Source organism: Sceloporus undulatus, chromosome 1, assembly GCF_019175285.1.
Source record: "Sceloporus undulatus isolate JIND9_A2432 ecotype Alabama chromosome 1, SceUnd_v1.1, whole genome shotgun sequence".
Taxonomy (NCBI): Eukaryota; Metazoa; Chordata; class Lepidosauria; order Squamata; family Phrynosomatidae; genus Sceloporus; species Sceloporus undulatus.
Window position 1 is genome coordinate 71,909,660 of NC_056522.1, and position 72,089 is coordinate 71,981,748.

The 72,089-nt window shown below is 39.9% G+C and overlaps 2 protein-coding genes across 2 annotated transcripts in view; both read right to left on the reverse strand.

Annotated features, from left to right (window-relative positions):
• Positions 1–6,579: 6,579 nt before the first annotated feature.
• C1H1orf198 (chromosome 1 C1orf198 homolog) lies at positions 6,580–39,364 on the reverse strand. The gene is made up of 4 exons (XM_042438184.1): positions 38,959–39,364; positions 22,889–22,939; positions 12,555–13,100; positions 6,580–10,232 (listed from the first exon to the last, which is right to left on the reverse strand). The coding sequence occupies exons 1-4, from the start codon at positions 39,307–39,309 to the stop codon at positions 10,176–10,178; spliced, it is 1,005 nt and encodes a 334-aa protein (XP_042294118.1). The 5' UTR covers positions 39,310–39,364; the 3' UTR covers positions 6,580–10,175.
• A 3,442-nt stretch (positions 39,365–42,806) lies between these two features.
• Positions 42,807–72,089, reverse strand: part of TTC13 (tetratricopeptide repeat domain 13) — a 63,335-nt gene continuing 34,052 nt past the window's right edge. The window contains 15 exon segments of the mRNA XM_042480856.1: positions 42,807–42,960; positions 44,564–44,643; positions 46,932–47,010; positions 48,154–48,233; positions 49,502–49,637; positions 50,682–50,791; positions 56,769–56,853; positions 58,118–58,201; positions 62,411–62,503; positions 63,781–63,913; positions 64,293–64,423; positions 66,288–66,444; positions 67,329–67,503; positions 70,094–70,235; positions 70,915–70,997. Coding sequence (XP_042336790.1) covers positions 42,849–42,960; positions 44,564–44,643; positions 46,932–47,010; positions 48,154–48,233; positions 49,502–49,637; positions 50,682–50,791; positions 56,769–56,853; positions 58,118–58,201; positions 62,411–62,503; positions 63,781–63,913; positions 64,293–64,423; positions 66,288–66,444; positions 67,329–67,503; positions 70,094–70,235; positions 70,915–70,997 — 1,680 coding nt within the window. The 3' untranslated portion in view covers positions 42,807–42,848.

Sequence of the window (72,089 nt, forward strand, 5' to 3'; positions counted from 1 at the left end):
TCAAAGACCTTGCCCTGGTTAGGCTTGCTCAGAAGTGCGATGGTATATTTCTCCCTTAGGAGTTCTTTCAATGAACTTTCTAGCAGATGTCTTATTTTATGGGAGAAGCTCTGGACCTCTGGGGGGTTCCCCTTGGTGACAGTGAGCTGCATTCCAGGTGCGGGTGAAGAGGGAAGAGAAGTCACTGCCATCATGTCCAAATTCATATTCCAGCGAACCGGAAAGATAGGTTGCCAGGTCACTCTCAGATGGAATTCTAGCAATGCGTTTTTGGACAAATTCTTTTAGGGTATCTAGAGCAATAGATTTTACAGTCTTGTCAGGGCAAATGAGAAGATGATATGCATGAATGATGGTTGCAACATCCCCTGAATCTCCCAGCTTAGGGATTCCTATTCCTCCATGTCGGTGAGCAATGTGCAGAATGTCATTGGTAGCACGCTTAGGGAGGCTAAGCCATTTCTTCAAGGAAGCCGTAATTGCTTGGTCGACTCTATTAAGTGCTGTTTTCTGAACTGACGATCCTTGAAGAGCAAAGTCAATCCTTGGGAGGAGGAAAACCCTAAGTGCATCGATCTTTTGGCATGGAGCTAAGAGAGATGCATCAATCTTCATGGCATCCATCACAATGGCATGCAGTGTAGCCTCAGGAGTCTGGCAGCTTCGGAAGCCCATTGGAGTCCCTAGGTGTTGGTAGATATCTCCTTCTTTAAGATGGATCATGGGTTTCCCTTGGATGGTAAAAGCTGTTGGCAGAACTCGATCCTTCAGGCTACATTAATGTGGAGCGCTGCACATTTTTTAGCATTAAACTGCAGACCCATCCAATCTGCAGTATGTGCAGTCGCATTTATCATTTGCTAGAGTTCAAATTTTTCAGCTACCAGAACTAGGTCGTCAGCATAGGCCAAAATGCTCACTTTAATAATAATAATAATAATAATAATAATAATAATAATAATAATATGTTTTATTTATATACCGCTATTCCAAAGATCATAGCGGTGAACAGCAAGTAAGCTAATTAGCAAGTAAGCTAATTTATTGCCATATAGCTTGAAGCCACCAGAACCGTAGATAATATAGCAGAGGAGAGGCTCCATGGCCAGGTTGAAGATGATTGGGCTAAGTGGACAGCCCTGTTTCACCCCGCGGTGAACTCAGATTTCCTCGCCTTTTGCAGTCCGCACTGTGGTGGTACAGTCGTTGTAAAGTTCACGGAGCAAGTCAAGAAATGTCGAAGGCAGAATTGTATTATAAAATTGTGTTCATAACATTATTGATTACAATAATCAACATTCCAAAACCAGGAGATAAGGATAAGGATATGTACAATAAATATCACAACAAACTTTATTAACTTTCCTGTTCCACCATCTTTTGTTTGATTTGTAATTTCAATTCAGACTCTGTTGGGGCCATTTGCAGGACGCATGTCAAGTTGCAGGTCAAAGGCATAATGAATCCATTCCTGATTTTAATATGAATTTTGAAAGACTGATTATTCCAGGCAGTGAACCCTTCCCCCCAGAATATGCAACCCCACCCCACCATTGCTAATCCCTCTCCTTAGTTTGTTGAAATTTTCTGTAGGAAATTATCCTAAGGAGAACCAAAGACTCATGGATTTGGAAGGGCCTGGTCCAGCTGCTGTTCTTAAAACCTAGTGATCTAGTGGCAGTGTGTGTTTAAGTTGTGTTTATTCTGTTCCAAATGACCAGAAATGTCTGGATGCTGGTGTTAAGAGCAGCCTGATTGCTACTTGGATGGCAGATCACCTACCATGACTGTGCAGGTAAGAAAGAATCCTGCTTGAGGTCCTGCAAAGCTGCTGCAGGTTGACAATACTGGCTATGGCGTTTGCCTGTGTCCCCTTAAAACACAGGCATTGTGTATTCTTACTACTACTACTAATAATTTTATCCCTCCTCTCTGTGTAACACAACCGAGGCTTACAGCAATTAAAACATACATTCCCACATCTCAAAATCCCACCCCCCTTAAAATACAATTAAACCGTTTGGAATTAAAATGCCTTTTTCCATTTTAAAGTATTTTTCTTGGACTCTCTCTGCCTCTCTCTCTCTTAATATATCAGTAGTTCTAGTTCACATATGGTTGGCACTTGGCTTTCTTGCAGGCTGATGCAGATGTGTTTTTGTTCGACTTGAAAATAAGCCTTCTGAAGTTGCTGAGGAGGAAGAAAGAAAGAGGAAAGAAGCCTATAAAATATTATTTCAGTCGTAAGGTCACAGTCTGTTTAATAGCTTAGAAAAAAACACCATCTTGTAAGCTGCAGGCTATTCAGAACTGAGATTTTCTAAAAACCCCGTGCTCCAATTTTGTTATTATTGATAGAACTATTTCAATATCTAGCCTGCTATCCTTATTGGATAGCAATAATGTCTGACATTTAGAATAATGCTTCCATTAAGTAGTAACAATCATACAAAATGGAATAATACAACATGGTTGGAATGTGAAGTCGATGGTTCTCACGGCTGGCATCCATAGTTTTTTGTAAGTTATTTGGGCTATGTGTCCATGTTCTGGAAGAGTTTATTCCTGACGTTTTGCCAGCATCTGTGTCTGGCATCTGCAGAGAATGCTGGCATGGAAGTGAGTGGGGTATATGGACAGGTTGCTTACCTGTAATGGTGTTTCTTCAAGTGGTCATTTGCAAAGAAGAAATATATATATATACTGTGTGACCCTGGGTTGAGAGGAAGTGATTTACATGTTAATCTGTGTGGTGTTCTGTTGTTGAATGGCAAGGCCTCAGAGTGTCCATTTAATTAGTGATCCATTATCTGCTGGAAAATCCCCCTGACCCTGGGTGGTTTTCATTTGCATTTGCTGGGTCTTGATTTTGACTGGTAGTCAAACTTCGAGCCAAAACAGACAACCCCGAAGGAGCGGCTTCACGCCACCCCTTTGATTGCTGGATTGGGGCTGTGGCAACTACATGCCACAACCCCAATTCAGCTTTTTGCCAGCCCCAAAAGAAGTGGCAGCAAACCACTCCTTTTTGAGCCAGCAAAAAGCAGGTTTTTGCACCACCACTTTGCAGTGCTCCTGCGTCATGTGGCGTATAAACACTGCGCTGCTGGAGTGCCACAAAGCTGTCTGCTGTGTGGTTAGGCGGACGGCTTCACAGCAGCTTCTTACCGGCTTGGGTGTGTGTGTCATCTAAACGACACACACTCCAAGCTGCTGGAAAGCCGCCTCAAAGGAGCCATCTGTTTTGCCCCTTTGTTTACTTTAAGGGCTTCTTCTTTTCTGTTGAAGTTGTCTAGGTGTTTGTGGATTTCAATGGCTTCCCTGTACATTCTGTCCTTATAGTTTTTGGTATGGGCCAGAATTTCAGTGTTTTCAAATAGCATTTTATGCCCAGAATGGTTTATAACATGCTCTGTTACTGCGGATTTTTCTGGCTGACCCAGTCTGCAGTGTCTCTCGTGTTCCTTGAAAACTGTGTTTGAAGGTCCCTATATAGACTTGTCCGCAGCTGCACTGTGTTCAGTAAACAGGGATGAGATTACTTTGGACACAATCCTTTCCTTACTCAAAGGACCCGAAGGGCTTTTGGCTTTTTGACTACAATAACCATAGTCACACAGTTTTCTTGTGATCTTCTGGACATTGTAGTCCAAAAATAATATTTTCAAGCTCAGACCCCATGTCAGACTATTTTTGTAATTGTTGTATGTGTATCTATGTACCTTCAAGTCATCTGTCGACTTATGACAACCTCATGAATTTCATACCATGTTCTTAGGCAAGGAATACTTAGAGGCAGTTTCCCCTGAACTATAGCCTACAGTATCTGATCTTCCATCCAAGTACTAACCAGGGCTGACTCAGGTTAGCTTTCAAGATCAGACAAGATCTTGTGCCTTTACGGTACTTAGTGCCATAACTTTTATTCTGACATTGGTTGTCAAGGGTTTCAGGCTTGTTCTGTATTTAAAGCAGCTGGCTGAAATCTAAGGGCTTTGGAGAGACTGTTACGATCATTACACTTTAAAATGCCAACAAATTTAAACTGACAAAACTCAGCACTGTCTCCTCCTGATGTAAGCAGACCACTGTGTTTTCTTTCCTTAAATTTATAGAGTGGTTTGGTCATTCTGACCAGGATGTTATTTTTATTGGAAAGCAAGGAGATAGATTAATAGATGTGCATTTGTACAACAATCTAGAAAAAATAATTAGCCATGTCTTTTTATAGGTTGAAAACAAGTATCTTGCTTGCTTTAACGTCTGCCTTTTCCACTAAAGGCAGACTAATACAGAATCTTCATGCAACACATGTCCAAATAGATTTTGGTTAAAGAATACACTAAAACAATGGTTCTGGCATCTGTACTGGCTCCCTATTAACGTCTGGATGCAGTGAAACGTCATGGAAATGCTTGACTTGCAGTGTTCTACATAGTTTAGTCCTCTCCTATGCAGCGACTGCCTTGTTTTCTTGTGAGCTTTAGGTTCAACTTAAGCAGTTTCTTGATTTTATCTTCTATGAACCAAATCAAAAGAGAAGGCAATGGTTTGAAGGCCAGTGGTATTCATACATTTTTGAGCTAAGTGAGTCTGGCCATTAAGCAGACCCACATAAGTTACTTGGGAGTATAGGTGGTATAAAGGTAAAGGTATTCCCCATTTACAAGGGTGTCGTGCCTGAACTTAAGGGGCGGTGCTCATCTCTGTTACTAAGCCAAAAAGCCAGTGTTGTCAGATACTACTCTGATTGTGTGGCCAACATGGCTGCACAGAACGCTGTTTACCTTCCCACCGGAGTGGTACCTATTTAGCTACTTGCATTTGCATGCTTTTGAACTGCTAGGTTGGCAGAAGCCAGGTCTAGTGACGGGAGCTCACCCTATCATACGGCACTCGGGCCTTGAACCCAATGCTAAATGTAAGCCCCTAAAACATAGATAATGAGTTCAGGAGATATTATATCTATTATAATTATATATATAATTATTCCAGGACTGGAGGATATTTTAACTGAGGGTATAACAGCTGACACATGAAACTAGAGAGAGAAAAATGGAATTACCACTGAAGAGCCAAAATAGCACTGGAAGTCCATCTGTTGCTCATGAAAATGCCATTGTACCTACAGTCCTGTGTTTACTTATGTTTCGCTAAATATAGCAGGGCTTACAGCTGAATGAACTCACATAGAATTAAGCCAGCACTCTGCAGTTTGGACAGCCTTTACAGCTAAGGCTTTCTAGAAGTTAGTGGACTCCCAACATCCCCAGAAATATTGCCCCGTGCCCAGGGATGGTGGGAATTGTAGTTTAATGGATAGTCTAGGTGCATGCATTGAATTAGAAACTCTGTGTTCAGAGCCATCTGCAGAAGCTTCTTAGAATAATCATATTTCTGCCCTTTTTCCTCAAAGGTAGGAAATATACAGGCCTGGGAAGAACTTATTAAATATTTTTCATAACATTAAAGATTTGTCACATTACAAAACATCCAAGACTGCAGTTCTCTGAAGGTTTACTCTGGAGATCTGCTCATCTATTAGACAAAAGACTGAAATTGTTCCTCACTTCTCTTAGAACCATCTAAATGCAATAGTCAGTCCAAGCTAGTCCTGCCATATTGCCTTTATGTTTGTTTTTCACCCTTTCACACACACACAAACACATACACCAATATAAGAGATATAGGCTGGAATCCTCTATCATGGTATATGTTACATAACTTTACATATGCTTGGATCCCATTTTGGGGAGAAACTTTTCCCAATACCTCACCATGACGCCTTGAAATATAGTCGGCAATGGCAATTTTTGCATATAAGTGTAAATAAATAAATAATAAAAATATACTACATAGCTAAATAGCAGAGGTGCTAAGAAACTATGTTAGTGAATTGCAAAGATGTGGAATGGGGCACTGGCAAGATTGTCCCAAAGAGCATCAGCAGCCTCTAGCCAATGTCCCAAAGCTTAATGGGATGCTTTGGGACACTGGCTGGGGGCTGCTGATGCTCTTTGGGACAATCTTATTGGTGCCCCATTTGTGCATCAGTTCTGCTTTGCATTAGTCACTTTGCTGGCTCTCCTATGTAGTAATATAACAGCAGCCCTTTACTTGATATGGATGTTACAGAACTGTCTAATTTTAATTCCTGTGCAGGCATAAGTCCCTAATTCTAGTCCTTATATCTAAATTATTTGCCTATCATGAACATAAGAAAAGCCAAAATGGATCAGGTCAAAGGCCTATTTTGTCCAGTATACTCTTTACAGTTATGCTGATGGAGAGGACATATTGCCCAAAGAAAGATCACAAGCTTCTGCACTCTACCAACTCATATACAGAGACACAGTTCGTGATACTAGAAGGAATATACAGCCATCATGGCTGACAGACATTGATGACCTTATTCTCATCTTTATTGCCTATGACTCTGACAGCTAATTAAAAAAATCCTATTTCAACCTGAAAACAAACCATGGGTTACCAGTGAAATAAAGAGGCCTTACAGTACCACATCCAGAAGTCAACATCACAATCAGGAATGAGATTGCAAATACAACATGAGACAGATAGTGAAATTGGTCTATGTCAGTTTACTTTAATTAAGAATCATATATAAAATGTGACCAAGTACAAGTATGAATAAGAATGCCAGTAAAAACATATGTAAGAAAGGGAGAAGCATCAGATTTTAGTCAAACACAGTAAGGAGGAGTGAGCACAGGTTCTGCAGCATACTGCTGGCTTGTTCCAATGGGTACAATCCATCAAGACATTCTCCTGCACTAACTTCATTTTCATGAAAAGGAGCTACAGACATAATAGCAACAGGTGTCGTAATAATTTAAGATAAAATACATAGAGAACAAATACTGATCCCATCTGTTAATTAATTTTCTGTGTGTAAAGCAAAGAGCTTAAAAGATGCTCCCCCTAGGCTTAGGGCATTCTTTTCTGTGAGTCAACAAACATGGATAGTTTACTGTAGTGTTTGTCTGTTGAAACTGATTCTTGCATTTGTTAACACAGAGAAGAGTACCTGATCTGGAGCATTCATGTTTTTTACATTATTCAGCTTTGATAAGATTGTAAAAAAGGCTTCCTTCCAAACCTCTAAAAGTGCAAATCAGAAATGTTTTCCATAAGGAGAACTTGTGCTCAACCTTAACCTTTTTTTAAAAGGATAGATTTGTTGCTTTTTAAACAGCAATTTATTTAAATACAATCTCTTTGAATTCTTTGAATGTCTTTTACAATACTAAAGTGATTGGGGGGGACGGGACCTGTAGCATTAAACTATGTTCTCAAACTTCCACCCACTCTAGGGGTTTTATTTTAATGAAAATCTCTCTTCAAAATCATGCCGTTTGGAACTGTCAGTTATGTACATCAAGCAACCCTAGCGATGTGAGATTGTCACCTGCATTTGTGAGCCAATTCACATTTACACAAACCCACAGTTGAATAGCACTGCAGACGTCACTACAGTATTCACAATATATTGGCTCCAAAAGTATATCATACTAGCGTAAAGCCAATGAAATCAATCAAAGTTAAGTGGGATTAAGTCATGTCTAAAGATGAAAAGAGTACTCACAAATTTTCTTGTCCTTCATAAGAAAGGGTGTCTTGACACAATGAGAAGCCCTTTTTTAAAGAATGGACAACTACTGTGAAACATTCCAGGACTTATTGTCAACAACATTTTTGAACCAAAAACATGGCATTATCCATAAAAAACTGTTTTCTCCCCCCAAAATTACATATATTTTTTGCAAAGAATGATCAAAAATATATAAAACCTGTTAATCACATAGAGGAGGGAAACTTTAGAAATTCTTTGATGTTGCATCCAATACAAAGTCAAGTTTTACATCTGGACTTAAGCTCCATTGATTTCAAGATGCTTACACTAAGTATGGCTAGGTTTAGATCCGATCCACTGTGAGGATGAGATCTGCCTTCAAACATGCCACAAGGAGCTCACGTTCCTTGCTAAGTGTCCACCACATACATGAATGCTTGGAGAGACACCCAAATTCTGTCCGCGCTGCTTTACTACAAACACCTCTGTGTGCACAAACATGAATTAGTGAAAGTATATAAAAATGTGATTCCATTCAGCCCTAAAAAAAAAAAAGCATTTATTCACTTCTCTGCTACTCCCCCACTTTATCTTCTGTTAAAACAGAGGAAACAAAGAAACTGCCTCTTAATTCACTGGGAGCATTACAGGAACATATATTGCTTGACCAAAGAGTACAATTAAGAGAGCAGCAGTATAACTAGCAAGTGGACTGAAATGGGAAAGAACACAAAATTTAGGCAGATGTAACCTGAATCTTCAGGTTTTAGTCACACTAGTCAAAGGTCCAGGTAATGGAAACCTTTTAAAGTTATTATGGCCTTATCTTACAGTAGCTAGGGAGGAGACTGCTAGTAACTAACAAAGACAAGGCATATGCTTTGCTTTTTGACATACAGCATCATTCCCTGACAAGGTGACCCCCAGATGTGTTGAACCACTGCTTCCATCACCCACAACCTACCTAGTCAATTTACACACATGCAGACATGTGCACCTGTACATCCCAAAGCAAACTCCATCTGGCACTGAAAACCACCATGCTCAATGAACCACTAGAGCAGATCACTGAACTGGAAATCCCATTCTCAAGGTTAAAATCCTGAACGTTACTCACCTTTGGCACTGGGTAGGATGGATCAACATTTGTGCGTAAAAGGGAATTAAGGCGTGAAGGTGTGGAGGACTGAACTAAGTCAGGATGGAAAGCTAAAGTACACTTTTCAAGATGGACTTCCAAACGACATAGCAATAATACTTGTATCTTAAACATTAAACAAAAACCAAACCTGGTCTACAAACACAGCAGAAAAAGGTGGTAGAAACCTGAGTGGTAGGTTGGTAGTTTTTTCAAGCTACAGCTGGGAGGGTGCCATATTTGCATGTTCCCCCTCATGTAAAGAACTCTCTGTAAGTAAAATCAAGAACAAAAATAGCACGCCAGGGTACATGTGACAAGTTGGAGTTTTGCTCCTAGAAGTAGCACCAGAAATTACTCATGCCTTTTCATGCCTTCAAAATATGCCATTTTTAAATGAAAACAATACCACCACATGATGGTGGAGGGCAATATATATTTTTGTAAGGGAGAAAAGGGAAAAATCTACTATCCTGGAGATTATGGTGCACTATTGCAATGACACTGTTCTAGGAATTTCAAGAGGCACAAAGACTATCAGTTATCCTCTGAAGTTTTGTTCCCCATCACAGGATTTTGTTTTGTAGTGATCTTTTCAGTCTGTACAAATAAACAAGTTGCTTTGCCCTATATATTTCTTTTTTTAGGTCCTTCTTACCGTTCTCGTCCTCAGTTTGCTTCATTGTTGGCAAATTATTGTCCCAAATACAGCCATGCTTCTGTTTTGAACATCTCCCTTTAGCTATGCCATTTCCATATCAAAACTATTTTTTACTAGGCTACCAGGTAATTCTGCTCAATTTTAATTTTTTATTTATTTTTTGGTAAACCAGTAAGCAGCAACAGAAATAAGCCTGGCCAAACTAAATATGCATATACAAAAATTTAAAAACGTAAAAGGATGTCCAGCCTTATTTACTGTATAATTTATTTGAAGCAAACATGGTGCATTTTGGTATTTAAGCATTGTGCTTTAATAAGTCAAGTTCCCCCTCCCTCCTGCATTCTGCCCCTCTTCTCCTCATTGTAGTTCAACAGCTGTTCTCATGAGTGTACAGAAGAAAAATGGGTGCTGAAGAGGCATCTTCAGACTCTTTCTCTCTCTAGGGTCAGCTATCCCACCCTGTCCTTAAAACACATACAATTATAAGGAAATATATCCTGCCCATCCCGATCATGACTAGTCACCATATAGAGTAATAATAATAATAAAATAATTAAAAAACACTTCTAACACTTCACCATTTCAAAATACAAATACCATCTGGTTTTACAAAAAGTGTTAGTACAAAGGCAACATTTAAAGAGAGCTGGAAAAGATATTATTTTTTAAAGAGAGACTAGAAATCAAGAATGAAGCAATGAGAAAGAGAGAGAGAATAGAATAGAAACAGAGATGCTCCTTTTCTTTCTCCAAAAGTGATCTGGCGCTACTTCAGTTTTTCTTTACCAGTTGTCCAGAAAATCAAATCCCGTCTTCAAGATAACATTACTTGTATTGCTCTGTAGAGACACAAAATTTAGACAAGTTGGAATATTTGAAAGTAAGAAGGGACTAAACTTAAAATTAACCAGTTGAGAGAAACTCCAATACAAGCAATAAGATCCAGGCCCTGTCTTTCCTGAAGAGAAGGTATTTTTCTATCCAAGAAAGACTTATGATCTAGCAGAGTATTTCTGTTGGTTGGATGGAGAAAGAAGGACAGTTGCTATTCCACTTCCTTCACTTGCATATCATACCTGCATCTGATCCAGATAGTTGGGAAATCCTCTGACAAAGCATGGAAAGTGAAGGTCAGGGATGAAAGAAATAAACAAGGTATGTGTGTGCCTCTATAAATCTATCTGTCATTAAGGAGAAGAAATAAATTCTTATTTAGAGTGTAGATATAACCAGCCTCACAAGGGGGTATAAAGAAAAATTAGAAACCAGAGAGCAAATAGAGGCAAAACAATTTCATTTGCTGGTGGGCAAAAAACTTTTGACTCCCCTGAATGGAGTTTTATGTTGAAAATTCTGAAATGGTTTGGCTTCAGCTTATGATTCTATTATCTGGCACAGTGCCTGAGGACGAGAGGGAGTCAACATAAATGTAAAATTCTGTTATATGCCTATGATACACTGTTCAGAATCTATAAACATTAAATGTTACTGGTCATCAGAAACAAATTACAATAGAGGTATTTACCAGAGTTTCAGTGTATAAAAATTAATCTAGGGTAATGTTGGTAGCTGCTTACGTTCTATTGGCAAAAGCTTGGGAATCAGTCCAATACTATTAGTAAACTAATGGGAAAGATAGTTATGGACAACTGTTAATTGTTTCCCAACAATTATAAATGTGGTGAGTATATTACCCTTGTGCCCTAATCATGTCTCAGAAGGCTCAATTGATCAGATAGGTATTTTAATTTTTTTTATTACTTCACACATTTATTTTATAATATTCCATCTTTCTCCCAGGTTGGATGACCCAAGACAGCTATATTCATGAGATTTGTGCATCTGCATTAACATCAAAATGATGAGCTAGTAACAAACTTTGCCTGTAAGGCAGCATTGTCCTCAAGTGCCTCACATTAGGTTTCCCTCCGTTCCAAATGGCTACCAGTTGAACATAATCAAGGGGGATACAAATCAACTTTTTCTTCTGGGGATCACAAAAGACACTGTACCCAAGTGATAACATGAACCCAAGGGAGCCCTGGTGGCACAGTGGTTAAATGCTGGTACAGCAGCCACAACAATGTGAGTTCAATCCCAGGGCTCCAAGGTTCACTTAGCCTTCCATCCTTTTGTAGGTCAGTAAAATGAGTACCCAGCTTGTGGGGGCAATTGGCTTACAGATTGTAAAAAGCTTAAAGCAGTAGTCCCTAAACTGTGCTCTTTAAGGGATTTTGGACTTCAGCTCCCAAAATCCCAGACTACTGGCCATCATGGCTGAGGCTTCTGGGAGCTGAAGTCCAGATTTTCTTAAAGGGCACAGTTTGGGGACCACTGGCTTAGAGTGCTGAGTTCACTGATAAGCAGTATAGAAATGTACATGCTATTGCTAGTGATCAAACCTCCAATATACAAAAGCCTTTTCTTTTGGAGACTACAAAAAATAAAAATGGGGAAATAAAAAATTAAAAAAGTTTAAAAAAAAGGTGGGGGAGGAGATTCATAGTCCCTGCAGAAGATCAGGTAAATTGTCAGATACAATTAAAAATCAACTTATTCCACACCTTGATGAGTCATACAGACATGAATAGTAGTGCCTGGTCATGCAGAGAAACCCTCTGTAGGTACATTGCTATCTGCACACAGGAGATTTTGTTGCAACCTCCAACCCTGCACATTTGGGCAGGACATTACATGAAGTTATGTTTATGTAACAGGTTGAAGGATTTCATGCAATTTAAATTCTAGCAAATACATGCATCCATCCAATCAGCTACTTATCTATATAGGAAGTGGGAATGGTGGCCCTTCAGCTGTTGTTAGACTGCCTATTTGAGCTTTCCTCACCACTGACTGTTCTAGCTAGAGGTGATAAGAGTGCATCATTGCCTGCCCTGACCTATATCTCTCTGTCTAAATAGGTATCTCAGTCCCACCCCACTCCAGAAATGGCAGTACATTGACAATAATGTGAGGACTAGATTATTTCTCCAATCGACAGACAAAAAAAAAGAAAGAAAAGAAACAAGATTAGTTAGGTCTTAGGATGCTTCAGTGTACCTAATCTTCTAGAGCAGGATTTGGGAAAGGATGCATTTTTGTTGCTGTGTTTCATAAAGCACTCTAATAAATAAGGCAAGGGATTAATTATTGGCCTTTACCTGACCAAGTGTCTGCAGGTCTGAAAGAAAACCACTATCAGTGTCTTCACTTTTGGTCTCAGTAGCTGATGGTGTTTCCACTGATTCAGGAGTATCATCAAGGACACTAACTGAAGGTGGAGCAGGTTGGAATTTTTCCCATTCTACTGACGTTGCAGCAAGAACTGGGGTGACCCCCTTTTCAGATTTATTAGCACTCAGCTTCTCTGTTTTAGTTGCCTCTTTCGGACCAGATTCTTGCCTGTAGTAGGGCTGGAGGATCTTCTCTCCTTTCTCCATTGATTTGATCTGGCTTGGGGTAAGAGAATAGAATGGAGACTGTTCTCCCTCACACTTGGAGCGCTCAGCATTTATCTTCCAGAATGAGGATTCCTCCTCTTTCCTAGCCGGTATAAGCCCATCTGAGCCAGGCGTTTTGCCACCTTGTGAGGATTTGGGGGCTGGAGGAGCTGGAGCACTTTTGGCAGGTTGTTTCTGTTCATTCTGTAGTGTCACTCCACTTGGTTCTTGTATTGACAGAGAAGCAATGCTGAACTCCATCTGACTCTGTTTGGAGATTAAAACAAATAAACAATGAATTCCTAATATTTTTCTATGGGAAAAAGTACTTGGACGATAAGATCAAAAAGGCAAACACAGGAATTGCAAGGGTCACGGATGAGGGGGATGTATCTTGTTAACTGCCTGGCTGACTTAGAGTCTGCTGTAGGACAGTTGTGGGCAAGATTCAACACCTGGTAGATTATACTGAAGATGAGCACAACTTGAACTTTACATATAGAGAAGGGGAGAGACATTTATACACAAGGTGCAAGTAACACAGATTTGTAATATATTTGTTTATTAATGTTGTAATTCATTGGCCTGTTACAGACTGCCAAAATAAAGCTGCTTCGGGTCTCTTTGGAGATATGCTATTTAACTGATGCATTGGTCTAAGAGTCCGGAGGTCGCACCAAAGCCACACTCCATTCCTAAGCACTGGAGTGCAGCTTTCGTGCAGCTTCTGGATTCTTAGGACCCATGCATCATTTAAATAGCATATCTCCAAAGAGACCCGAAGCAGCTTTATTTTGGCAGTCTGTAACAGGCCATTATCCTTATTTTATGGTCATAGGATGAGAAACCAAGCAAATTTATTCTAGAGAAGGTCTTCCAGAAATCCTTCTAACAAACTTTGAGATATGGTCCAAACAATTACTGTTACTTTAAAATATAAAGCACACATTCACTAGGAGCAATTACACAGCAACGTGCAACAAGCACATCCTATATGAAAATACCTAATATTTTTTCCAGTAGTAAATTCCTTCACTCATAAACCTATTTGATCATGTGTCTATATGTTCAATCCAGCCCTCACACTAGTCTGAACATCAGGACACACCCCACTAGGCCATAGCTATAACAATTCTCCATAGAAACTTTCCAACGGGATCCCATCTTGCCTCCTTTACTCTTTAACATGTGCTTGTAAGCTGCCTTGATTGTCATTGACAGAGAGGCGTGATATAAATTAAAGTTGATCTTCTTCTTCTTCTTCTTCTTCTTGAAACTGCTAGGTGTGGTAATTAAGAAACTTGGGGCATGGTGCAATGAAAATGTTCCTGACACTCAGCTCTATTTCTCATTTCCATCTAGATTTCTATGGCTTTCTCTCTTTGAGCCCCAGGCTACATTCTTTTTCTTTCTCAAATTATGGAGCAGAATCAAGAGGCAATTATTTACCTGAACTGATTTATTTCAGATCTCTAGTAGACAGCCTGATTGCTTTGAAGCTACTGTGTGGAAAAGCTTTGTGACTGCCACTGAGAAGGTTAGGGTAAACCTTTCTTCCAAAAAATGTTAAGCCTGCTACATGGAAGGACAGAGTTTCTGTCCACAACAGGAAACTGTACAAACACACCAACCCCCATTTTCAAATGATACAGCAAACGGGGTGGGGTGGAATTTGGTTGGGATGTGATTTAGGATGTTTGACAATTATTTACATAAAATAAAACTGAATCAGGATAATGTCATTCGGTATAACTTGTTTAAAAAGCAGTTGAATTAAAATATTTTGCCAGGTGGAAAAAAATCTGCAGTACACTTAATTGGCTAAAAACAGTACTCAAAACAGAATACGGAGTTGAGACTTCCTTTTCCAAAATGCTTGGTATCATACATGTGTTAGATTTTGGAATATCTGTACTTGCATATACAGTGCGCCCTTGCCTTACGCGGGGATCCGTTCTGGACCTCTCCACATAAGGCAAATCGCGCGTATGCTTGAGCCTCATTGAAAATAATGGGGCTCGTGCATGGCACGCTGTGCAGTGTGTGCGCCATTGTTCTGAAAGCCACGTAAAAGGTGCCCATGTATAACGGGGGCGCACTGTACATACATAATGAGATATATTGGAAATGAGATCCAAGTCTAAACACAACATTCATTTATGTTCCATATAGACCTTATATATGTATAGCCTGAATATTTTATACAGCGTGGGCTCGCCATATGAGGACTCAAGGTCATGTGGATGGTGAGCCCTGGTTTTATCAATGGTGCATGTGCTTGTGGTGTGAGTGCAGTGCAGCACACAAGAGTACACCACCATTGAAAACAATGGGACTTGAGGTCCCGTGGTATTTCTCTTATGCTGGGGGAGTCCGGAACAGATCCCTCACATAAAACAAGGGTCCACTGAACAATATTTTAAATAATTTTGTGCATGAAACAAAGTTTGTGTACACTGAACCATCAGAAAGCAAAGGTATCACTATTTCGACCACCCTTAAAAAATTTTTGGTATTTGGAATATTTTGGATTTCAGAATTCTCGATAAGGGAGACTCAACCTGGACTCAAATCAGATTCAAAATCTGTAACGGGAAGCTATTTTACTCAAATACCTGATACTTGGAGAATATCTGAAAACATAACAACTCAGTAGCACAAGCCTCCTTTACACTGGAGTGAGCAACTGAAGTCCTTGATCTCTCACTCAACTTCAAGTCCCCTCCTCAATGGCTCTACTGACTAGAGTTGCAGTACATGTACAACCAACAGCCATATTTGCTCATGCTGGCTTACATGGTATAAAAAGAAAAGATGAACACATACTGTACCTATTTTAAATACAATGCTCTTGGGAATGGTAAAAAACATGCTTCCAAAGATAGTCACCTGAAAGGTTTACATGACAATTTTGAAACTACTTTACTGGACTGGCATTTTATGCACTCATGAAGTAAGTGCCATTATTTTCTGGAAACTTTTCTACCCCACGACATTGGGTACAGTGTGGGTAGAGCTGATTTGATCCAAGCTGACTTTGAACATATAGTCGGCCCTTCTTATAAACGGATTTCTTATACACGGATTCAAGCACATATGAAACCTTGATTTTCCATTTTTATAAGGGATACCATTTTGCTATGTCATTATATTTAATGAGACTTGAGCATCCACAGATTTTGTTATCCATGGGGGACCTTGGAACCAAACCCCAGTGTATAACAAGGGTCCACTGTACTAGGATGGGATAGATTGTCAGGGACTGCCTTAGACCAACAGAGAGATGGCTACCAGTGACCTTCTTAACAAGAGTATGAGTCAATAATTCAGGACCTATTCATAGTTTTGGAGAAAAAGCATGCAGAAAAGATTGTTGAGGGAAAGTAAAAAGAGTCAACGAAGCCTCAAACTGCTCTTCCAGACCAAAGTGTACTAAACTAATAAGCGAAGAGGGGGTAGAATGCTTTCAACCTAGAATACCTGGGAGCTATTTGTGTCTCAAACAAATTGTGTGCCCTGTTCTACTCTATATAGTTAGGCAGTAGGAGGTAAAGTAACACTTAAGGCATGAACCTTCCAGCCTACTAAGGTTTTCTTAGTAAAGTAACTGGTAAAATGGAAGATTACCACACAGTGATACAGTGGGTTTCTTCCCAGACTGGATATTGATAGACAAAACATTTGGCACACTGGTTAGCCAAGAAATTACCAAATTTAAATTCACTGGCAGGAACCCAATCCAGTCCTTTCATAGGCACTCCAGTTCCAACAGTGAAATGGGAAGAGACTGCCACTTCTGCCTTCCTCACACCCCAAAATGGCTTCAGATGATTGTAGAATGTTACAGGGTTTTTGAAGGGCTTCATTATTGGGGGGAGAGGAAGAAAATCCTATTATGTGTTGAGACTTTTGCTTAGTCAACACTGGATTTCATCCACTGTTCTGTTCTTTCTCAAAAATTTCTGCCTGAAATATTTATTTCATGAACTTTAATTGCTTCCGCTCATATTTTAGGATAAGACTCTTTAAATTTAAACACATTTCATCTTGTCATAAACTAGCTTTGAATGTTATCCAGATATCGTCACTCCCCAAAGCGAACACACAGCTTGCAAAAAAAGTCATTTCACCTTTGGAGAATTCACAATGGAAACAACTTTTCTATCTTCCAAATAGTTTCCACCTAGGTACTGTATATTTGTATGCTTTAGACAAGGCCAAAAAAAACCAAGGGATCTAAAGATTAATGTGGGTTACTAGGAACTATATATTGTTACTGCTGCTCTTTTTCCTCAAAGATAATTCAGGGATCTTCTGCAGGGGCCTGGTTGATAAAGAATGATGGCTGAGCTCTAGATCTTGTATTATGCATATTCAAATGAGCATTTACTATTAAGATATAGGCATATTTCAATATCTGCATATATAGCACTAACGTTAATACACTGGCTCACCATGTAGACCAAGGGTCCATTCACATTACATAATTATAGTGCTATTATTCCACTTTAACTGACATGGGTTCTGTCCTATGGAATTCTGGGATTTGCTGTGTTGTTGTGCACTTTTAAGTTGTTTCTGACTTATGGCAACCCTAAGGTGAACTTATTTTCTTGGCAAGATTTGTTCAGAGAAGGTTTGCCATTGCCTTCACCCTTGGCTGAGAACATGTGACTTGCCCAAAGTCACCCAGTGGGTTTCATGGCTGAGCAGGGAATCAAACCCTGGTCTCTCCAGAATCCAACACTCAAACCACATTCTCAGCCAGAGAATTATAGTGTCTCACCAAACTAGAATAACAACTAAAGTGGAGTAATAATGTTTTAACTGTGTAGTGTGAAAGGGCCCAAAGATTTCTCTTTTCTGTCTCTCTTAGAGATAGCTTCAACCACCACCAGAAAACCAGTGTTAATTTAATTATCACTATTTTCATACCACCTTTCAATAAAATTATCAGCGGTACTCACAATCGAACTAACTCTAGGCTCTCTCATTTCCATGTAGCAGTTACCTAGCTTACAAAGGATAGCTCAGTTCCATATAACAGCTTCCTAGTTTTAAAAAATTTTCTTGTTTCTGACCAGATATACAGCAGAAGGAACTTGTGGGCCAGATGAGGACACCCATCAAAATGTATTTGTCCCTCCAGCCAGAGGATCCCCATCACTGCTTTAAGAGTTACTCAGAAGAAGCTTCTGGCTTTTCCAGAAATGCCCTTTGGAAGCTATGTGCCCAACTTCTACTGCCACTGCAAAGAGGTGGCAAAGGCCACATGAAACCAAGCAAGTATTAAACTGACATGGCTGAGCCCCCACAAAATGAAACCAACTAGATCTGAACTGACAAACACTTGACTCTGCACTAAAAACAGAAAGGACCACAAGAATCCACAGAGTTATTTTTGTATCTTATTCACTTGTTGGGAATGTAGAGTATTTCGTTAAGCAGATAGCACACATAGCCAAAACAAGCTGTTTGGCTTGGCAACCTTAAAATAGAAAAAGTGTGTGTGTATAAATACTGAAATAAAGCTTCTAGGATAAATTTACCAAAAAGACAAACAAAGAAATTCATAAGCTCCAGCAAATCCTACTGTTTCTAGAAGCAAAGTCATATGTAGTTTATTCAAGAGATAGAAAATAAAAGTTTATACAGCTGCTAGCACTGATAGAGTATAGCATTAGGTTTTGGCCTACAAAACAGTCATTGAGGTCTGAAGAAGATAGCGAAAATTCTAAAGCAGAGTATGCTCTGCTTTTTAAAAATCCTAATAAGGAAAAAACAACTGAAAGTTCAGTTAGAACTTAGATGTTCACAGGAAAACAAGATGTCAATGCATCACTAAAACAGTGCACAGAACAGCTCCTGTCTCGCTCTTGGTGCCTTTTTGATACATGACCTATTTGGTTGCATCTGCACTGCAGAAATAATCAAGTTTGACACCACTTCAATTGACATGTCTCAATGCTATGGAATTCTGGGAAATGTAGTTTGTTGTAGCACCAGAGCAGAGCAGAAACTCCAGTAAATGAGTGCCAAACTGGATTATTTCTGCAGTGCTGATGTAGCCTCAGTCACAACAGTGAAGAACAACATAGCCCAACCTTTCCACAGGTGCTATGCTTTGTAGATGTTGGTAGGTGCAGTCAAATCTCTTCAAAAAAAGCATGTATAGATTCCTGGAAAATCTGGAAGTCTAGTAGCTGGATCCCTAGATTCTAATAGTTATCATAGTAATGCTTCACATACTGTTTGCATTCAGATCCCCAAACTGAATGAGATGTTGAAGTCTCTCTCTCCGTGCTGAACTCTGGTTGCTCATGCAAATGCAAGCTTGGGGATAAGCAGTGAAGTGAGAATGGGGATCTACAGCTATGGATCCTGCTCATACATGTGAATCTAAGAAATGGTTCTGTCAATACAGCTGTCAGACTAAGACCACTTCAAACTGCATGTACAAGCTATAAACTGGTTTTATGTTCCAATTCTTCATGCAGTCTGAATACCAGCACATGGTTAGCTCCATACTACTGCAAACTACTGCTAAGAATGATCAACAGCAGCAGAGACAAAGGCTGATCTACATGGCTGGTGCTTCAGCAGATATCACATTCTGAAACCTGAAGATGCTAAGACAACATAGTCTGAATTTTTTTCAGTTACTTTACTCAGAAATGCCTCATCACTTTGTACAGTCCTCCCTCTGTTCTTGCAGACATGGGATTTGTGCCCCTTGATTATCCGCAGGGGGTGAATGGAGAGAGTTAAAATGGGGCGCCTGCCCCCCCCCCCCACACACACAGCAGCACACCTCCATTCAAACCAATAGGGCTTGAATATGCACGTTTTTTCATTTTCACGGGGGGTAGTGGTGGTGGAACAGATCCCCATGAAAAAGGAGGGGTGACTATATATAGTTTTCAAACAGATTCAAAAAAGTCAGGGAACTGCTTGGATCCCATGTACAAATGTGTAATGCTGTAGAGAGAGAAGTTTCCATAAACAACTACCACTGGTCATCTGTATCCATGGATCCAATCATCCACGGCTTGAAAATATATTTTTTTAAAAATACAAAAAGCAAACCTTGATTTTGCTGTTTTGTAAAATGAGCACCTTTCTACTATGGCATTATATATAATGTTACTTGAGCATTTACAGATTTTCATATTCACAAGGAGTCCTGGAACCAAATCAAACCCCAGGAATATCAAGGACCCACTGTATATATAAACTCTCTAGGGTTTGTGGCAGTGGTCTTCCTCCTTACCTGCTTCAGTGCTCTATTAAACTGAGAGAACAGCAACTGAACCTTCTCAAGACTAGAAATGGGTGCCATCAATGAGCTACAGACTGTAAAAAAGATCCCTTTTTTCTATTTTCTATCCAACCTGGCAGTCACTTCCTCTTTTACAAATTTCCATTTATTCCTGTAGCACGGTCCACCCGAAATGTTAATGTCACTGTGTCATCTTTGACATATAGAGCAACCTCTTAACTATCAGGCGGATCAGCCATTGAGTTCTGGGAGCAGTAACACAGCCAACAAGGAGCATAAGTCCAACAGCATGTTTTCTCAAATGTTAAATAAAAAATGCTATCTTTAGTCCATCCTATTTCGAAAACTGCCAACATGACAAAGCTCCTAAAATATGGAAAGCTAGCAGTAATTATGGCTTTGAGATCATGACTTTGTTACCTTCTCAGACCTACGTTTTAGGACCATAAACTGGTATGCTCTGGAATACACAAACAGTGGGCCCTTATTATACACTGGGGTTTGGTTCCAAGATCCCCCGTGAATAACAAATTCCATGTATGCTCAAGTCCCATTAAATATAATGACATAGCAAAATGGTGTCCTTTATAAAAAATGGAAAATTAAGGTTTGATATTTGAAATTTATACTTTTTTTTAACATTTTCAAACTGTGGATGTTTGAATTCATGTATAAAAAATCTGTGTATAAGAAGGGCTGACTGTATAAGGGTAATAGCCTGGTACATATTGCCAATAAGTGGCGTACCAGGGCCGATTCTAGGGTTAGGGCCCGCGCGGCAACCGCATGGTCCCTAACCCTAGTACATACGTATGGCGTAACAATGGCGGCGCCCTGTGACACGGGCACTTCCGTTGTTACGTAAGTGCCGCATGGCATCTGCATGTCACTTCACGTCACTTACATAATGAATGTGCCACTGGAACACTTGTTATGCTGCCCCTGCGGCTTTAAAATAGCCTGCTTTTCTCGGGTTCTTTTTTCTCCGCAGGGAAGCTGCGCGGTTTGGTGGCTGCGGCTTCCCTCTGGAGGGAAAAAAGAACCAGCAGGCCGCCATTTTTCGGCGGTCTGTACTGCGCCGTAAAGTTGGCCTTCCCTCCTTGCTGCACTTTTATTCCCAATCCCAATTGTTTCACAGAGGATCGTCATCTCACAAGAAAAGCAATAAATAGCTGCTTGTAATGTTCAGATGTTGTGTGCCTTCAGGTTGTTTCCGACTTATGGCAACCCTAAGGTGTGGTTTCCTTGGCAAGCTTTGTTCAAAGAGGGTTTCTCATTGCCTTCCTCTGAGGTTGAAAGAATGTGATTTGCCCAAGGACACTCAATAGGTCCCTATGGCTGATTCAAACCCTGGTCTCCCAGTGGCCTTGTCCAATGGAGAAACCATTACACTGTCTCAGCTTAGATCTAGCTATACAGTTTCATGTCACCTCAAGCAAAATTCATTCAGGACAAGCAAGAAATACATTCAACAGTACTAGCCACAAAGCTACACTAACACACACACACACACACACACACTCAAAATGCCTTAGGAAAGATGGGAGAGAGAACAAAAAGAATGTAACATAACAGATGAAGCTGTTACATCCACCCTAAGACCAAGCAAAGATGAGGGAAGAGTAGAGAGTGAAAAAGAAAGGGAGCTCTCAGCAAAATACTGTAAAAATGTCACTGAGATAAGTAGCATGGAGCTTTTCATATTGAGTAGACTTTTGGATTCTCCCTGCCAACACCACAATTATTAGAATGCTGCATGCAAATATTCCAACAAGATGCGTTGGGAGATTGCAAATGCAGAATCAACGCTTCCCAATCTGGTACAGCCTACCCTCTCTTCCCCCAGATCTTTCTCTCTGTCCTCACCACTGGCTTCTTCACCTGTAATGCTGCTCTTATAACAGGTAGAGGAGAAAAGCATGCAGAGTAAAAAGGACTCAGGGAAGAAGTTAGGGGCAGAGTGAGGAAGTGGGATAACATCTGCTCCTGCTGTAGCAGGAAATTCAAGGCCCTTCTACAAAGAGCATCCTGGAAACACATGGAAATTTAAACTGATGATCTTCTCTAACTAATTCACTAATTTCTTCCAGAATTAAACCCACTGGAGTGAGCTGTTACTTTATAAACTATATCACTAGCATTCTAGATACCTTCTTTCAACACTATGGCCTGTTACAGACTGCCAAAATAAAGCTGCTTCAGGTCTCTTTGGAGGTATGCTATTTAAATAATGCATGGGTCCTAAGAGTCCGGAGGTCGCGCCAAAGCCACACTCCATTCCTAAGCACTGGAGTGCAGCTTTGGTGCAGCTTCTGGATTCTTAGGGTGCATGCATAATTTAAACAGCATACTGTACCTCCAAAGAGACCCGAAGCAGCTTTATTTTGGCAGTCTGTAACAGGCCAAAGTTTCCTAACTGGTTCAAGATCCTTCTAGTTACTGGAAGAAAATTTCACAGAAAGGACAGCAGATAATATTCTACCACAAGAGCTATACTGTATTTTCGCTTAAAAAAAACCCAGCTGCAATATTATCACCTTTTAATTACTGAAAAAGTAATGAAATAGGCTACAGTTACACAGAACTTTGACTACAGCTCCCACAATACCTCAGCCAACATGGGCTTTGGTATTTACTTTGTATTCTGTATTCACTTTGAACAATTGATACAACATGACTGTGGTGTCAAAACTACAGTACTAGTGTTAGTCCAGGCTGCTAAAAGTCCCAAAGTGAACCAAAATCACAGAGGAATAAAACAGATTAGCAAACTTACTTTGGTTTCCCATGAGAAAGGAGCAGAGTGCTCATCTTGCCAGGTGATATCCTGAAATAAAAATAAGGGATAATTATGCACAAATAAGCACAATACTTGTAAAGACCAAAGAGATGGAATTGTACAGTTTGTCTGTAAGACAGAAGGATTTTACGGAACACAGTTTATTTTGGATAAGAGTCAGGAAATGTAAGGTGGAATAAAAGTGGGATAAAAGTATAATAACAAATTTAAAAGCAACACTTTGGGATGTGGAGTATTTCCCAATCAGTCCCAAAATCTACCCAATGAAAGAGATTTCAGTTTCCCTTAATTAGGGGCAACCAACTGACAATGAGAATGGTTCATGTCTTTGCTGCCTTATAGGATATTTTATGTTCCAATATATAATATTGGCTGGGACATAAAAAGTATCCCGATAGCAAAATGCAATAGATTTTGGGGGAGATTTTCTGTCCTAGTCACGTTTTGTTTGTAGGGGAAAACAAATGTACATGGCAAGCAGCTTAAACTTGTAATAGTTAACAACTATGCAGATTAACATAGCTAAAAAGAATGCATAAATGGTTAAGTCTAGTTCTGTGTGAATTCTGAAATACAGTATCAGATTTGCCTCATTATAGTGGACAAGGTTTAATTAGCTAACAGATGAAGATACTGAAGGTAGGAGACCCTCTTAACAGGCAAAATCTAGAAGAGATAGGGTCTTACCATGTACATGACCTTAATAAATAAATCCAGAATTTAATGCAGACTGAAAATCCCTGAATGATGAGACACATCTTTTTGGAATAGTATATCCACTTTGTTCTAAAGCTGATGATATATAAGAAGACAGTTGACATCTCATTCTATATCAAATAACCCTTACACTGAAGGACTGTAGGATTTATGGACATGGACATTTGAATAGCCATCATTTCATGTTTATTACTTCAAATGCCTTTCAGAATTTGCTCAGTAAGTGAAAAGGTTTTGCCTTTGTTTTTAGCCTCTTTAAGCAGAATCCTTCTGTGTTATATGTAACTCAGAGGTCATCCACAGGTGAGCTAGTCAGAACCGATGATAATGATGATAAATGAAGCTAGACTGAATTCTCCTCTGCCCTGTGCTGAAAGGAAGAAACCATTTCAGATTTATATTTTGACTCTTCAAATGTTAGAATGCTCTGAATCTAGCATAGTCTATTGCATTAACATGCAGAAGCCTGCTAGATGTCACAGAATTACAGTACATCACAGTGAAGCTACAACTGCTGAAGAACACTTTCATTAGGTGCATACGTATACACAGCAAGACAATTTTATTATGGACACTGCACAAGTCCTTTTTTGTATTACACATGAGGATTTTGTTTGTTTTTGTTTTTAGCATATTAGTGTATTATTTTAGAATTTTAACATTTTTAGTGTGGTGTTTTATCTTTCGTTTTTGATTGTATATGTTCTGATGTATTGCCCTTTGGTGGAAAGGGGGTTATAAATAAACACTGCAGAAAATATGCAGGAGTAGCTGTGTGGCCATTTAACAAATCAAAACAAAAATCCATCAGTGATACTTTTATTGGCCAACCGAAATGTACATTATACTTGCTGCAAGCTTTCGAAGCTCCATGGGCTTCTTCATCAGACAAGATGTTACAAACCAAACAGGAAGGAAAAACCAATTGGAGAGGTTAGATGCCTGCATGTTGTTTCAATCCTTAATAAAGATGGTATGCTAGGGAGGATGCCTTTTTTGTTAAATGGCCAACACAGCTACCCCTGCATGTTTTCTGTATTGTGAGATACCACATTGTAGCTGCAACGGGGAGTCATAAAGAGTGGCCTGTGGACTGGAACCTCCAACCAAGGTAAAACAATTTTTTTCTTCTTAAATTTGGACTTAATTCACATGTTTTACCTCTACACCACCAAAATGTTCCTCATGCAAAAACATGGAGACCCAGAGGAGTGAAAACAAGAAACCACCCAAAGGGAAGGTAGAGTGAAAAAGACCAGTGAAAAAGTGCATCACTCAAAAAGGGAGGAGAAAGAGACGGAAAAAAGTAAACAGAAGGAAAAAGAGCACCAGTGTTGCAGGGCTATGGAGTTTCTAACCCTTGTTGAAGATGGATACTTTAGAATAAATCCCTTAGGATATTTGAATAATCAAAATGGGTTTTTCTCTTGTCTCCAACATGCAAGAGGTGGAGCCAAGGAATCTGGCTTTTGTTTATCCAGCAGTGTATTTAAGGAGCTGGAGCCTTCCTGTTGGCTTCTGCACATTTGAGTTCATGACAAAAAATGCCATGCACAAACAAGAATTCAGTCACAGCGCTAACCTCAGCAGCCAGCTGTAAAACATAAAAATTCAGAAAAGCATGCATTTAGCACCAACATCCAGCAGCCTGTAGGGGGAAAGGCACTGGAATTTTAAGCTGAGGGAAGACACTGGTATCTTTCTTTCCTGATAGCAGATGACATAAATCCCAATCAGATCAGCCATCACAGCACTGAAGAGCCAAATAGCTGCACTGTTATCCAAATCAACACAAAAGATTTCTCTGTTGGCAGCTCCACAAGCCTTACAGTTGCAGCTCTATCATGAAACAGGCATTTTCTAATCATATTGTGGAAAGAAAGAAAATACAGAGACAAAAAGAAAAGAGATGGAAGCAGGTTTAACATGTCAAAATCCTCAAGAAATTTTTATTTGGGGAGATGGGGTAGCGTGGAAGCATCCTCAACATTTATTTCAAGACATCTTTTTTTTGTCAACTGGGAGGCATTACAAATTACTATAAATAACTATGTATATGAATACATTACTGCAAATGTGCAGTGGGAAATATGTAGCTCATGCATTATATGCATGACATACAATTATGCAAGCACTTGTGTGCCAGGAATATGCCTGTTACAGTCGTGTGTGCTGTCCATTCCTTTATGTTCCCATAGCAGTCCCACACATTTTGGAAGGCAAACCTCCAAAACAAACATAGAACCTTGATTATACAGAGGTGATAACCAACAGTCTCCCTGTTGTGTCTGCCTTCCAACACATGGAGCACAACAACATGGATGTGACAGGAAGTCGAATTAACTTGAATGCCCCCATACTCCCCTCAAACAATCCTAAATGCACAAGGAAAGAAACACCCAACCATCCAGGTTTACTGAGTTTTAATAAATGCTCAGTTATTAGAACTTCCCAACCAATACTTGTTTTGCCAAAAGCACAATCTGCACATACAGCAGAATATACCTGCACTGAGCCATTGTGCATGAAGATAAGGCAGTAGTACTGGGAAAATTACAATACAATGATGATATCATCTGGACTTCTCCCTCTAAAATTCTGCAAATGGCGAATGAAAATTGTGTATTAAAAACCTCACCCAGAAGCACACTAATTTGAGATAAGGCTTCCCAGCCAAGCCAAAAATGAAGATCACCAGGTTCTTGTTCCTGCCCCTTTTCTTTCAAGGAAGACCTCTTTCCCTCTCTCCTTTTGGATATAGCAGATCAGGAACAAGCTAGAAAAGGTCAACTGTTTGCCAGTTTGGTAGCTCAAAGACAAGGGGGGCATCCACACTATGCAATTATAGTGCTACGATTCCATTTAAACTGCCATGGTTCAGTCCTGTGGAATCTTGGGGTTTTGAATTTAGGAAGGAGCACTTAGGTCCAAAACACACTGCAGAAATAATCCATCTTGAGACTGCTTTAACTCTCCTGGCCACCACAGCACTATAATTTCTTAGTACAAATAAACCCAAGCTGTGCTGACTGACATTTTACCTCCAAAAAGACAAGGCAGTGTGATATAAGAATGTCTTCAAAAGGCAAAGACTACAGGGATATTGGTCAACTTCAGCTTTCCTACCAACTGGGATCTAAGGAGGGGATTAAGAAGGATTTCTATCCACCTTGGCCAACATCCAACTTCTTCAAATTAAATACAGTTGTCCCTTCACGTTTGCAGCTTTAACTTTTGTGGATTTGATTATTTGCCGTTTTGATTAATATGTTCTCTCTAGGAATCTCTAGGTCCTCCAGCACAATTCTGTGAGAAGTTGACCATAGAGTTGTGCTGAAGAACCTAGAAGTTCCTAGAGAAAACACTTCTCTAGGCATTTGTAGGTCCTCCAACATGATTCTATGGTCAATATCTCACAGATGTTGACCACAGAGCTGCACTGGAGGACCTAGAGATTCCTAGAGAGGTGTCCTTTCAGGTAAAAAGAATGTTTTTTCCCCACATTCATGGGGGGCCTTCACCCCAACCCCAGTGACTGTGGAGGGACCACTGTACAACCTTTTAGATAAATGATGAAAGCCAAACCTTGACTGAATTCAAGGTGCTGGTGATCACATTTAAAGCCATAAATGATTTCCATACTTGAGGAAGCCTCTCTCCTCATATATATATATATATATATATATATATACACATACACTTGGCCAAGAACTGAGGTCTGCTGGAGGACTCTTCCTTTATGATTTTCTGGTGGGGCAGCACACTGTGGGAGGACATAATGGGGTGCAGTGGCACCCCATTAATGGAATATCTTCCCCTTAGAAGGATGCCTGAAACCAATGTTGTTGTCATTCTGATGCCAAATCAAATCATGTTTTTTTATGAAAGCCTTCAGGGTCTAATACATTTTATCCTACCTACAGATGTGCTATGGCTGACATTATTTTAAATATTTTAACTGGTTTTTAATAGTCTTTAAGTACTAAATTTAGTATATTTTTAGCATTTTTTACTATCATTGTTATTTATTGTCCTAAACAAATGTTAATGTTCAATGTTTTAACTTTATAAATTTAACTGTTTTTAAAAACAACTTTTATATTTATACTGTACTTTTTATTTCAGCTTTTAAACCTGTGCTGTTTTAAAATATGTTGTTAACTGCCTTGAGTCCCATTATTGGGAGAAAGACAGGATGGAAATGATATTGATAATAACAATGATTTTAATTGTACACCATTCTGAGATCCTCAGATATAGAGTGGGATACAAATATTTTAATAAAAATAAATAAAACATTGACAACAGAGAAGGAAAGTGACCAGTCCATAAGATGCAAATGGAGTTCAGTGTTTTTGCCAACTGTGAATTCTTGAAAATTTAGGTAATCTGATGGAGAAGCCTTAAAAGTAATGGCAAGCAAGAATATCATTCAACATTTTGACAGCATGGGACAGGAGAGATGCAATCTTACCCTACAGTAAGGTTCAGAAGCTGCACTTCCCATGTGCTTAGATCAATCTGGAATTAATTACAAGTGTCACTTCTTTCAAATTGTATGTGGTTGCAAAATTCAGATGGAGCTAGCTTGCCATGTGTCTGGATACTCAGGAAAGCTGTTTTGACAGCCATTGCCTTAGAGGAGTGCAAACCTATCACAATGATGCTGCATAACATGAATCTCATCATAGCTTTCCTCCCAAAACCCTGCTTGACCATATTTTTAAGCAGGATTCTGCAATAACAGAGAGGGATGAACCAGTCTGTGGTGAGAAAGATGAGCACAAGGTTCCCTCCCAGTGCTTGGAATTGAAGGAGATGGGGAAAGAACATTTTAAAAGACTATAGTTCCCAGAATCCTCAGTGGCCATGCTAGCTAAGTGATTATGGGAGTTGTAGTCCTAAGAAGTGTTTTTTCCTAAGCTCTAAGAAAGATATCATGAAGGGGACAGGTAATCTCTGTTCCCCAACCTGTGACTGGCCTTAGCTCTGTGTCTGCTGGATGGAGGCAGTGCCAAAATACAGCTCTACTCCTTTCTGGCTCCAACTATAAGGGAGGGCAGGTACAGACTGGTTTCTGCACCTGTAAAACTGTAAGACTGCTCTGGCAAAGTCAAGCTTTTGTGCCTCAGCCACCTTGCACTGCCTGTGAGCTAGAGGGTGAGTGGTAAAGGCAGTTTGGTTTGTTCTGGTCAAACCTGTCAGGCTGTTGGAGCTTCAACCACTTGGTAGATGCATATACAAAGAAAGTCAATCCTGTTTGCCACCTCATACTAGATCTGAGCTGGAGTGAAATGGTTAGGGTGCATGCATCTGTTCTGAATCTTGTACTATGAGGCAGCCATGTGTCCTGGGGCCCTTTCACGCTACATGGTTCTAGTGTTATGATTCCAATTTAACTACCATGGCAATATCCTATGGAATCCTGGGGTTTGCAGCTCAATGAAGCACTAAAACTCTTTGGATAGGAATTCTAAGTTTGTCCATGCCTTCAAATCACCAGTCAACATATAGAGAGATCCCATACATTTCATAGGGTTTTTATAAGGCAAGGAATACTCAGGAGTGGTTCTGCCAGTTCCTTCCTCAGAAATATAGTCTACAGCACCTGGTATTTGTTGGTGGTCTCCCATCCAAGTACTAATCTGTATCTTCCAAGTTCAGATGGGAATTTGTGCCTTTAGGGAATTTAGGCAACTGAGAATTCCAAGTACCCATCCCTAAACTGCAAATCCCAGAATTCCACAAGGTGTTTCCTTAATGGAATTATAGCACTACAGATGTGTAGTGAAAGGGCCCCTAGTCACCACAAATTTGGGTTGTCCATCGAAAGTTTATCAGGCCTCAGTTTTTATTTTATTCAAATGCGCATTTCTCATCTGTTGACTATATAGAATCATAGAGTTGGACGAGACCACAAGGGCCATCAAGTCCAATCCCCAGCCATGCAGGAAACCACAATCAAAGCATCCCTGATAGATGGCCATCCAGCCTCTGTTTAAAGACCTCCAAGGAAGGAGACTCCACCACATGCCAAGGGAGTGTGTTCCGCTGTCGAACAGCCCTTACTGTCAGGAAGTTCCTCCTAATGTTGAAATGGAATCTCTTTTCCTGTAGCATGTGTGTTGAAAAATCATCCTGACCAAGGCCTCTAACGCTCTGCTCTAAATCTGTTAAGTTTCTGTAACAATCTACAGGCATACCTCAGTTGATTAAATAAATGGAGTTCCTTGGTGTTACTGTTTACAAGAAAAAATGGGTGTCAGAGGCAGAAATAACATGGAAAGAATAAGGATAAGATCATACACTACAAAAAAGAAAAGCAGTTGAAAATGTTTTATTCAAAACTAGCAATATGCATGTGTGAAATAAAACCACCAGGTTAGGTAAGCCTTGTAAAAATAAGGAAAACAATTTAAACCATCTAGAGATCACTTAAAAAGCTTCTTCCAAAATGCAGCCATGATTTTTTTTTTCTTCACCAGCCTCTACTTTACTTATTTTCATTTTGGTAGGCAGAACTATAGAGCTTTGCTCCCTTAACAGGGTGGTCAAGCTAGTGAGGCAGGCTTATTCATTTTTCCCTTTCTCTGTTTTGCTGTTCACAGCATTGCTTGGTGCAGACATGCTGCTGCATCCTAACACAGAAAATATGTGCTTCTCCATGTTTCCTTGACCATCTTCCCAGTGACAATACTGCTATTAAGAAAACAAAAACCTTTCAGTTAGACAAAGGACAAGGAGGAAAAAAAGGGTGGGCAGATTAAAAAAAGACTATAAAAAGGAGCTTCTTTGTCAGAGTTAAAATAATTGTGATTGTCACCAAAACAAACTAGAGTGACCTCACTTTGTCTGCATCTGCACTGCAGAAATAATCAAGTTTGATGCCACTTTACTATGGCTCAATACCATGGAATTCCAATTGTAGTTTTGTGAGTTTAGCCTTCTCTGTCAGAGAGCTCTGGTGCCACAATAAACTACAATTCCCAGAATTCCACAGCACTAAGCCATGTCAGTTAAAGTGATGTCAAGCTGGATTATTTCTGCAGTGTGGAGACAGCCCTTGTCTCACATTGTTACTGGATAGTTCTTTCTGACCTTTCTCCCTGGAAGCATTTCAAGAAATTGCAAAAGTTTTTCTTTAAAAACCAAACAACAGTCCTTTCCCCACTGATAGTACTGTCTCACACTCTCCCAAGAATTCCAGTCAGGTAACTAACTACATTGCCTCATGGGAATCGTGGTTTAGTTGCTGAACCAGCAGTGTGTCAGGCTTGGAAAGGTTACCTTTTCAGACCACATCTCCCAGGAACTCTCAGACAGTATGGTCATTGCTGTTGAAGGATTCTGGGAGTTGTGGTCCAAAAAGTCAATGCCAACATACTAATGGAACAGTAAAGACATGGAAAGCTTGTTTCTGGTTGCTGATACATGCTAGCAATAGCATTTACATTTCTACATAGCTTCATACTGAACTAAGCACTCCCTAAGCAGTTTGCAACATATAAGCCAACTGTCCCCAACAAGCTGGGTACTCATTTTACCAACCTACGAAAGGATGGAAGGCTGAGTCGACCTTGGAGCCCTTTAGGATTAAACTCACAATGTTGTGGCTGAAGTACTAGCATTTAACCACTGTGCCACCAGGGATGCTACACATTCTAGTTTGCTGATTTTAAAACTGTGCTCACCTTTAAGGAAACAATGATTTCATCAAGCTTGATATCAAATTTTGTTGATCAGAAGTACTGTTTTGTATCATTAATTATTCACTATGCAGGCACAGGATTACTGTATATATTCATGTATAAGTCTAGAAATTTTAGTTAAAAAGTGATCCAAAGCACTGAGTTGACTTATCCACGGGGCAATCTAAATACTGTACTTTAACTCTTCTTTTTTTAAGGAACTATCTCTTGATGGAAGACAAGAGTAATCTGTACTAGAAACACTAACCCTGCTCTACTCTTTCATCCATCCAACCTTTAGTGTGAGAAAAAACATTTATGATTGCTGAAATTGTTAAAGTTCTTTGGCATAGTTTTTCTTTGTTTCATCCTTTTTAGCGTTTTTTGTTACACGCTCCTAGGTTTTACCCTCAGGTTATCCATGGGTCATATCAAAATCATTAATTTTGGTCCCCAGAATCTGCTCTCAACTTATGCATGAAGTCGATTTATAGTTGCGTATATACGGTACAAACGCAAGGCAGAAATAATTGAGACAATTCTCTCCAGCCAGTTGTTTTACAGAGGTTGTGGCAGATCTCACAAGGCTTTAAAGCAAGCTTTAGGGCAGGGGTTGGAATCATGCACCCACTCTCAGGTCAGGCTGCAAGCTTTAGCAGCTCTAGTTAGCATAACCAAAGGAGGAAAAATGCTGGAAGCTATGGTCCAATAAAATGTGGATGGGTGCACAAGTCTAACCTTACTTCATAACTTCCTACAAAAAAGGAATGCATTATTTTACCATTATTCTGTGGAGAGGGTTTGTAAAATACCCACACTCTGTGGCAGGACAATGGTGCAAATATGATTTGCTTTTAAATCACAGCACACTATCATTGGGTAAATTACATGGTCTTGCACACTTTGAGAGAAAGAGAGAAAGCAAGCAAGTCATTCATAATGAAGCCTGGTGTCTATTCATCACAGCTCATATAAAGAGCTGTGTGAGATGTAACACTGCCACTGCTCCTAGTAAATAGCTGGTTTTGAACTTCTGGTCTACTGAAAGCAGACTAAACAGGCAGAGAAGCATATTAATATTTCTAAAGGGGGGGGGGGGGGGGGTGACAAGAGGGAATACATGCTAAACTTATGCAAGTTCATATTCTGAAGTTTGGTAGTGCCACTGGAAAAAAGTTATGCTATAAAATACACAGTGTCGTTTAGTCAAGGAATGGAATAATTAATTAAGAAGCCTACTGGGGGAAATTACCTGGTTTTCCACAGTGGTAGAAATGCAATGTGAATGATATTTCCATAGCGATGTCTCAGAGATCCAGGGGGCAAGGGATGTACAAGCTCTACCCCAGTGACCAGACATGGCCCAGAGTCCCACCTCTGACTATATTATGTATTCAGGGATAGCCATGCTGGCAATACAGCAAATTAAAACAAAATCCACAAAAGACTGATACCCTTATTGGCCTGCCAAAATGTACAACACACATAATGCAAGTTTTCGAACCACCACTGGCTTCTGCATCATGCAAAAGATGTTATGAAATCATACAGGAGAACGAGTGATACAAGTATACACACACACACACACAAGATACACTCATACAAGATTGACAATATTAGAGTCACAGGTTCATATTTTGTATAGCTGTATAGGATATTTTGTATTGCTGTAGCTAAAACTTTTTTTTGTTTAGGCTATACTTGGCTGAGGTTTACCTATATAGTGTGTAAAAGTTTTTCCAGATGTAACAGCACAGAGACCGCTTGAAGAATTCAATATTCTTTGCGCAAGAAAGGGGCCTGTGGCTTCACAAGGGACACCGCAGATCCCAAGAGGAGTTACTTTACTGCTGTTCATGGAGTTTAAATTTTATTTTCCTTTGTCTCGGTCACCACATGGGCAAGAAAGGCATGGTCTTGGCCTGCACTGAGATCCCTCCAAACCATCTGATGTACAAGAGAGACAAAATTTAGGCCTGTGACTCCAACGCCATCACTAATTTTTCCTCCTGGATGAATTTTAAACATCTTTTTCCCAACTAAGAATCCAGTAGAGCTTCAAAAGCTTCCATTGTGGGTTTTGTGCATTTTGGCTGGGCAATAAAGGTATCACTCCTTTGTGGATTTTGTTTTACTCTGACCTATAGGTTTACATCATTTTATAATCTTAAGGCAAAGATTCCACATCTGATGCCACATTCTAGTCAACGATACAACAGCATCTAGGGAGAATGCCAGTGACTATTATTAGTTAGAAAAACTAATCTAACTTTAAAATTTTGCTATATCGGATCTTACACTTTGAATCTGACTTGCCAATAGAACACAGAAAGTTTCCTGTTCAATGACAAAACATTGAAATCCTTCTAGAAGTGTATGTGTTGTGTTATGTTCTGGATAGGCCTGTATCTTAGCCAGTGCTTTCCTATCCAGGCCACAACTAATGCAAATGTGTAGCTGGGTGGGCTAATGAAAAACACAGTGGATAAGTTAAACATTTTTTACACACTTAGCAGCAAAGCTTGGCAATTCAGTGTAAGCCAGCCTCTTGAAGAAGTGGCCACCAGCCAATTCACAAGCTCTGGTTCAGTTTCGGTAAACTGAACAGAGTAGGGGGGTTAAACTACAAGGGCAGCATCATCCTTAAACCAGTAGAACAGGCATAAAAACTTGTTGCATTCTGCTAGTTGTACAAGAACTATCAAAACACGTCACCTAGTAAATTAATAGTGTGTAAGCAGAATCAAAGTCCTCGGTGTGACACCTGAGCAAGAATGAAAATGAAATTTCTGCATGCACTAAAACTGACATGATGCCAGCAAGACCCTATAATAATTCTAATGGTAACAAGCCGTGCTACAATACCAATGATATGTTAAGGAGAAATGGGCACACTGACAGTTATTTTCCATGAAAGCCGCTATGTTGGTACACTTTCAGCAAGAATATATAGCCTCATCATCATCATCATCATCATCATCATCATCATCATCATACTATATACAGAGGCATGTGTTCCATTTTCTAGTGCTTTTGATTCAAGAATCAACCACGAAGAGCTAAGAACAGGAAAACATAAAAACCATTTACACATAGGGCCATTACATTTTATTTTCCACACTCTTGTTTTTCCTGGCTCCAGAGTATCAGTGGAAAACGTGACTTATTTTTTAGATGATGTCTTAAAGAACATCAGAACCTAAAATGCTCACCCTTATTAAACTACCAGGTTTTCCTGAAGAAGCACAAAACGGGATGCCAAATTCCTTTAGACAAATGTAAACATTCCCGCAACTCTAATTTTAGCAATAATTTCCTATGGTCTGTTGCAAAGTATGTTTGCTGTCAGTGGACCCTCTTTATAAGTTCTCCTGTGGGTAAATGTTTTGGCTAATGAGAGTATATTCTTTTGTTCACTAGATTTCCTCCCAGCCCCCCCCCCCCCCCAATTATCTATTCACATTTTTCATATTATCTTGAATGTTGTTGTTAACTGCTGTCAAGTCGACTTCAACTTGTGGTGACCTGTGACTTAGAGACCTCCAAGTCCCCCTATTCTCAACAGTCCTGATCAAGTCTTGCAGACTCAGGCTTTCTTGACTGTGTCTATCCATCTGGAATGTGGTCATCCTCTTTTCCTACGGCCTTCTGCCTTACCAATCATTACTGTCTCTTCTAGTAGATCATGTCTACTTTTGATACAATCAAAGTATGACAGTCTCAATTTTGTCATCTTGGCTCCTAGGGAGAGTTCAGGCTTGATTTGGTCTAGGATCCATTTATTTGTCTTTTTAGTAGTGCATGGCATTCGTAGAACTCTTCTCCAACACCACATTTCAAATGAGTTGATTTTCTTCCTACCAGCTTTCTTTACTGTCCGGCTTTCACAACCATTCAGAAAAATGGGAACTACAATGGCATGAAATATCTTTAGTATTCAATGATGTATCTTAACACTTCAGGAGCTTATCTAGTTCCTTCACAACTCGCCTTCCAAGGCCTAGTCTTTTTCTGATTTCTTGATTGCAGCTCCACGTCGATTAATGGCTAAGCCAAGGTATGGAAAACCTTGAACTATTCCAATGTTTTTATCTTCAACATTTCTTCCTAGTTCACACCATCTGACTTATCTCACATTCAACAACTATAACTGGATAGCCTATTTCTTGAACTCTGGTGGTTCTACTCTTTCCCAAAATACAACTACATATTGGGAAGAATATCCTACCAAATCAATTGTTGCAAGCTGTGGTTTGGGGAACACAGGGATTTATAGGAATTGTATAAAGAAAAAGATCCATCCCATGAGGTGACCAGTTCCTCAAAAGGTAGCTTACATGTGGCAACCCAATTCCCCTCACAACACACAGTCATGGGAGGGCCTCGTATATCAGGCTCAACAACAGCCAATATTGTAAGGAGACTGAACATACCAGATAACAGTGTCAACATGCTGGGAAGTTTGAATTATGTTGCTCTAGTAGTACTGGAATTTAGAAATGTTAAAAAGACTAGCCATGCACAGGGTGTATTTAGCTATACTTGCAGTTTCATTTTAGAATGTTTTTCTCTGCATCCCACGGATTTAAAAGGAAAAGGGGTGATAAAATTTGTATCTCATCTCTCAATAGCCATTCCAAGCCTTTATACAAGTTTTTACATAGCACAGATAGCACCACCAAAGCACAAGGTAAAGGTTTGGGAAATTATTTGGAACAGTGGGGGACAGAAGGTCCCACCTGGGTGTAAACATGCTCAATGGACACAGATCACTGTGGAAAATTAACCCAGAAATTTGGAGAGTCAGGGAAGAGCTGAACAGAAGCACTTCACATGCAAGTTTTTGTTGCAGATCCCCTCCAATCTTATATGTAAAAATACTTTAGCCTGTCTTTGACTATTGAATACTGTACTGCAAGTAATCCCAAGCTCTTCCATACTGGACTCTTTTAGATCAGTTGAAACTCCCGAAGCCTTGTTTTGACAAGCAGAGTAAAAATGCAGCACGCAAAACAACAACAAATATGTGGAACACTATCCTGTTAATGCAGCTTTTCTGCTCTGTTCAGTTTGGCTAAGCAACCTTTAACTCTCGTGCTAGAAATGTAGTTTGCTCCCTCTCTTCTCCTTTCATCCTCCGTCTCTTCAAACAAGCATTTTTTTAAAAGTGTTAGAAATAGTCCTACCACATTTTTCAATGCATTTCATGTATCTGATGCCTCTGAAAAGACAAATTCCTACATTGTGATCCAACTACCTATTTCTAAATAGGTAGTTGGATCACAGAAGTAGACTGAAGACTATGAAAGCTCATGCTGCCTATTTCTTTCTTTCAGTGAGTCTCAAAGGTGCAAAAAGATCTCTCCACATAGTTTACTGTGGTTTTTGAAAAAACACAGCATGTCTAGGCTGCCACTTTGTTCATTTTCAGAAATTTAACACATGGTCAATATCTTTGCCACTCTCAGAGGTGGCAATCCTAAAGAAACACCCATAAAAAACAATTCGCTCCTTCTGTTCTGATCATGACCTCCTTTGCACACAGCTCTTTTGTTCTGATCATGACCTCTTTCATACACAGCTCTTTTGTACAACTGGCTGAAAGTAACTTTCACAAGACATTATTTACAATAACAGCTAAAAGCTATGATACACAAGAAAAGAGATCCTGTGATAAAAGTGAGTGTGCATCATCAGCAATAAAAGGAACAGTACCAGAAGAAGGTTTTCAAAACCAACAGCCTACACTTGCAGCTTCTATCATCTTTGTTGTTGCATGCCTTCAAATTTCCAACTTACGGAGACACTAAAGTGAACCTATCATAGGATTTTCTTGGCAACTTTCTTCAGAAGGGGTTTGCTATTGCCACCCTGAGGCTGAGAATATGGGACTTGCTCAAGATCACCCAGTGGGTTTCCATGGCCACGCTGGGATTCGAATCCTGGTCTCCCAGTGTCCTAGTCCAGTGCTCAAACCACTGCACCACACTGGTCCTTCTACGACCTACTGGGGAGGAAATTTGGAGTACTTTTAGTATCTGTAGAAGTAGAAAGTAAAGTTACTCTATAGGCTCTGGAATCATCAAGAACATACATGAATTTGCAATCCTAGGCACTCTTTGGTCACAGTAAGTCCTTCTGTAGGACTTGTTTCCTCATGGTTTAGTGTCTGGATATGAAGAGAGGTCAAAACTCCAGAGTACCAAATAATGGTGCATGTCATCTACTCAAGAGTTGTTGTTGTGTGCCATTAAGTCCTTTTTGATTTACGGCACTGGGTTTTCTTTGCAAGATTGGTTCAGCAGGAGTTTGCCCCTGAGGCTGAGAGAGTGTGACTTGCCCAAGGACGGCCAGTGGGTTTCCATGGCCAAGCGGGGAATCGAATCCTGGTCTCCAGAGTTGTAGTCCAACCCTCAAACCACTACACCACACTAGTTCTTTAAACATCTCTTATTAGTGACAGCACTGTTGCACAAAGAGTGTGCGTGTATATGTGTACGTATGCATGTATATACACACACACAGAGATCCCTAGAGTTGTGCTCCAATATATATATATATATATATATATATACATACACACACACACACACACACAGAGTTGTTCCTCCATATTTGCTAGGGTTAGGGAAACAAGACCCCCGTGAATATGGAAAAACCGCAAATAACAAAAACACTGTTTTTCCCTGAGAGGACACCTCTCTAGGAATCTCTAGGTCCTCCAGTGCAACTCTATGGTCAATGTCCAACAGACACTGACCATAGAATGGCACTGGAGGAGCTACAAATGGTCTTTCAGTGCAACCTTTAGTTAAAGTTGACCACAGAGTTGCACTGGAGGACCTAGACAGTCCTAGAGAGAACGTATTAATGAAATCTGTGAATAATCAAATCAACAATTATCAAAGCCGCAAATATGGAGGGATGACTGTATACACACACTGGTATCTAGAGTTGTAGCCCAACACTAAAACCACTACCTCATACTGGCTCTCTATATATCTCTGACAGCACTGTTGCACAAAGTGTGTGTGTGTGTGTATATATGCACATACAGACACCCTGGTCTCTGGAGTCCTAGTCCAATGCTCAAACCACAATGCCATGTTGGCTTTCTAGACTTGTCTTAGCCCTGACAGCACATGTTGCAGAAAGAGTGTATGTGTGTGAATATATGTGTATATACATGTGTATGTATGTATGTATATATATATATATACATATGTGTGTGTACACACACACACACTCACTGGCCCTGGTCTCTAGAGTCCTACTCCGGCGCTCAACCCACTGCTCCAGCTGCCTCTAGTGATATTACCCGAAAGGCCCATGAAGAGGGGCTCTCTCTCGATGCTTGAGGAGGATTGGGAGACCCAGAACTCTGCATACGCCCCGGAGAACCATTTCTCGCAAGAGAGCTTTAAAAGAGGAAACACTGGGTTCAAAGCGCAAGGGAGAAATAATCCGCTTTCATGCCGGTTTAACTTACGTCTCCGTGCTCTGGAATTCTGGGAAGTGGAGTATGTTGTGGGCCCAGAATTCCAGAGCACGGCGACATGTCAGTTAAAGTGCTACGAAGGCGGATTATCCCTCCAGTGCGGATGCAGCGCCCGATTGGACCCCGGCCGGCCAAGGCCTCACCTCCTCCCCGAAGTGGACCACCTTCTGCCCGGTGTCGAGTCGGAGGCTGGGGAAGGGGGCCGGGGCCGGGTCCTGGGCGGAGGCGTCGGGGCGGTGGTGGTATCTGGCCCGGACGTGGGGCTGGACGAGGCTGCGGTCGAGGAGGCGCTCCTGCTGGGCGGGAGGGAGGCTCTCCCACTGGGGCCCGTAGCGCTGGCGGACGCGCTCCTTCTCGGCCATGATCTTCCTGGCCATGGGGCTGAGGGAGGAGAAGTAGCTGAAGCGCTTCCTCTCCCGCTCGTCCAGGGGACGGTTCCCCCCGGAGAGCACCGCCGAGCGGGACGCCGCGATCGCCGCCGCCATGGAAGCCATCGCCAGCAGACAGGCTCCGACTCTGAGGGAAAGAGGCTGGAGGAGGAACAGGGCGGGAAGGAGGAGGGCGCGCAAAACAACAGCGCCGCCCGCCTTCGCTCCTCCCTCCTTTCCTTTCCTTTGCCTAGGCACCCTTTCTTTGCATCCACACTGGAGAAATAATCCGCATTGACACCATTTTTTAACCGCCAAGGCTCAATAGGCTAATAAATTCTGGGAATTTCAGTCTGCTTTGTGGGCCAAGCTCTCTCTCTCTCTCGAGAGAGAGAGGTTCCTTCAGAGCTGGGAGGCGTTGCTATGGCTGCCTTCTGAGGCTGAGAGAGTGTGACTCGCCCGTAGGGCTCCTTGGTGGGGCTAGGATTCGAACCAGGGGCTTCCTTAGGGCTGGCGTCACACCCACACACACACACATCCACATTGACCTCCTCCTCCTCACTCTACAGGCTCCTTAGTAACGTTTCTTTGTTCATGAACCCAAAGACATAGCCATGTTAGTCTGTGGAATCAGTACTCAAGAGAGAGATCTTGTAGCACCTTTGAGACTCACTGAGAGAAAGACGTTGGCAGCATGAGCTTCCCTAGACCTCACTCTACTTCCTCAGATGCATTTGGTGGAGTAAGAAGCCAAGAGGCCAACTTATAGTCGAGTATATATGGTAGGCTAAACTTCTTAGGGCTGCAGATAGGTTTCATTAGATATTGATGTCTTCTTCCTCCTCCTTCTCTGCCCAGCCCTCTCCTCAGGAGAAAGCCAAGCTGTAATATATATTACAGATTCACAGACACTGTGAACTAAAATGAAAATCAATGTATTTAACAAAGACATCTTGACAGCTTCCACACCTAAAGGCCTCTAAACTCAATGAGCATCTGAAGGAAACTGTTCTCTCCCCTGAGATAGTACTTGAAGAAGGCACTTTTAGGATGAACATGGACTTAGCCAATTGAATCAATAATTTAAAGAGGATGTCAATCGAGTCAGTCATTGCCATTCCACCTTTGTTTTACAGTACTGTACTGTACTACTTTTTAAGGCACATGTGTGCTGGTTGTTGCAGTTATTCCATAGGTCAGCCTATGGCTACAAAATGTACCTCTAAGCACCTTTATTATTCCAGATACCGTAATCAAAAAGAAATTCAGAAATAAAGTAGCTACCAGAAGGTAAAACTGCATTGCACATGTCTGGCACAGACTCTGTGCAGTCAACCATAGTTTTACCATCTGTTTCATCCTCTGCCTTAAATACCACAAAGACACACAAGAGAAGGATTTAGCAAAATAGATAATCACATAAGTCCGTTTTTGTTACTTGGATACAAACATTAAATATCCACAGGTAGCAGCTGCAGTCTGATAGTTTGCCCGAACAACAAGTGAAGATCTGTTCAAACTACATCTTGCCTTTTAAGAAATGGAACTTATTTTTGCAAGGTGTGCATGAGGACAGACTTGTATTTTCTCCTCTAAAGTGGTTATGTGTACATTCCAGAACAGAGTAGAACAATTTGTTCTACTATTTGTTTATTTCAAAACTTGAGCATTCATAGTCAATATAAATAATCCCTTCCAGCTAGTACCAGTGAGATGCTCACTGAACTATCCAAGGATAGCTGTGTGGGCCATTTAGTAAATTCAGACAAAAATCCACCAAAGTGATACTTTTGGTGGCCAACCGAAATGCACAATATACTTGTTGCAAGCTTTCAAAGCTCCACTGTCTTCTTCATCAGGCAAGGTGTTACATACCAAACAGGAGAAAGATTGGAGATGTTAGTAAGATGCCTGCATTTTGTTGTTTCTGTCCTTAGTTAAGATGGTCTGGCCCTTCCTCCTCTGGCCATGTGGCAATAGGGAGATTTTCAAAGTCCAGGAAATTTAAAGGTCACTTGCATATCAACAAGAACACTTCAATATGTGTGTGTGTCTGTGTTGCCCCAAATGATTGTGTCTCCATATACTCCAAAAGTCAAGAACACTCCCTCCCCCTATTTGCCAAAGCTGAAAGTGATGTGATGTCAATTCTGCTCATGTCAAGTGTTTTGGTGTAGCCCACGGGGGGGGGGGGGGTTTGCATTGTTGAAAAATGGCCCCTATCCCCTCCACCTGCACATTCCCCTTTTAATTAACAGTGCTTCTTCTCTCTATAATCTGAGCTAGTCAGGGATCACGTAATGTAGACTGCACATAATTTCCCAGAACCACTGACTGCAGTTTGGAATACTTGGTAGCCTCAATTGTGGGCATACCAAGTCCACACTTTGTATGATGATACAGCCATTGTCCCAGCAACCAGACCAATATTCCCTCTTTTGCCACACTGTGCTAGTGGTTTCATTGCTCTCTTGGCATGATGAGATTCCCCACAACCACCAACCCAACTCTAATTATGCATGGCATGTTAAAGAAGACAATGGATGGGAAAACACTTAGCTACCCAACTAGGGTAAGGGAGAGTCAACCATTTTACTTCAGTAACAACTATGCAATTCCTATTAACCTGCAGACTCTTATTACAGTTTTTTGTGGGTTTATCGGGATATGTGGAGTTTCTTCCTGACGTTTCGTCACCATTTGTGGCTGGCAAATTCTCTCTCTGAAGATGCCAGCCACAGATGCTGGTGAAACGTCAGGAAGAAACTCTTCTAGAACATGGCCACATAGCCCGAAAAACCCACAAAAAACTATGGATGCCGGCCTTGAAAGCTTTCGACTCTTATTACAGTATTAGCTTTGATTGTGTAGGGCCCCAGAAAATTGCTTAAAGAGAGAAAGTATGTACTATGTAGAGGGAAGGAACATTAAAGAAACATCCTCTCTGACTCAGAAATGGATTACAAACTTCCTTCCAAAATCTAACTGTTGCAGCTACCTTCTAAACATACCTGTATTATTTTTATTTTTGTAGGCAAAAGTTAGAATTTTTGTCTGTCATTTGTAACTAACATGCTTTTTTTTTACAAGTATGAACATTTGCATATTTCACTCAAATGTATAACACTATATTTTCATAAGCTAACTTTTACAGCTTTTATGAATACATGGGGAAAAAGTAAGAGCATTTTATCTGAAAACAAATACTTGCAACCATTCAAAGATATAGCCATGTTAGCCTATAGAATCAGCATCCATGTCAGGGTAATTCATATTTCAGTGATATTCTCAGATTTGCCCTCCTCTCCTACTTTTACACAGAGAAGTCCCAGTGTATTGCAACCCCAATGTTTGATTTCATGAAGAGGTGTAGATTGACGGTAACAGATTTAGGAACACATCACTCTGTATAAGGTAGGGTTGTTAATATTTTAAATATATATGTTATTAGGAACAACCTTATACATAGAACAAATCAGGTTACTATCCATTCTTCAGTAATTATTACTGGGAAAAGTACTTTTTTCTGTTTAATTTGTAAAAGGAAATGATTGATGCATTCAGCTTTTTCTTTAAAAAATCAGAAGAGTCATCATAATATTGTAAAAACAACAACATACAAAAAAAGTGAACACTGCTCTTTATTGCAATAAGTCACACAGCAACTAAAGCCTTTTCAGGCAGTGCGATGAATCTGTACTTAGTACTTCAATCATGGTTCGTAATGTTGGGAAGGATTCTGATACCAATGGAAGACTCTTGTAGGAAAGTGAAATGCTGACAAAGAAAAACACAAAGATCACCATCCATAGATTTTTTGAAATAAATTAATATTTTGCATTTTTGTTAAGCATTCCAAAAATGTTAATTTGACACATCAGTACTCAAATTCAGTGTCAGTGTCTTGGCTAGAGATGAAAAGATCCGGGGAGGGGGGGGGGGGCTCACCCCTGATAAAAATAAGGGGGGGGGGGGGGAGTTTCATCCCATTTTTTCTGAAGCTTTATTTTTCCAGAAAATTGAAAAAGTGATTTATTTCCTCTTAGAATGAAGTGAGTGGGGTATATTTTGTGTCTCTGCAGCACAGCAGAAAGGTTAATGAGCAGAGCAGATATGCTCTCCTGGTCCAGAGTTTTTCCAGTCTGCGGGTGTCCATCTCTATGGGGAGAAACTGTTCCAAGACACCGGAGACTAGGAAAACTCCAGATCAGAAAAGCATATCCACTCTGTTCATTAACCTTTCTGCTGCGCTGCAGAGACACAAAATATATCCCACTCACTTCCATGCCACCACCCTCTGAAGATGCCAGCCACAGATGCAGGTGAAACGTCAGGAATTAATTCTTTCAGAACACGGCCACATAGTCTGGAAAAACCATAGAAAATAATGCTGTACATTGTCAGATCATTGTGATTCCTTGTCATGATTTGCTTTTCTGTTATTAAGAGATTGAGCACTTTATGTCTGCTTGACACTAAGTAATTATTTTCTGAATAAACGGCATTTTTAACATTTCCATCTCCAGTCTGCGTTTGTTGGTAAAGTAGCCATAAAATGGTTTTGTTTTCAGAATGAAATAATGGCATCTTCCATCCTTAGGATATGGAAACTTGCAAGAGTGTAACACTCCTCTAGTGTTTAATGGTGTTAAATACACTGCTATCGTGAACATCAAGGAAGGAATCTATAAACAAATGCTTCTAATCCAGAGTACCATAAAGAAACTCAAACTCAGGTTCTATTTCTTTCCCTTAATGTTTAAAATTCCAAACATACTAATCTCAATGATGTCTTTTAATTCAATGATGTCCTGAGCTCAACTCAGGCTTGCATCCTCCCGAGGTCGCTAAAATGAGTACCCAGACTGTTGGGGGCAAATTAGCTTACTTGCTAATTAGCTTACTTGCTGTTCACCGCTATGATCTTTGGAACAGCGGTATATAAATAAAACAAATTATTATTATTATTATTATTATTATTATTATTATTATTATTATTATTAAATGTTTATCATTCTCCTTAAGTGAGTAATGCTTTTTCAGGTGCATAGCTTCTTTTATGTTCAGCACCAAAATCAGAGTGAAATTAGAAAATGGTATGTTTTTTTAATACCCTACACTTGAGCCATCTCACAACCATCAGACTATATATGCATATCTGCAGTGAGTGAAATATGAGAACTGCAATGTATTAGAATTGTTAAAAATCTAGATTATACCAACAGATAATTGCACTAATGGAGTGTATGGAAAGAATAATTGCAAGAATTGAAAGTTTCCAGTGAAACAAATTTTAAGTTTGCCTGTTGAAAGATGTAAACACTTTTCTAGGACACAATGACATAAGCATAATCAATATCAATACTACATTTCTTTTTACCTTTTTAGATTCAGCCAGTCTTTTGCTTCTTTACTGAAGGCCTCTGAACCAGATGCTGTCATGGCTTCGAAATCAACCAACTAGAACACATAAACAGTTACTTTTAATCCTAGTTTTTAAATGTAACTCCCAGGGTTGCTAGAGCATACTCATACATTAAGCACTATCAAAGATGTATACTAATGAGAGTTGGAAGATCACTGAGTCTGATGCTACTGTCTGTCTCATGTAGGGTGCTACTTTAACCCCTTGCAGGTTAACAGTGCAGATCAAAGCTTCTAGTATAATTGTGGCAGGAAATGTCTTTTAGATTTCAAGATCGCTGCCACCAGAAGGAAACAATTAACTAGTAATTCTGTGGCAAGGTACCAAGAGAGACCATTTGAAGTTTTCAAACTATAGAAATGCCATCTGATAATAAACAGAAAATGTCATACTACCGTCACAGAAGCTTTACAATGAGGCCATGCTCAAACCCTGCATCATTTCTAGCATTAGCTGGTGTATTACAGAAGCATTTCCCAAGAGCTTGTAGAATGATGGACTATGACGGCAAATACCACTGAAGGACTGATAGGTACACATTCACAGTGCAATCCTAGGTATATTTACTTGGAAATGAGTCCCACTATGTTCAGAGGGGCTTTATGTAAATATAGATAGGTTTGAAGTCATTTAGCTGTTTCCTGGGGCTGCTTTTCACCTTGAAAAAGAAATGTCTTTAAATCTGTATCAGAGAAAAATATGTCTATTTTTGGACAGGTCTAAGTACTTCCAAACAACTTACAGGCTCTTTGCCTTACTTCCATCATAATCATATACTTTGAGAAAGATTCTGGACACAACAGTGGAGTCGTTCCCACTTACCTATAAAGCGGGTCATGATCCAAATTTAGGGTGCATCGTTCCCACAGAAGCCCGAATTAAATCTGCCTTACCCCTCATTCGTTCTCACCGCATTTTGAATCAGAATCGAATTAAAATGTTTAAACCGGATTATCAGCTTATAATTTGGTTTAAAATAACAGTAGTTTATAACACGGGTTATTTTTGAAAGCAGGGTACAATTTGCTGTATCCAAATGGGAATGAAAGGGTGTCTGATTCGGGAACCTGGAGATGGGAGGAGCAGCGCTCAAGGGGCTGGCCTGGCGGTGTCACCCTCTTTGGTCTCTTTCTGCATCGCCAGCGCCATTTTCTTCAATTCGCATAGACTTTCCCCCGGTGGATTGCAACCTCCCCTCTGCTCCTCATTCATAGACCGATGTGTGAGGAGAGCCATTGAACACCATTTTAAACTATTCTTTTTTCTTTTTTTCACCTCTGCTTGAGCAGCAGATGGGCTTTGCAGTACATGCCTGCTTGATCACACACACACCCCCCCCCCGACAGCCCAGGGAGCAATGAGGGAGGCAAAGCGATTTTGGGAAAAAGAGGCTCCTTCCAGAGGAACTATGGGATGGGCTTTGCAGTACATGCCTGCTTGATCGCCCCACAGACAGCCCAGGGAGCAATGGGGGATGCAAAGCGATTTTGGGAAAAGGAGGCTCCTTCCAGAGGAACTATGGGATGGACAATGGGGGACGCAAAGCGATTTTGGGAAAAGGAGGCTCCTTCCAGAGGGATGGGCTTTGCAGTACATGCCTGCTTGATCGCCCCACAGATGTCCCAGTGAGCAATGGGGGACGCAAAGCGATTTTGGGAAAAGGAGGCTCCTTCCAGAGGAACTATAGGATGGGCTTTGCAGGACATCCCTGCTTGATCGCCCCCCAGACAGCCCAGGGAGCAATGGGGAAGGCAAAGCGATTTTAGGGAATGGAGAGCCTGGACGCCCAGGGATCTGAGGGGGGGGGGGGGTTCGAGCCTTATCTTCTCTCTTCCCCAAAGATTCTCTCCCCAATAATGAAGCCTGCTGCCTTCTCCTCCTTGATCCGATTTGCCAAGCCTCATTCTAGTCTGGGGAGACACAACAGAAAAGCCTTGGATGCAGCCGATTTTCATTGGCTGCCCCCCCCCCAAACCCAAGACTTGTGACGTCTGAAGCCTACACGCTTGATTGACAGCTTGTGGACACAAATGGGAATGGGGAGCAAGTTAATCCTCTTTAAAATAAAGCGATTTAAAATAAATGGGAACGAAAACAGGGTCTAAATGAATTGAGGTAATTTGCCCCTTTTGGTAATGGAAACGATGGAAAAAATTCAAATTATTCCCAGAACATAATCCGAATCAGAATCACGACAATATAATCCGTTTTATCTGCCAAGTGGGAACATCCCCAGTGAGATGTACAATTATTTGGGTGTTGCAAATCTAATGCCAGAAGCTGCTCTTACCTACATTTCTACATGCTTTTTTGCAGATCATACCTTTCCTTTGGGAATTTTTCCTGACACTTCTTTTCCACTTGCCATCAGTGCCCCCATGACTACTGAATAAGCTACTACGCTACAAAACAAGAACAAAAACAAAATAAACACAAAGCATCACAGTGTTTTGAAGCACCAACACACATTTTACAGTTTCATACACAAAAGTGAATGGACAGCCAATGGAAGAGGAAATCACTCCTCTCCTCCACTGGCAGGTCAGTGTGTTTCTGTGCTGAATATGGGAACACAGCATGCTGAACATGCAGAAGGAGAGCAATATGCTTTGGCATTGCCAGCTCACCTCATGCTCTATGCAGCACAGTCACAAGAAAGGGTATGCAAGGATGTGAAATAAAAAGCGTATGAAAGGGCCCATACAGACAGGCCAAAATAAAGCTGCTTCGGGTCAATTTGGAGGTATGCTGTTTCAATGATGCAGGAGTCCTAAGAGGCCAGAAACCATGCCAAAGCCATGCTCCAGTCCTAAGGACTGGAGTGCAGCTTTGGTGTAACTTCTGGTCTCTTAGGATGCTTGCATCATTGAAACAGCATACCTCCAAACTGACCCGAAGCAGCTTTATTTTGGCCTGTCTGTATGGGCCCAAAGCAAGGAGAGAGGTGATGGAAGAAAGGTAGCTGCAGCCTTATTTTTACTCCTGAAGAACCTAGAGTAAGAAGAACAAAACTTAACACACACACACACACAGCAAAAGTCTCTTTATCCTGGAAGAATTTGACACAAATAAGTTCTGATTATAAGACTAAACAGAATCTTGGGCAGAATAATTGTCATTCAAGACCATTCAGGGCTTTCAGGCCTACTTTATTATTATTATTATTATTAACCTTTATTTATAAAGCGCTGTAAATTTACTTTCATGCATTTCACCAGTTATCCCAACATTCCTTGCTCACATCTGGCTTCTGCTATTCAGTCCTAGTTGGGCAGGAAAAGGTTCCTGATGTATAATGTATATGATTGCAGTCCAAGACAACATTTTAACTTCTCAAAAACAAAATGAGAAATTGGGGTATTTATTTTCTCATGAAAGATCCAAACAATAGTATGACTAACAGTTTTCATGTCCAATGTTAAGAAATGAGAGGGAAGGGAAATCAAGATAGCCTGCAGTTATTGATAAGGTGAAAGTTCATGCCAACCCACATACAGAATGTGGGCAGCTAAAGATAAATATTACCTATGAAGAAAGATACTAACCTGGAACCTCTGGATAGAGGCATTAAGTTATAGAAGTAGTATGCAAGTGACAGGATTAGATTGCACACAGCGTCAGATTCCTAAGTAGAACAAAATGACATATGTAACATGTTTTTTAAATGAGACAATCATGGATCTTGTCTAGTGTTATGGGAAAATGTACACGGTTTTCAACAAACAACATTTTGCTACCTGATTTATTCTTTATTTTTAAAAAAGCAGTTGCAGCATGACAAGAAATAGTAGGAAGGCAGGATTAGCATTGATGCACTGTACATAGTTTAAGGTAAACCATGTAAAGACCTTTTCCATTTCTCCCTTTAAGGACTTTTTGTTTTCTAACCAATACTGTTGCCTGTTGAAGCTGTGGTCTATTTTTTGAATGAAATCTGTAAATTATTTACAGTTTCAATATTATGTTTAACTTCTGCTAGGTTTTGGACCACCACATACATTCATAGAAAGGAAAGAGATTTTTTAAAGATGAGTTGAATCGAGAGTTTCTATGAATAGAACTACCACTGGAAATAGTGAGAAGATAATATTTCCCCAGTTCCTCCTTTCCTCTGCAGCCCCATCAAAATCTGCTCCAGAAGTTTGGGGCAGTGTCATGGAACAATATGAGAAATGCATTTGGGAGCCTACAGGGGGGAACTTCAACTTCCTTCCATTATTCCAGTAGGAGCATCCAGCTTCCCTGGATCTTAGGCCTGTTACAGACAGCCAAAATAAAGCTGCTTCGAGTCACTTTGGAGGTATGGTATTTCAATGATGCATGAGTCCTAAGAGTCTGGAAGCTTCACCAAAGCTGCACTCCAGTCCTTAGGTGCGGTCTTTGGACTCTTAGGACACATGTATCATTGAAATATCATACCTCCAAAGTGACTCGAAGCAGCTTTATTTTGGCTGTCTGTAACAGGCCTTAGTATGTTACATGAATATGAGAAGCCCTTCCATTCACAGAAGGAATCAAACCCAATAAAAGAAAGATGCAGTCTAAACAATAAATTAATAATATTTAGGAATTATCACTTAAATATTATTATTGAGGTTGATTTTTAAAATCTTAATTAATGTATTTAATTGATATACAGGTTATGGACAGAAACCAAAACATTGCTTAGTTTCTACAAGTCCAGTAGTGTTTTTTAAACATTTTTCTTTTAGTAGCTGACCTCAACCTACACCAAGGGCATCTGAAATTTCCCTTTCAAACACAGATTGACAAACAGAATAAGAAATAGATTTTGGAGAGGGGTAGAGACTGAAGTTCTCTTCAGTCTGTGGAACTAGTTCCATGCTATTTCTGTCTTGGTCTTTAAAATAATTATATGACAGAAGCCTTTACCCCAGGTTCTGTAGATGACACAAGTAATTTCCCTTTGGCAGTTAAGTCTTTATAAAGAGCATCTATTTCTTCATGATACTGTTGTGTTCTTTCTTCTGTTGTCTGTGTTTCAATTGAAAACAAAATGCTCCCAATCCTAAAAAATAGAAAAGTGAGAATCAACATATAAGAAAAGCCCCATATTTAATATTAAAAGGATACAAACCACTCAAAAAATAATTTCAACAAATGAATTCAGCATAACTAATCCTTTCCCTTTAGGGCCAAAATACCAACATTCAGAAATATCAAAAACAACTTTAATAGCTTGATAAAGTATGATACATACACATACAGACACTATAAAGAACAAATAGAAGTGTGTGTTCATGGACTGCAACTTACACAGTAATACTGTGTCCATATAAAAAGAAAAATATAGTGCTATCACTCAAAAGGGGAAATGCATGATGTGGGGGGGGGGGGGGAGGAGAATATTAGCATGCAATAGTAAACTACTACATGAATGGGTCCTCCAGTAGGTCTCAAAACTGATGTAATCATTTTCCTGCTGGCTATGGGCATGCATCCAGATCCCCAGAGGCAGATTCTGCAGTCCTACTCATTCCACATGAAGTAAGGAATGGCTGTGTATGGGGGCTTCAGAGGCCATTCAGTAAGACAGAAGAGGGCAATATGGTTCAGCCTAGCAGAGTTGTGCCTGAAGACTTTACACTACTCTAAGTCAAACAAGATTACAGCCCTCAATTGCTTGTGGGAATCATTTAGTCCTCCTGGTGTTGTTGGACTACAATTCCTGGCAGCACTATATTTCTCTACGGAATAAGAGTCCACATGAGGCTAGACAAAAAGTATTGTAGAAACATATTCCTTGATGAGCAGTATTGTAGTCAGTACAGTCTATAAGTGGTTAATGTAGTCAGACTCGAATGAAATGTTGGAGCACTTAACATAGTTGTGTAGTTGCATGGTTGTAAAGAGATTAATTTAATACTTCATTAAAGCACAAAAAATGCAGCTTTGCAGTGGGAGAAGTAGACTTAGAATCTTTGAAATTTTACATTGGCTGTAAAAAAAAACTGCTCCGGTTTTTAAAACATTAATTAAAATAAAGGCTACGTGGTAAGCATCTCTCTTCTTTACCTACAGTTAAGTGACATAAAATGAAAGCTTAACATACTTATCTCCTGTTATGGTAATAGTAAATCCATCACATTCTTTCCCTGGCTCTTTGAGACTTGGGACTTTGGTGTTGACAGTGAATCCATCTCTTGTTTTACTGCTAAGCTGCTTTCAAATCATCAACAAATGGAAAACAAAGTTGACATTTAATATATATTACAATCATATTTAACAGTTTCAGCTATCTTTATACAATGTACTACATACAGTGATGCCTCATTATCTGCAGGCTTGCCATCCACGGATTCAACCATCTGTGGAGGGCAAGCTCGATGGCAGCACATGCACACAGCCACACCGCCATTAGGGACTATGGGACTTTGGGTAAGCCCCCATCCCATTGTCGCTAAGGGCAGTGCAGCCATGTGCATGTGCTGACTTTGGGGACAAGGGGATTGAGGTCTCGCAGAGTTTGGTATCTGGGGTGGGTAGATCCTGAACTGATCCCCCATGGATACTGAGGTCCCACTGTAATTAAGGTGAAAACAATCTAAAGAGGAGGCAGTTTCCTTTCCTTAGTGGGGTCTGAATTATGTTAACATCCAATGGGTATTTTTCCCCTCACAGCTGGGACTATTTCAATTTCAATATCTTTAGGGCATCAACAGAACAGAGAATCTGCTACCTTTAGACAGGATCATCCTAAATAAGGGATTAGTAGTTTATAGCTCTATGCATGCAGCCTAAGACCTAATTTCTAAAGTTCCCTACACAGAAAGTCTGTGGACTGCTAAAAAGACTGATAAATGCATTTAGAGCAAACCAAGTCTGAATCCTCCCTAGAGCCAAGATGATTAAACTGAGATTGTCATACCTTGAACACATCAAGAGAAGGCATAACTCACTAGGGCTGCATCCGCAGTGCAGAAATAATACAGGTTGACATAACTTTAACTGCCATGGATCAGTGCTATGGAATTCTGGGAGTTTTAGTTTGTTGTGGCACCAGAGTTCTCTCACAGAAAAAAGCTAAATGTCTTAAAAACTACACTTCCCAGAATTCCATGGGAGTCATGGTAGTTAAAGTGGTGTCAAGCTGGATTATTTCTGCAGTGTGGACGCAGCCTAGAAAAGACAGAAGACAGTACAAAAAGAGGAAGGCCACATTCCAGATAGATAGACTCGGTCAAGAAAGCCATGGCCCTGAGTGCAAGATCTGAGAAAGCTGTTGACAATATGGTGACTTGGACGTCTCTCATTCATAGGGATGCCATAAGTAGAAGTCAATATGATAGGAGTTAACAACAACAACAACAACAACAACACTTCGTTTTCTTATTCAATTGTTTCTTCTATGTTGAAGTCAGTATTTGCACAGGAAAATGTAATTTATATTATTATACAATGAGTGGTTGATACTTACCGAGAATGCTCATTCTCATGAGACTGAAGGAACAGTCCACAACACTTGGGTTTATTCCTTGTGCCAACCATGATCCTCAAAATTTCAAGCCATTATTACCATTGCTTCCAACCCTTCTCTTATCAATTTTGTTTCATAGCTTTGTTAATCATTCAGGACAACATTCCTACTGTTACATAATCTGGGCACTGCTTTCTTAAAACAATCACTATTGTCATTACCAACATTAATACTACTATTATTTACTTTGAAAATTACTACTTGCAGAAATGGAAATTTTCCTATTTATTTAACACTATCATACTTAGCTTTTATGAACTGTTTGTATCTCCCTGGGTGGGGGTGGATCATTCAGTCTCATGAGAATGATCATTCCAGTAAGTATCAACCATTAATTCTCTGTGAGACTTAAGGAACAGTCCACAAGGCATCACACTGTTGACTCATATTCAACTTGTGGTCTACTAAGACTCCAAGATCACTTTCACATGTAGTCTCGTTAATCCAGGTGTCCCCCATCCTATATCTATGCATTTCATTCCTCCTCCCTCCCCAAGTACCGTACCTTACATTTCTCTGAGGTGAAATTCATTTTGTTAGCTTTCTAATCTATTAAGGTCATCTTGAATTTTGATCCTGTCCTCTGGGGTATTAGCTGCGGCCTTTGCAAGGCTTAAAAAGAACCCACCATGCACGGGGCACCATTGGTGTGCTTGTGTGCAATGATGACATCCGTGTGGCGCTGTTTGGGCGCTCCGATGCATGGATGTCATTGTTGTGCGCCCCGCATGGACGCAATCATGGTGCCTGCGTGGCGATTGTAGGGCTGGGTGTGTGCGGGCACCCAGCCCTACAAAACCCTAAAATCAGCCTAGGCCAAATATGTTAAATAGCACTGGACCCAGGACAGAATGCTGTGGCACCCCACTAGTTGTGTCCTGGGCCCAGTGCTACTCAACATCTTTATCAATGACTTGGATGAAAGAATAGCGGGCATGCTTATCAAATTTGCAGATGGCCCTCTTGAGTTTCAACACTTCCATTTTGTGATCTCTTGCACTCACTAACATATTGTCCAAGTAAGGAAAAATATACACTTGATGTTGCCTCAGATATACTATTAGTGAAACCAAAACCTTAGTGAAAACTTTTGGAGCCGAAGCTAGACCAAACAGCAGGGCCCTTAATTGGAAGTGATGTTCCCCGTATTCGAAATGGAGGAACTCCCTACAATCTGGATACATTAGAAATGGAAATCTGCTTTTCTCAAATCCACAGAAATCAAGTATTAATCCAATTCCAAACTGTCCAAAATAGTGACCTAAGTATTCATCTTGAACTACCTGTATTGGACAAACCCACTGAGAAATTCCAGATCCAGAACTGGTCTGTATCCTTCATCATATTTGCAAACAGTGAAGAATAGAGAATGCATCTCTCCTTAGTATCTCTCATTCCTTGGCATTTCTTCCATGGCTGTTATGCCTAATAAACGAGTATCTTTATCTACTGGTGATGGGTCTGGTCTCCTCTGAAATTGTATACTGTATCCTGTGGATGCAACCTCTAGAACCCACTTATCCGATGTTATATCTTTCCAAAAGTGACCCAAATTTGTGAGTCAATATTGAGCTTCACCAACTTTATTGGGTTGGGACACTCCCTTTCTGCTTTTTAAACTGAAATCTGGACCCATTCCATTGAAGTCTGAATCTCTCTGCTGAAAATACCTCCCCTCTATGAAAAGAGTGAGACATTGCTATAAAAATTTCTGATTTCTTGGTCTGTGTTGCCAAAACCTAGTTTTTGTTTGTTTTTGTCCTTGTCTTCAACCAGCACCTTACTTAATGCCTTCTTGACCAACATCAGCTTGTCTGGGAATGGTGCATAGGCCAAATTTGTTCTAGCTTTGTGGTCTACATCTCAGTATTTTAACCACAGAGATCACCTTCTAACTGCTACCGCAGCAACTGTCCATGCTGAATATGTCAAAGAATCGTAACGGATATCTTCAATATACTGAAGCAGCTTGTCCATCCTACACAATATTTTTTGCAATGAGCACAGTGATAACTCCTCAGAATCATGAACATTCTGCACCCACAGCATTCCTGACCTCACTGAGGCCCTAACAGTCAAAACTGAAGTTTCATGAACTCGCCTTGAGGCTAAATCTATCATTTTTTTAACTTGCTCCTTTAGAGCATTGTCCCCTTCATCTTGAGGTAGTATTTGCTTCAATACTGCAGCCAATTGACCAGCATTTTCCTAATCTAACAAAACTTCCTGTTCAGAATGTTTGCAAAGAATTGGATTTAAGTTAACACCACCAAAGTGTCATTGAAGAAGCCGAGCAGCACAGTGGTTAAATGCTAGTACTGCAGCCACAACTTTGTAAGTTCAAGCCCAGAAGAGGGCTCCAAAGTCCACTCAGCCTTCCATCCTTTTGTAAGTTGGTAAAATTAGAACCCGGTTGTTGGGAGCAGTTGGCTTACACATTGTAAACTGCTTAGAGAGTGCTAGTTCACTGATAAAGGGTAGAGAAATGGTACTTGCTATTGCTATAGTGTGCTTTTTTTTGTCCACATTTTCCCTGAAGATTTCCTGTTACATCTTCTTTCTCTGTTCCTTCACATTATCAATTTGATTTTTATCTATAAAATTTGCAACATAAAATTCATTAGCTGCTCCATCACTTAAAGCATGTATTACATTAGAATTAATATGCTGAATCAATGAATCATTTCGCAGTAACATATTTGATTCTAAATTATGCCACATGCTAAATGAATTCATTCCTTCTTGAATCTCTGCTCTAATTAAAAAACATAAAATTTCCAATGAAACTCTCTTAAATTTCCAATACTGTACTATTAAATCGTAACTTATTTGATTGTATTGCCCCAAACGTGATGACTATTTTATTCAGTCCTTGGTAAACTTAGGGCCAGTACACACTGGTGGTGAAACGCCACCCCTCTTTGCTGCACAGTGTTGCCGTAGCAACCAAACCGCGGGGCAACGCTGTGCAGCAAAAAAGAAGCCACTTAGAGTGCCCCTATATGCCACTTCCTGCCAGTGATGTCTGGTCACTGTACAGCAGCGGTGGCATCATGGTGGCTCCCATACGGATAGGAGGCTGCCATAATGCCGGCATCCATATGTATTAGGGTTTGGGAGCATGCAGTTGCTGCGCGCTCCCAAACCCTAAAATCGCTGCTGCCACGCTGCAAAGCGCCCGTGTGTACCAGGCCTTAGATACCATCCCTCTATTTCTTAATGCTAATTTATCGTCTAGTTAACTGAGAGGAGGGAAAGCTTAATGCCTGACCGATTGGCAAGGCAGGAAACCTAAAACTGAGGAGGGGACTTGGAAGCAACTTGAATTACCTGTAACTTTGGAATTTTGAGGATCCTGCCTGTCAAGGATGACACAAATGATAAAGCCAAGTGTTGTGGACTGTTCCTTAAGTCTCATGGGGAACTAGTTAATTCTTTTGCTAACTCCCTTCCACAAATTGCAACAGCATTCAGTAAATGAAACACAATAAAACGCAGGGGGGAGGATAATATTTCAGTTAAAACTATCTCTAAGTTGTAGAAGTTCTCCCTCATTTTAACATCACCATCCATTCTACGAAAAAGAAGCCATTGAAGTTTCATTCAGATAGTTACCTCTTTGATTCCTTGCTAATTATATTTTGGATTTATAAAATTTAATTAAAGGAAATGTTCTTGTTAACGAGTACAGTAATAGGTAAATAGAACAGGCTACTGAATAAATCCCAGAAAAACCTCTTACTATTTCTTGTAAAATAGACTGTAATATCAAATATCTAAAAAACTAGCAGAATAGGCAAGTGAGAATTTGCCTTCAATATTACCTTGCCAATCAGTAAAGCCCCATACCTTCTGTTCTAGTTTAAAATAATAACCTTGGGTCCATTTCTCCTTCATGATGAATTTATTACATTGAATGTCTATCTATATATTATTTGGGATGCCACTCATAGTAACTGCTAAAATTTTACCAAATAAGGTGTTCATTTACTGACTTACAAAGCAGCTTTTCACATCCCTTTTTTCAATTTTGTAATTGAGAAGTCACTGGAAGTGTAAGAATTGCATACTGATCATTGGGGGATGAAGGCAGAAGGAAACTGTTTCCTGGCACACTACACACATTTCAACACTATCTAATTCTCCATCCTCATGACCAGTTATCACATCTCCTCCCCAGGTTCCCACACAACATTCCAATACTCACTCATATGGTTATCTACTCCCTTAGGCTTTAGGCAACATCCTTCCTCTTGCCTTTGTCCCCTAAGGACCATAATCAAAACTTAACTTGTCACCTCATCTCCATACCCATAAGGATTTGAATTTCAACTGACATTCTCACTCATAACCAGCTTATATAGGTCTGAAGAAGTAACCTCCAGTCTACAGTTTCTTTCCAAGGTCCCTTCCCATACCATTTTCCAGACTAACATGGCTACGTCTTTGAATTCACTCTTTCAAAATATCATCATGTCCAAATGCAACCAATATGTGTTTCTTTGTGGCAGTATTGGAAAGGGCTCATAGGAAGGGAATTAATATCTGGTAAAACATTATGGGTAGCTTTTAATCTGTCATGTTCACTGTTATGCTTTCATGATCTTACCTCAGATATTACCAAAAATGAGCTGCAGGTGAAATGGGGTGGCAGGAGATTACCTTCATTATTGGGAGAAGGTCTTCCACGTTATGCACCTGTTCCAGTGCTTCTCGTACTTCCAAAAGTTCTTTATGGTTATTTGCACTAAAAAAAGTTTAAACCATAGGTTTTATTACAATTTCCCCTTAAATATATAACTTGGTGGTACCTTTACATTAAAAAATAAACACTAGCTAATATTTTTATATTAAGTATTGTAACCAGATGGCTCATAACAGATACTCTTTAGCCTGCCCAAGCTAAGTTGTTGATATAATGTCTGTATTCAGATGCCAAACTAAACCATAGGTCAGTGCTATGAGAACAAGGCTTGGCCTTGAGCTCATGCATGCTTATCTCCTTTCAATCCCGGTGCATCTGTGAAGTGATGCAAGCATTTGCTTTTGTTTTCAGTAAACCAGTTTATCATTATTGACAAAGTGGGCCAAACAGCTGTTATCTTTCAACTGAGTTTTAAATCAGTATATTGAGATGAATTATAATTAAAAACTACCGGTAAATGAAGCTTGTTCTGATTCAACCATAATGTTTACTGGGCTAATGTTTTTTGTGGGGCTGCACTTAACAAAAACTATAAGAAGGCAGCAGCTGAAATGCTTGTAGGAGCTAGGCATCTGGATTATGTTACATTTATTCTGCATTTATTATTTTCTCAGTCCAGTGGCATTAGTCTGTGTGTTTGGACTTTAAGATCTGCATTTCAATTCACTGGAAAGAACGGTGAGATTCCCAAGCATCAGGGCATTGTCTGTAACTTTTCTGCTGTTCCTCTTAGTAGCTAGTTTCATTATTTAAATATCAAATATTGTTTTAGGGTTTGATTATGTATTTTGCATTTTTAGCTAAGCTGTAAACCATTTTGTGAGATTTGCACCTTGAAAAGTAGGCTGTAAGTACAACAGGGTTAAATGAAAACACTGTAGAAGCAAATCCTGCTAATCTTCTCATAGAAAAGAAGGGCAGAAATGCAAGCCCAAGATTTTCCAAGGTTCAATCTATGGGACAGTATAAAATCCTGCCTGTCTTTTTTCAGCAACTCTATCCTATCTGCATTTTCTTGTGTTATATTATTTCATTTTGTTATTGGAAAGAAGGTGTGTTACTACTTCTCTTCTGAAAGTTCTTCACTCTTTGTTTCCTTCTTGCCCATACTTTTCTCTTTTTCCTCCCACCTTTCTCCACCTCCAGTGGTGGTGGGGTTAATGCAACTTCCTAGCCTCACATACTTGCCTGCCTCTTGTTCAGACTGTAAACTAGTAGATACAATTTTAAAATACCGACAGTTATTAAGATGACTTACATTTAAAAATTCCAGTATTAACAACACAAAAATGGAAATGGTTTTTACCTGTGATAAATAAGAATTCTTTCTTTGATAAAATGAAGCATCTTTTCAAAATATTCAAGGTATCTCATGTTAATCACCTGTCCCCTGGGGATATAAATATTTTAAAAATTGGATAGTGAACATTTTGATAACATTTATACAGTGTTAATCTAAGTATATCCACAGCTCCTATGTAGCAATAGACTGGAGCACACACTTTATGCAAAGAAGATATTTCAACACATCTCTTTGCTTAACACAGATTTCCTGTGCACTGCAAAGTATTCAAGGTATGATACAATACACATATTTGCTTTGTATTTACCCATCATCACATATGAATTAGGTATGTACTTATGGGCACAGCCCCATGCACCTGTGATTGTTAATTGTGCTGAACACTGATAATGGCAAACTATGGCCTGTTACAGACAGGCCAAAATAAAGCTGCTTCGAGTCACTTTGGAGGTATGGTATTTCAATGATGCATGCGTCCTAAGAGTCCAAAGGCCACACCAAAGCTGCACTCCAGTCCTTAGGACTGGAGCGTGGCTTTGGTGCGGCTTTTGGACTCTTAGGACGCATGCATCATTGAAATACCATACCTCCAAAGTGCTCGAAGCAGCTTTATTTTGGCCTGTCTGTAACAGGCCTATGTTGAGTATATAAATGGCAAACTATGTTCACTATAGCTAATTAACTTGCAAATCCTGTGATAAGCCTCCAGTCTGAAGAAAGTAGCTGACAAAGCTCTTATAACACCTGCTGGTGTTAGAATGGAGAGGAACTGCTGCTTTGCTGATGAAGAGGCGCTCTATTCATGGGGAAGGCACATTATCCTGTAGGCTCCCTTATATATCCAATATTCTGTGACCATAGTCATATCTGATGCTGAGACAAAAGTATTCATGGAATGACCTTGAATCTGTTGGATCAAAAGCCTCTTTGCCCCCTATGCTAACCTGAACCTGCTACAGTTAATTTCTCTCCAAATGCACATGCACCAGCCAGTTAACACACCATTGTATTGTGCTGTATGGAACTGTATTGTATTAGGTATGTTTGACATGTGTGATGACAGAATGTACATTTTTATAATTTGTTTTATATGCATTAATAAAATTAAAACAACAACACACACACCCCAGGTATTCCTCTTTTCCCACCCTTCTGGCACAGAGCTGGCAGAGCTTAGGAATAACTCTCCTGCTACATAACTCTCCCCACTGCTGCAATCCAGGACCATTCTATATTTTCTGTCTCCAAACTTTAAATGTACTTGGTAAGAAGGAAGAAGCACTGGGAACAACAGAACATACGTGAGTAAATATACATAATTTTGCACTGTTGATCAAATGCTTTTCAAAATAATAATAAAAGAGGATCAGAAGATTCTTAAAACTGGCAAAGTGTGCTGATCAGATACTACTTTCAATAATGGGTGTATTTAATAAATACTGTATAATAAAATCAGACAGTATGTGTTATTGTTTAAAAGAAAATATAATTGTAGGCATTTATTTTAAAATATTTTTAAGCAGCCTTCGCCAACTTAGGGAAGTTCATCTAACCCTCCAGATGTTTTAAACTTCAATCTCATCATCCTCTACTAGCTTAGTCACTACTAGCTTAGTCCCATTGGTGGGAGTGACTGGGAAGCAGAGAGAGTAAATGGCTACTTCCTGATTTTGATGAGAGAAGCCTTCTGCTGGTGAAGACATATTAGGCAGATTTCATCCAACCATTCCATATAACTTGTAATTGAAGTTATGGCAATTTCTGAAAGAAGAGCTCTGAGTGGTGATTTGAACCCTGGTCTCCTACTATTCTAGCACTCAAATCACTATACCACACCGCCTCATACATCCAGATAATGTGGATAAATAAAGGCACATGAAGGGAGAGTAAAAACAAAAACAAAAGAACTTTACTGGGAAAAATATTAAGTTAATATAACATCTTGTACATTGAAATTCACAGGATTGCCATAAGTCAGCAGATGACCTGACTTGCCATAAGTCAGCAGATGACCTGACATGTACACACTGAATGGCTCTTTTAGTAAAAATTACCCCACAGTACTATTAAAAATACCACAGGAACGTGTTATATGGTTAAGATAAAGATGAAAGAATTGTTGTGATACTTTCTGTTCAGTCCCTCAGTTCTGACATTACACTTGAGAAGAATTTTTGTTGTGTGCCTTCAAGTTGTTTCCAACTTGTGGTGACTCTACTATGAACGTATCATGGGGTTTTCTTGGCAACATTTGTTCAGAGGAGGTTTGCCATTGGCTTCTCCTCAGGCTGAGAGAATGTCACTTGCCTAAGGTCACCCAATGGGTTTCATGGACAGGTGGGAGAGGGATCGAACCCTGGTCTTCAGAGCTGTAGTCCAATACTCAGATCGCTATGCTACGCTGGCCACTATTCTTATATGATCTAATCATAGAATCACAGAATTGGAAGAAACCCCAAGGTCCATCCAGTCTAACCCCCTGCATTCAGGAACTCACAATCAAAACATCCCCTCACAGATGACCATCAAGCTTCTGTTTAAAGATCTCCAAAGAAGGAGATTACACCCCTCTCCGAGGGAGTGAAAGCAATGAAAGTATGAATGAAAGTAATGAACCATCATGCAGGTTTTGTATCACTGTAGGTTGCACCTATAGGGATTATATAGTATCTTCCCTAACCCCACCCCTACCCCTTTAATAACATTTTTATAAGTAATATTCAAAGCAAGGATTCAACAATTCTAACTAAGAAAAACAGAAACTTTGTGAGCTTATGCATACACCCCTCAGCCTAAGCTCTTACAATTGACAAAAGCATTTTGACTTACCAGAAAGTGCTTTTTGCAGCTCATGGCAGCAGGTGGGAACACGTTGGGCACCATGTTCTCCTAGTGTCAGCACCTCCTCTTTCCCAGAGTCCTACATGGTTTCATGGGCTCTGGGAAAGTGTAGGGAAATCATCTTATCAGGTGCATCCTGGTTGGCTGTGGGGCAGGATCTGGTGAATCTGAGGGAAGGTTTCACTCAGATCTTCCTCCAAGGTGTATATTCTGGCAAGCCTCAACCTCAGCACCAGTTCTTTTGGAACTCAATCCCACCCACTCTTGCTCTTGCGCAGTATGCTGTTTGTATTATAATCCACATGCCACAACATTGGGTTGGTTTTGCCATGGGCCTGGATCTAGTTCATTGAGAAACAGGACTGGTATGCATACCGTATCTGGTTAGGGGACCCTCTATAGGACTTCTTCTTCTTAAAGTTTATTTTTATAGCGCCGTAGGTTTACACGGCATTTTACATAATGAACAAGCAAAATAAAAATAATAATAAAAGCCTGCCTACGGCTTATGTTCTAAGACCTTAAATCAAGACAATCAGAGCAGGCCAACCTTAGGGGAAAAACATTGCTCTGCACTCAGGTAATAGATGAACCACACAGTAGCTTTTCCCCATGAGTCCCACGTTTGCCATTCCAGTTTCGCCCAACAGTCGGGATGGATATTTTGATTTTCACTGATTATCAGGCAGGATGGCCAATACATGGATTGGAACCCACGCAAGAGCCAAAATTAAAGGTCTAAGTGTTTTATTCGACTTCTGAGAGGAGTCTAGATTGAACCTGAGCCAGGAATAAGTTCTCCATCTTCATTCCTTTGTGTTGCTTCAATGCATGCAAAGGTGTTTTGTTCCACAGGAGAAGAGGAGATATATGGCAGTTGCTCAACTGCCCTTCTTCTTATAATGAAGCACATAACAATACAGTAGGGCCTTGCTATCTGCGGGCTTGTTATCTGTGGATTTAAGCATCCATGGACGACAAGCCCTGTTGCCCCCCCCCCATGGCAGTGCATGCATGTAGCCACATGCATGTTGTGCTGCCATTAGGGGACCTTGAGGTCCCCTTTTTCCATGGGGGGGGGGGAGATCCCTGAGGATATGCAGGTTCAACTGTACTACATTCTCTATGCTGGATGTATTGCCCACTAATAGTTAAGGAGTTGCTGGCAGAAAAAAAACTTACTTTAGTTGTGAAGAAAAAAACAACAAAAATATCTTGAGGCTAATTAATTGAGATCAGTATTAAGGTGGCTCCAGCCTTTCTATAGTGGGGTGCTCTAATTTAGTTATAGGTTGCAAAGACACATTAGTTATTCATTGCTAGAAAAAATGTTACTGACAAGATTTTTTTTTAAAAAAACACACATACAGATATTGTGACACAAATGTCACAATGCAAAATACACAATTCCAGCACAACCTCTGATGACAACAAGATGTTACTGAAGTGCCATACCTGATTAGATTGATGTGATTATTAAAGCCTCTACTAAGACTTCGAGTTGGCATTTGGTCTAACCATAGTACTGGTTGGTCTGGGTCAGCTATCCTGTAAAACAGACACCATAAATTGTATAAATTGAGATTTGCAGCGAGGGGTTGGGGGAAAAATTTGTTTCTTTCCATCTTCCATGTACTAACTTTTGGAACTGCCTGAGTGAGATTACATGGGAAATAAGAAGGACTGAGATTCTTTTGGTAATATGTTCTTACAGACTGGACCATAAAAGAGGTAATTAAGGGGAACATAAGGGCAGCCCTGTTGGAGCAGGCTGAAGGCTTATCTAACCTAGGATCTTACTTCCCACTGTGGCCAACAGAATGCTGAAAGAAAGCCCACAAGTAGGATGGAAATCCTTTCCAGTATATGTTCTCAGAAGTAGTATATAGCGAGCATGAATGGCAGCTTTATGTTCCAGGAATGTGTCTAATATCCTTTAAAGGTCTGTAAATTAACAGCTATTGCTACTTCCTGTGGAAGGGAATCCCATTTAACTAAGTAGTGTACAGATATACTTTTCTCTGTTCCAAACCTGTTCTTCTGCCATCATTCAGTTGTACTGCATGACTCAGGATTCTAGCTTTATTTAAAAAAGAGAAATACTACTCCTTATCCACTCTTTATTTTATTTGCTCATCCTTTTCCCCCCTAAGCTAAAATGCTACAAATGTTGTAATCTTCCCTCTCGGAGAATTTGCTCACTCCTGCTAACCATGTTCTTTTCCAACTCTACGGAGTTTATCACATGTGAGGAATTTCTCTTAATTTCGAATGAAAAGAAAGTGAGGCCAGAACGCATTCACGTAAAGTTGCTAGTTTAGCGAAATTACATGAATGCTCATTGCATTCGAACTGGCTCCTCATTGCCCAAAAACAGCATGCCATTGCCCGAATTTGCGTGTGGGAGTCTATCACATAATAATGTGAAACCCCATGATTGCGCTCAGACTTATTTCCCATTGCCCGAATTTGTGTGTGGCGGTCTATCATGCAATAACCCCATGATTGCATCCAGATTGCCATTAGTTTATACTTCCAGTTTCCCTTGTCTGATAAACTCCTGCAATATCTTTTTAGAAATGCAGTAAACCAAACTGGAAATATAGAACCACAGGGTTCTATATTTCTAACTCCTCAATCCATCACGGCTGCGTTTAAAAAATATTCTACAGTTTAGGCCTCTCAGTACTGATAACTACTTATTATTATTATTAATATAGCGCTGTATATTTGCACAGCGCTGTACATACAAACAATAAATAGATAAGAGTAAACCTGACCAAGTCCACAAAGTAACAGTTCAACAAATTTCCTTTTTTTATTACCTTCGCCATTTCACAGCAATGTCAAACATATCTCTCCACTGCATCAGCCTGGTTTTCCCATTCATCCGTACTTTTGAGTTCACCCATGTTCGTTGTAGAGCTTGCATTACTTCTAGCACAGCCAGACCCATTGCTAGACAAACAAAGCAAGTTACCACCAAAACCCCATTCACCTTTATACTTCATGTTTAAAACTCACAACATCATCCTAAGCATATTTACTCAAAATTCCAATGTTTTCATTAAGGCTTTCTCTCTATGCACAGGAGTGCAATCCATAATAAGAGATGCAATTAAGATATCATTATTTAATATCAACATCTTGGTTTTTACAAATTATGATAAATGAAAGCTTATTAAAAATATAGCATGTTTATTTAATTTAATGAAGGAGTTGAACTAAAAGTCAGAAGAAAACTGGTGTTATAGATGTACTTAAAATGTCCCTGTGTAGTCAGAGACAGTAATACCATATTTTATTTCCATATTCAAATAAAATTTTCCCAGTATACCTCTATGTATTCTCTTGTTTGGAAGAAATCCAGGCATCTCATATTGCATTAGTGACCCCAGATGATCAGATATACATATCATCTCTTGTATTTCAGGTTTATAATTTTCAAATTTCTGAAGTACGACATCCCTTAAAAACATGAACAAAGCTCTGATGTTAAATAATAAAGTCATTCATTGTAGTGTGCCTTCAAGTTGTTTCCAACTTATGGCAACCCTAAAGTGAACCTATCACAGAGTTTTTTGGCAAGGTTTGTTCAGAGGGCCTTCACCTTCCTCTGAGGCTAAGAGAGTGTGGCTTGGCCAAAGTCACCCGTGCGTTTCCATGAACAAGTGGGGATTCGAATCCTGGTCTCCAGAGTTCTGGGGCAACACTCAAACCACTACATCAAGCTCTCAAGGTCATTCATATGAAATTTTAAATCTTTTTTTTTTTTTTTGTCTAAGTGGCAGTCAACAACACGCATAAATTAGAAAAAAGGTTTAAGATTGAGTGCTTTCCAGGAGACGAAGTTTCCAAGAAGCTTTTGTGCTTTTCCCCCCATGCATTCAACTACTATTTGGGAGAGTTCATTAGTGTGTTCTGTGGTTATTTCCTTACCAAGGGGGGCTGACAGCTACCATAGAAGGACTGACTGCCCCCAGCCACCTAAAGGACTATGAACATTGATCCTTCTAGCAAGAACACCAAGAGCACAATTTTGCAGCACCCTCTGAGTAGCCAACTGCTAAGAAGCTATTGAAAATCAGTCTAATAAATTCTGTTTGAAAAATCAGCAGCTTACTTTCCAAGAAGCTTTCCTTAGTATGAATGCAATGAACTAGTTGGCCCTCCACTTTCGCGGACTTAACGTTCACGATTTTGATTATTCATGAATGTTAAGCCCGAGTGGGCGTACACTCCTCCTCTTCCCCCTCTTAGGCTTTTTCCCGCAAGAGAAAAAAGCACAGGAGAGAAGGAACAGCCAAGAAGAGTGTGCACCTCTGCCTCTTCCCTCCTACCCCTTTAGCTGGTTTCCGAAGCCAATTAAAAGAATGGAAGAGTGGGTGGGGGTGAGGAGAAGGAGGAGCGTGCCTGTGCTTCTTTTCCCCCAGCATTTCCAGGGTGAGCGGGGTGAAGGAAAGGAGCATCCCATTCCTTCACCCCTCCCACCCTGAAAAGCCTTGAGGGATGATTCCCAGGGCAGGAGGGGTGAAGAAAAGGAGTGCTCCGTTCCCCCACACCTAACACCTTGGAAATGGCTGCCATGGGGAGGCGGGTTATTTGCGGTTTTTCCACATTCACAGGGATCTTGTTCCCCTAACACCCGCGAATGTGAAGGGACAACTGTACAGAGATCACTCAGCTTCTGTCTACTTCTAGAAACAGAATTCTCAGCTAAAGTAAAAACAACCAAATAATTGTTTTTGTTTAGCAAAATACCAGATCCAGATCTATGCTGCATGCTCAAATTTGAAATACTGTGAAATAATGACTTATTTGTAAAAACTCTGTAATATTATAGTGATATACCATAAATCAGTACAATTTCTTTATGTGCTAATTTTTCAGTTTTTGAACCACTAAGCACAGCTAGGACAGTTATTTTAATGTTATACATGGCTTTCCAGAAAATATACCATAAAACATAATATACCATAGATTACACCCAATAGCCAAGCTGAAGAGGTATATTTGAAATACCCTTCCATATCCTTTATTCGTTATCCACAGATTCAACCATCCGTGGCTTGAAAATATTCCAAAATATATAAATTCCAAAAAGGCAAAACTTGATTTGCCATTTTACAAAAAGTGACACAATTTTATTATGCCATTGTATTAAATAGAAATGGAGGATCCACAGATTTTGGTATTCATGGGAGGGTCCTGGAACCAAACTCCATCTGATACCAAAGTCCCACTGTAGTATAAGGGCTTCTCCTACATGGATTGTTCCAAGATTATACATTCCAGCATAGCATGCTCAATAACTCATGTTTTACTCACTCACCTTATATGCGGCTGTAGTCCTGGCTGTTCTTCATAATCTTCTATAAGAAAAGGAAGATTTTTTGCCCAATGATCTTTAAATTTTCCAGGAAGATCCATGTCTATATTGTATTCAGTAAGTGGGGTATCAAGATGTGCATGCAAATAGCGAGAATACTCTGTGAAGGAAACAAGCAAAGTGAGCCATTTCCCCCCTCTAAGCCAACACTCAAGATTCTCCACAAAACATGATAAGATTACAGAAAATCATGTGTATAATTACCAGTGACTGTCACTGTTCATATGTCGTTTCTAAGTATTCCCATCCAGCAAATTCCTTACAGCTGAAGAAAGTGTTTTGCAACAAATAAGTCTCTCTCTCCCTGAGTTCTTCCCAAACATTTCCCTCAACATTAGCTCCTATTTGTAGAACCATTTTAGTAAGAACTGTGCACCACTGCAGCTATTAAGGTTTGTTGTTTCACAAGACTACAACAACAACGTCCTTTCTCAAATCATACACTTCCACTTGTCAAAATGCATCAAACCTTTCCAGGTACATATGGATAACTGAACAAATTCAACTTTTCTTAAGGAAAAAATACCTCAAACCTAAAGCCACATGTGGAAGTGTGTATGTAGAAGAAATGCACAAAGAGTACTATTGACACAGCAAAGAAAAGAAATCTGAGTAATGACAGATTATTATACCTTACTCTTAAAATAAGTAGATTTTATACATCATTATATCTTTATTTTTAAAAACAAATATACAGAAAATGGCTGGACAGTTATATCGATAATAGCAACCATTTCCTACAAAAAGTTAAACAGATGTCTCTCTGTGTGTGTTTAACATACATGTTAAACACACACGTTTAAACATACAAGTTATATTTCATATTTCTTTTAGATGAGGCCCAAGATAACTGTAAAGAATATACACAGAACAACAGAGGCAAAAACAGAAAGAACAAGCTTCTTTTTAAAAATGTTTGCACACATGATGCTTAACTGTATGCACATCTGAACACAAGAGAAGCAATATTTGTCTGCAACTTACCTCGGAGGTATTTTACTTTTAAGTATTCTGTGCTGGCTTTCTGACCAGGCAGAGGGTCACTCAGCATGGCTTTTGTCTGAGCTTTGATTCCTTCATAAAATTGGCCCATGGCAACGTGGCTGAGACCTTTCATATACTGACACACTTCATTATATGGCTCCAGTAGCAGACACCTCTAGAAAATGGGGTGGGGGGAAATAAAGGGGAAAGAGATAAATAACAGATCAACTAGATCAGGGATGAAATAATATGGTCAGCCAAATGTAGCCAAACTGCCACTGCCAGCATTCCTCATCAATGGTTATGCTTACAAGAAGTCTGTACTATTCCCACTTCTATAAGACGTGTTTAAGATTTCAGTTTTAAGAAACACACACAGAAGTTATAGTCCACACTGCAGAATTAAAGCAGTTTGACACCACTTTAACTGTCATGGTTCCATCCTGTTGGGATTTGTAATTTGGTGAGACATTCAGACAGACATGTCAGAGAGCTCTGGTGCTTGACCAAATTACAAACCCCAGGTTTTCTATTATGTAAGATAGAATAATGGCAATTAAAGTGGTGCCAAAGCGCTCTACTTTTGCAGTGTTGATACAGGGAGACAACCTTTGTTTGCTTCTTATTCATACACATTTCAAAGAAAGAGAAATGAAGTTGATTTCCTGAAATCTATTTCAAACAACCTTCTTTCCATTTATAAATAAAGCTTTACCTTATACAATCAGGATTATGCCTTCTATAAACCAAAGAAAGACCTGTTCACAGACAGTTTCCATCCCAATAGCATAAGCAATCTTGCTGGTTCCAATCAGGGGTCCATTTACGCTAGCATCCTGTTTCTAGATTTTGGCAGGCAGAAACCTCTTGGAAGACTCCATAGAATTAATAGTTCATCTCAGAACATAAGAATTCCATTAAGCTATTTTAAAATCAACAAACCTGTTTCGTCATGAATTTGTCTAATCTCCTACGAAACTAGAACTTGGAAGCTTCCCATACTAGCTGAGAGACTGTGGGACATGTAGCCAAAAGCTCTGGAACTCCCTCCCTAGGGCTCCATTCCTGCTGTCCTTCTGCTGGCAGGCCTTTGTAAACTGATAAGAACTGGGATTGTTGTGCAATGTAAATTTAAGGTTTGTATTTTTAAGATATTCTATTTTAATTCATAACTGTTGTAACTTTTTAAACGGTTTAATTGTTTTTTTAACTTTTATATTTATACATTTTAATGTTATGTTTTGAAATTATATTGTTTTAAATCTGCTGTTCGCTGCTTCGTGTCCCTATATTGGGAGAAAAGCAGGATAAAAGATAATAAAATAATAATAATTAAAAAAAACTTTTCCAAACCCTGTTTAAAACCATCTAAGTGTGGTCTTCACCACAGTGTGGTCATGAATTCCACAGAATCATGCACTCTTTAAAGAAGTAGTGTCTTTTTCAAATATTGTTGTTGTGAGACTTCAAGTAATTTCCAACTTATGACAACACTAAGGCGATGTTTTCGTGGCAAGATTTGTTCAGACGGGGATTGCCTTTGCCTTCCTCTGAGACTGAGACAGTATGACTTGCCCAAGGGCAACCAGTGCATTTCCATAGCTGAACAGGGAATCAAACCCTGGTCTCTACAAGTCACAGTCCAAACCATTACACCATGCTCAAACTTCTTCATATATGCCAGTTTCATTGAACAATCCTGCATTCCATGATTATTCCACATATTTTGGTTGATCCCTTTTCTGTACTACATTTTTAAATACCGAAGTTTCAGATCTCATAGAGAGAGTGTTTTAATAGTTTGATAATTTTGTTTGCTTCTTTCTCCAAATTTTTTCAGTTTACAATATTATCTTTTTTTGACATAGCACCAAAAAAGTGAACAAACTCCCCTCCAATTTCATACAAAGGATAAGTATATTGGTATTGTTATATTAAATCCTTTTCTTTGCTTCATAATTTGCTTTTTGTCAACAAATGTAAAACATCATGTGCCTGATGGAGTCTTGTTCACCAAAGCTTATGCCACAATAAATTTCTTAAGTCTTTTGTACAAGGCTTTCTTGTATTCAGTAGCCATGAAGAGTTTCCTTTTGTGGGTGTGTGCTTTTAAGTTGCCTGTCAACCTATGGTGACTCTGTGAATTTCATACAGTTTTAGTAAGCAAGGAATACTCGCAGAGGTGGTTTTGCCAGTTCCTTCCTCTGGCACACAGCCTACAGCATACCTAGCAACCAATGGTTCACAGATAAGCACAAGTCCACAGTGCATTACTTTAAGTAGCCCTGATTTCCATGCTAGACTATGGTTTATCATGGCAGCCAAATATGAATACTGTGTGAAAGACTTTACAAGGCAGAGCGTACATATGAAACATAAAATATGATAACATATAAAGTTTCTAAGTATCCACATAGGATACCACCAATACAATAACTATTTATAAACAGATGTTATTAGTCAGTACAGTGGTGCCTCGGGTTACGAAATTAATTCGTTCCGCCGCCGCTTTCGTAACCCGAAAAGCATTCGCAAGCCGAAATGCCATAGGCGCTAATGGGGAAAAGCCGCGATTTCGTGCGAAAAAGCGCCGAAAAGCACCAAAAATTTTTTCGTAACCCGAAATAACCTTCGTAACCCGGAACAGTTTTTTTTAATGGATTTTTTTCGTAACCCGGAAATTTCGTAAGGCGGCGCATTCGTATCCCGGGGTACCACTGTATTATATAGAGGTTGTAGTATGTCCCAAGTGCACCAGTGCTCACCTTAAAGTTCTTCAGAGCTTCATCTGGGCTTCCATGATGATATAGCATCATTCCCCCAAGTTGTATGGTCTGAACATGGTTTTGATTTAGCATCAATGCCTTCTGGAAGTTTTCTGTAGCAGCTTCAAAGTTACCAAGTTCCCTGATGTCAAACATAAGTGACAAATGAACAGCAAAAAGCAATAATTAACCTACACAAACAAACATTCAGTATTGTATAGATGAACCCAACAGTACAGTTTTAATTATTTCAGCTGGAATCATATGCATCAAAGTAAGATCTGTCTAATTCAGGGGTCGGCAACCTACAGCCCGTGGGCCGGATCCGGCCCGGCAAGGCCTTGGGACCGGCCCCAGCCCGGTCCTGCCGCCAATTGCCGCCCCCGCCACAGCTTCCGCACCACTCCGGGCACCATTTTGAGTTTGGCCTCCCAGTTGTCTGAAGGATAGCAACCCGGCCCCTGGCCTAATTCATTGGAGCTCACTTTTGTTGAGATTGCATCATACTGCTCTATCAGTCTAAAATACCTAAGATTTATAACAGAAATACAAAATACAAAAACAAACCTATCACAGAACAAACTTCTAAATACAAAATTATTTTAACCATTATTTAGTCATCATAAAACATAATTCTGCATTCAACTGTTAAAAGTAAGTTGCAAACTCATGATACAAAGGTTCTACACAAAAATTGATATAACATCTGAGAAACAGAGCATATCAGTGTAATGCAGTCTGGCTGAAAATCACCATTCTTCAGGTAGTGGATGGACGTTGACGAACCCATATTGAAATTAAATGATTTTGAAGTTGCTTACCGATATGCCTGCCCCAGACTTTTATATGCATCTACAAAATCTGCTTTCTGCTTCAGGGCTTCTTTGAATGACTCAATGGCTTCCTGTTTAAAACAAAATAGGTAATTATTGTTAATTATTTCAATTGAGATAAACTACTCCTTATGGGATTTAAACACAAGGCAGCCAGGACTAGCCAGGATTTTGGGAAGGGGGGGGGGTCCAGACTAAGTGCCACCATTTTGAGAGGCTAAGAACCCCTCCCCCAAGACACAAAAGGAGGTCTGAGCGTTTACCTCATGATGGCACCACTTTAACTTCCGTTATGGCTTCGTGCTATGGAATCTTGGGATCTGTAGTTTTGAGGAGCTGTTTTGCCATCTCTGTCAGATGCCACAACAAACTACAAATCCCAGCACTCCATGACATGGGGCCAAGGGCAGTTAAAGTTGCATCAAACTGGTTTATTTTTTCAGTGCAGATGCAAACTGAGTCCTTCCTCTGAAGGTGTTTACATCAGATAAATTCAGCTCGATAAAGCAAAGTGCAGCTGCTCAAGCAATGAGTGGCAGCCACCCTGTTCATGCTCAGAGACACTCTGTTCATGCTTTGAAACACTGCATTCCAACTTCTGAGCTGAGCTAAGAACCCAGGCTGCATCCACAAAACATTTCATTCCCACTTCCAAGAGGGATTTTTAATTCCAAGACACACACACACACACACACACACACACACAATTTTTAATTCCAAGACTCATCTTTCTCTCTCTCTCTCTCTCTCTCTCTCTCTCTCTCTCATAATTTTAAATTCCAAGACATTATATCTTCCTTTCTTTTTATGAAAAACAAACCCCTTTAAGAGAATCCTATTTTGGGAGAAAGGCAGGATATAAAAGCAATCTATAAAAATTATAGTGCAATAGTCCATCAGTGCATGGCTTGCATTATAAGACTTTATAATTTTAAAACTTTATACATTTAAAAACAATTAAAATCACAGTAGGATCAGAGTGCTATAGAATCATGGAATCATAGAGTTGGAAGAGACTGCAAGGGCCATCCAGTCCAACCCCATTCTGCCATGCAGGAAATCGAAATCAAAGCATCCCCAACAAATTATGTAATGGGGGTGTCCACCTACATTGTAGAAAGACATACTTTATATTAATGCTATGGAAAATCACCGCCTTGAGT

Coding starts and splice junctions, on each gene's coding strand:
- C1H1orf198 (XM_042438184.1), bottom strand. CDS start 39,309: ATGGCTTCCATGGCGGCGGCGATCGCGGCGTCCCGCTCGGCGGTGCTC. Junction 22,940..38,958: donor TGGTCCACTTCGGGGAGGAG/GTGAGGCCTTGG, acceptor TTTTTATTTCAG/GATATCACCTGGCAAGATGA. Junction 13,101..22,888: donor CTTTCTCATGGGAAACCAAA/GTAAGTTTGCTA, acceptor ATCTCCAAACAG/AGTCAGATGGAGTTCAGCAT.